This window comes from Musca vetustissima, unplaced genomic scaffold (assembly GCF_032173495.1).
Source record: "Musca vetustissima isolate MV318-11 ecotype Yass unplaced genomic scaffold, APGP_CSIRO_Mvet_v1 utg40745, whole genome shotgun sequence".
Taxonomy (NCBI): domain Eukaryota; kingdom Metazoa; phylum Arthropoda; class Insecta; order Diptera; family Muscidae; genus Musca; species Musca vetustissima.
In genome coordinates this window covers 20,593-92,681 of record NW_026888517.1, presented here as the reverse complement: position 1 = coordinate 92,681, position 72,089 = coordinate 20,593, and the positions used below count along the sequence as shown (strand labels likewise).

Sequence of the window (72,089 nt, the reverse complement as noted above, 5' to 3'; positions counted from 1 at the left end):
TATCTTTTCATGATCATTTAAATTGAAGGTAATTAAATTTTGTTTTTTTCCAAACATGCCAGGCATTAAATACAAATCACCATAACGCTGACGACATTGGCGAAGTACGGAATCGAATGATTTCTTGTGGAAATCTCCACCGGGCATAAAATCACGTAGTAGTTCATATTTTGTTGGTCCTGGTATTGAATTTAAGGGAGAGGCCTGTTGCCATTCTTTTTCGAGGGTTGTTGTGTAGGAGTTATCAAATGAATAGGGATTGTTGACCTGGGGAAATGCGGGAGAAGAAGGAAGTAGGTGTTATTACATAGATTAGATTACGACCAATTGTAATTTATTAGAAATCAAGGAGGAAAGTTATTTAATCACAGATATTGAATTTAATGCATTTCAATTTTAGTCCCGGAACCCATTTTTTTATATTTTCCGATCGAAGTGTGCAATTGGATTTTAAATACGAAAAAGATCTCCCACGGGAGTCTTCTCTAAATTCCGCTTCTATTTATTTTTTATTGTTTAGTTGTCCATTACCTTTGTATTAGTGACAGTGGCAGAATATAGCCTGGAAATAATTTGCCGGGATGTTATTCGATTTGATAACATAATTCAATTCAATTTGTAGTGTTTATTTTCCGCAGTTTTTCCCACACTTAGAATGCAGGCGAATCGCGAGCGTACTGATTGTGAGTAGCACTCTCAGAAATTGCGGGGCCTGTATTGTTTTTATTAACAGCAAATAAACATGGACAAAAGCTTTTGATGAAATCAAAGAGATAATAAATTTATATTAAGGGGTATTTAGACTTGAACATTTGTCCCTTTGGCTGAAGGGTTTCATATTTATGAAATAGTTCTGAATGTTGACGAAATATAGAATATCGTTTGGAGAACCATATTTAAAAGGCAACCTACCTACATACCTACCCACATCAGATCTTCAGCAGTTAAAAACACAACTTCGTGATTACAGATTCATATACTTCATTGGGAATGGAAAAAACCTGATTCGGAGCTGCATCAGTGTCTCATCATGGACTTTTGCCGATTAAAGTCCTGATAATGTTATTATATTTATAGAATTTCTCAGGATTGTTTGAAGGCCACAGAAGATCGTAGGATGATTTCTAAGAGATAAGAAAAATATTCTATCAAAATAAGACATCAAGATGGCCCTCCTCCTGTAGAAGGACTTCTATTTTGTCAATAGAAGACCTCAACCTATTTTATAGTATATCGAAGGTTTTAGTACAGTTGGATGACCTCTGGATCATTTTCTATCAATGAAAGACATCACGATAGTCTAGTGTGGATTTGATTCACATGGGAGATGTGGATTTGAAATATTCAATATTAGAAGTGCTCAGAACAGCTTATAGATTAAACTCATGTGAGGATCAATAACATATTATAATCATTCCCGATTTTATTCCCGTAAAAAATTTCCATAATAAATCCTTTCATCCTTTCAGTGACCCCGCCATGGACTTTTGTCGATTCAAGTTTATAGAAGTTCTCTGAATAATTTATAGCCTGCATAATCAACAGAAGACTTCAAAATAATTTATAGTCTATCGAAGGTCGAAGCTGTATGTCTATAAAAACCTTAGTGTATTGTTATTATCTAGGAATGACTCCATGGCTGATTTTTTTTACCTGTGAAAGGCCTCAGAATGATTTTTTATCAATTGAAGAATTCATTATAGTCTTTTGTAGATTTGAGGCCTTAGAGGTCCTTGTTTATAGAATAAGGCAGAAGGCTTCAAAATAATCATAAATCTATAGAAAATCTTACAGTGGTATTATGTCTCAAGGCGTACTCAATATAGTTTCTTATAAAAATGAGAGAGATAACAAAAAATTCATCGTGCTATTTTATTTGAAAAAAATTAGAAATACTTTCCTAACTCTCGAAGATCTTTATAGTAGGTGCCATTAAGTTCTGATATCAGAATTTGCTGACAATACATGTATGCGCCTGGGTCCTATGTAAACGTTATAATTATTGGCTGCATTATGTCAGGAATTGTAGTGCGACCGAATTTAGAACGTTGGACGCCACAATAAAAGCAAAGTGATATCTTAACTCAAGAGCTCTTTAGGATAGCTTCTTATAAAAAATAAGATAGATAACAAAAAACGTCATCCTGATATTTTCTTTCTTTGGATAAAAACGGAAATATTTTCCTATATCTCGAAGATCTCTAGATGTAGTGTACATTACGGTGTGATATAAGAACATAATAATTGTTGCCATTAAGTTAATAATTGTTGCCATTAACGGTTTAGACCGTTAAGCACCACAAAAAAAATACACATTTTTCTATCAATACTTTTTCATTTAGAGTTTCAGAATTAGCTTATAACAAATGCATGCGCCTAAGTCCCATGTAAAGCACAACAATTCTTGCCTGCATTAAGTCAGTATTTACTCAATAAAATAATTTATTTCGTTGGGCGCCACTTCAAATACTAAAATTTTGTATTAATAGTTTTCAACGTTATGGTGACCTGAATTTAGAAATACATGGCAATTTTGAAGAACAACAAAATTTAATTAACTTCGATTTGACTGACAATGAAAATATTTTTTTCATATCGAAGGACCATATATCATAGGCCAGGGCAATGAAAATATATATTTTGCCGTTTAAAGTGAAAACACTGAAAATTTAGGTATGCCATCTAATAATATAAAACACCTTACAAAATTTTCTTCGTCCTTTTTGTAGTGGCGCCCAATAAAAAATTACGGTCATTGTGGAAAGTATTAAAAAATGTACCTAAAGGAAATGTTTATTGTTAGTCACTTTGCAGCTATGATTTGAGGGGTCTGGCAGGAAAGTATAAGTGAGAGGATACAAAATGTGTTAAATTTTTGATTCGCTTTCCTCGGTTGACAAAGAACTTTCTTCAGATTTCCTCTGGAAAAATATACATTTTATAATATAAAAATATAAATTAAATTCTTCAGTCCATAAAATATCCAGTGGTAATGTTTTGTCTGTCTCTTTAGAGATATTTTCTGCCTAATATTCCCTCTGAAGGACATGTGAGAATAAATTAATTTTGGGTTTGCATAAATATTTTCCTGACAGCCAAATATATTTGCAAGAACTTATTAAGGTCTTCTGAAAATAGAAGATATATTGTAGGAAACCTTTGCTATCTAGAGAACGCCTTCTTTATCAATAAATTTGATTAGAAACCCTGACCCTGACCTATAGAAGAAATTCAGCAGAAATTCGTGCTATAGAAAAAACAGTCTTTTGTTAAATGATTTTTATACCCTAAAGCCTAAGGTGTCGAAGGAAAGTACAGGAGGGAGGATACATAAATGCTTTAGAAAAAATATTTTTTTTATTTTGTAGTGGCGCCCAATGTCATGCCGTAAATTTAGCATCGCCTTCCCCCTGATATATAATTAATTTGAGTGATTTTGTATACCCTACAGCCCAAGGCTTTGGTTTGTTTGTCTAGGATGTTTGGTATTATAAGATAAATCCGGCCAAATAGTGGTATTTATACTCTCGAAACTATGTTGTCAGGGTATTACAGCTTTTTGCAACCCCAAGAGTTTGTAACGTTGCGAAATATTGATCCTAGATCCACCTTTAAGTATTCCGATCATCATATCTCGACTGGCTGAGTCGATCTAGGCATGTGTGTCCGTCTGCCCATTATAATTTGTAAACATGATACAGGCCACAGTTATGGATCAAACGTAACGAAATTTTGCATGTAGGATGGGTTCTGGGCAAAGAAGACTCCTATTGTTGTTGGCAATGATCGGTTAATATTTAGGGGACGAAATGGATCAACAACTTTATTTTTGTCTGTTTTTCTGGTAGCTCTAGATTCCACAATTATGACCCGAGCACAACGAAAATTTATACGGAGAAAGGGGTCTGGCCAAGGAGTATGCATGACAGTTTTGACGAAGATCGTTCAGACTTTTGTGTGAAAAATTACACAATTTGCATTCTGGGGCGTATATATTTACTGCCGAAGGACATAGACCGAAGAAGTTGATAGTAGTTAAATAGGGGTGGCTGACCTTTAAATTGATAGCAATTGTTGTATGTACTCGGAAGTTGGAGTTATATGTTCTGTTCCCGTACTGCAAGAATCTTCTATTTTTACTACGATAACACTTTTTTCCTCTATGATATCGAAAAAAAAAATAGTAAAAACTCGTAGATCCTTGCAGTACGGGAACAGACCAATACTTAAAAATTTACAGAGGTCTATGTTTTATGATATTGTGCAGTATTATTATTACCTCACTAGAGGGCGGAAATGTCGCACTGGTCGCTTTGAACTTTTAAATGAACTTCCGGTTATGGTCATGGACGACGCCTATACTTTTCGTTGGTTTTGAGATTAAATTTAGGGGTGCCATGAACCGAAAACTTTATTTTTGTCAGATTTTTTAGTTGATTTAGAGGCCATTATATCAAGCAGAACATCACATATTTTACACGGTGGAGCGGATCTGACCAAATACTTAGAACGCCTGTTTAGAAGATGATCGGTCGAAATATTGACAGATCGTCATCTAAACAGGGCCAAATCAACTAAAACCTAAAGTGACCAAATTTTTATTTGAAATTTGGAAAATATGCCAGGGTTAGAAAGTGGAGCTGTTAACCAATAATCGGTCCAGATGTCAAGGGTCCAAATATCGCGAAATATTGCCCTGGGCTCAAAATAAAATGCACAGAAAATTAGACTCCAGTGGTAGTTGTGTAGGGTATCATATGGTCGGCCACATTCCACTATACTACTCCGCTCTCTGGTTTCTAAGAAAAAATGCTGCAATTTGTTCTTCTGTTTTTTTTTTTTTTTTTTGGAGAATAAAAATATCTTTCACAAAAGAAAAATGTCCAACTAGCGTTTGCAGTTGGAAGATTTTCGACAATCTTCTAAGAAGTCCTTAAGAAGGTACGACTGACTTACCTCGAAATCGTTCATTTCTCCCCTCTTCAACATTGAAAATACAAAAGTCCAAATATCATATTCTCAATAACCACATTTATTTACAGGCGCCTATTTTACATAGTTATGTATGTATGCCATATACATAGTGGAAGTGATGCAAATGTGGTATAGGTTGGTAATGTGGTATAGTCACTTTTTTTGTAAACTGAAAATTTTAGAATAACTGAAACATGTTCTATAGTTTGCTGTTCTCAAAAAAATAAGATAGCAATGACCTGTTTAATTTATTTAAATCACGTTGAGAATCAGTACCAAAAATAAAATTTTTCATGAAATTTACTTTTTTTCGGTTGAAGTTTAAAAATAATTTTTTGTTTTACGGATGTACTTTAATCGTTATTACCAAAGCATTAAAATAATCAGTATAAACTAAAAATCAAATAATATGCGCGATTGCACCACATAATCACCAATTTGGAAAAAAAACTAGACATTTCTTCAGTAAACACAAGTGTAGGTAATGTGGTATACCTTGGTTCTGCATGAAAAAAGGCCAGCACTAGACAAAATCTCATTACTATGTGAAACATTTGTACTCTACGAGAGTCTACCATGAATCACAAGGATGAAAAACAAAGGCTATGAGTTTTAACAACTTCTCCATACAAAAATTAAATATTGACATGTGTAGACATTATTATATAATAAAAATTTAAGTTCCACTCAACGTATCCGTTAAAAATCTTAACAGACATAAATCTCGAGCTAATTCGCATTCATTAAAAACAATAAATTATATAAGATATCAATTGGAAGTGAAAATTATACTATACCACATTAACATCATGTGGTATACCACATTACCTGCACTTTTTTAAAATCACTTTTTATGGGATTTCAAATATTTTCTCAAATATCTCTTAAATTGTTAGAACAATATTATTTTCAAATTGATACGTGGAAAGACAACACATGTAGCATGTTAAGTGCAAAATTTCAATTTAATCGGATAAAAAATAAAAATTTGGCAATCTAAAAACAAATGGGTATACCACATTTGCATCACCTCCTATACTTATATTTATATATTTGCATTGATATTATATATTTTATTTTCATATTTATTTCATTCATATTTTTTTCAATTGTGTTATACATTGTTATTATCAAATTAACATATTTTTTTACATTTAAAATGTAAAAACAAAATTATTTTATTTATTTGTTTCAGTTTTCAAATTTTCAAATTTACAAAAATTAATTTCATAAATGATATATAGTCGTTTATAGTTTTTAATTATTTTTATATATATTTTATTATTATATTTATATTTTATTATTATTGTATTACAAATTGTAATACAAGTTGTTATTTGATTTTATTATTTTTACTACAAATTGTAAACCATGGCTGTATTTTATTTTTCATATATTTTATTTGGATTACAATTTGTAGCAGGAATTGAAATTGTTATAATATTTTTTATAATTATTTTTATAAAAATAAAAAGACCCAAAACAATCTACAGGTGGGGTGTTTTTATAACTGATATTAAGTTCATTTTATTTTATTTTTTAATACCACTATTTGCCATACTAACTAAAAGTGTTGAGTTAATTTAAAGAAAATATTTATTGCCACGATGAAATTGCTCACACGAATTAGGAAATGCAAAAAATGAGGACAAGGGTTTGTTGGAAAGTGTGGCGATGTAATAAATATAATAAATTAGGAGATGTAACCAAAAAATGGGTCTACACGAACATTTTTTTCTGTGGAGATTTCTTTTAACTTTCAGGCCAAAGGATTAATAAAATGTTTCAGTATAATAAAAAAAATGTTCGAACTTACGAGGGAAAAACTGATGGTCATATATCCAACCTTCAAGAATCTTATACTGACCTAATTTTTTATATTTTTTCTTTAAGAATTTGAAATGTTTTACTAATTTTTGTGTACAGGAACATGATTTTTATCAAGAAAAAGTTCAATACTAAGACCTGACAATTTTTTCTGAAAAAAATATAATAATTCCTTAAGATGAAAAAGTGTCTATAGGTTTTTTTATAAAAAGTCTTAGATTTGTTTTCATAATTGTTTGCCTCTAGATAAATAACGTCGTCTTTAGTGCTTATGATTTTTTTACCATGGAAGATTACTCCGAACATTTTTTGTAGAATTGAATCAGAATGAATATTTTTTTAACATATATTGCAGGATATAATTCTATGATTTTTTCCCCATAAGAGGACTAAAGCAACTGTTTTTTTTCTGCTCCTAATACAAAAATATTTTCAGCATGATCTTTCTTTCTTTAACGTCACTTCTTCATAGTTAAAAATATATGTAGGATTGCTGATTTTTTGTACAGAAAACATTCCCTGGGAACATAGAAAAAAATCGAAGTAGTGGCGAATTTTTCTACAGAAAAAAATTGTATCGAAACTAAATTGAATTTTGTTGATGATTTGATGATTTTTTTGTTGATGTTGATGATTGATGTTGATGATTTTTTTCTTTCGAAAAGCATTCGGGTCATTTTTTAAATATTTTTATTTGCATAAAGACAATCACGTATCAATTGAAAAAACTGATTACTTACAGACTGTGTTAGACCTAAAAGTATGCTATAATTTTCATTACATTACAAACTAGCAGCCATTATGAAACAAAAATTGCCGTTTTTTTTCATCAAATCCATTTTTGTGTGGTTTTTCATTTTCAGGTAATAGGAGCCCAGCACCGAACAGTAGGTGTATTTCGGAACATCGTTGAATTCAAATGCAAATAAATCAGCGACTACTTAGCCGATTTTCCTAAATTTTGAATCAATGTTTAAAGGCAATTTTAATGATATTAATAATATCGACTATTTTTATACCCTCCACCATAATGTGGCTGTTATGGTCATTTTTGAGATGTTTTTTAAGGAAATTGGCAGTCATTTGCTATGTTTGGTTCACATGGGGTATAAAATCTTTCTACCGAAAATTATTTTACAATAGAATCATCTGTAATTTGGTATTTTGGATTCACGTCGGCTATCAGATCTTCCCAAAGAAATTTCAATATTGGCATAGCTCCCATATAACGGTACCCTTAATATTCGGTATTTTGATGGTTTCGGGCGCATGTTTCCACCCAATTTCTTGTAATTTGTTATTTATTTTATTAATATGTTTGTCGAAGCATGAACAACCTACTATCGCATAACGCCATAACACTGCACCCCACGAGGTTGTGGTGTGAGGGAGAAGAAACGTATTTTCAGAAATCGAGATGTACAGGAGTCAGAATGAAGTCTGGAAATTTTACCAACAAGTAAAACACCAAACCGAAGGCTTTGGTGCAGACACATCCTCCTGTAGAGATGAAGAAGAAGACAATCTGATGGTGAGGATCTGGAAGGAGCATTTTAAAAAACACCTGGTAAATATCAAATGAAGAAGATACCCCTGATGCCAATGATCAATGACATTATTGGACCATACCAATTCGGCCTGGCTTGATATACAATTGTCAAGATTTTCACTCTGCGCCAGATCCTAGAGAAGATTCACGAAAAACACATCGACTATACAGCCGTATACGCTTAGAGGTATTTAAAGGCATGTCTGCGTTCGGCATTCCTGCAAAATTAATACGCCTATGCAGGTTAACATTAACTGGCACAAAGTCAGCAGTTAAAGTCGGAAAGGACCTCCCGGAGCCCTTTTAATACCGAACGACGATTCAGATGGAACTCTGTACACCAAACACCACACCCTACGCCGATGTCATCGACATTATGGATCGAAAATTGAGAGCGGTTACAGCCACCTTTGAACAAATTGAAAAGAAGTGGGGTCTGGCCCAACAATGGGTCCAACAGATGTTACTATGGTCTAAGTAAGAAACAAGACCACGTCCTGCCTGAACAAACTCACACTCTTCAAGACGGTGATACTACCCGTGCTGTTATATGTTATATACTTGCGCAAGTAGATGAGGCAGTTCTCGAGGTATTTGAAAGAAATATTCTCCGAAAGATCTACGGGCCGATCGGCGTCGAATGAACCACGTATTATTTATTTAATCCACCAGGAAGTATACGATTATGCCTTTCATATGAGACCACTTTCATATTAATATCGGCAATACGAAAACAGTTGTGGCTAGAAGAAATCAGGTACGCATATTTTAAGATCGCGTCGTCAGCGCCATCTATTGATGGACATGATTCAAATCAGACACAAAAGGTAACAATTTAAAGTGAGACTACATGAGGTTTAAATTTTGGATGATCGGTGTTATTATCTATCCATTCAATAGATAGCGTTGACACCAAGTGTTTGCCATCTTAACAGAAAATCGCAGGTATTTTAGTTCCTTCCCGTCGTCAGCTCCATCTGATGGGGATGTTTCAAATCAGAAACATCAGTTTTTGCAAAAATTGAAAAGCGTATAACTTTTGAACAGATTATCGCACTTCAACGAAACTGGTGTCATACGAAGGCGTCAATAGACTATCTTAACTGAAAATCACAGGTATTTTAGATTTTGCCGTCGTCAGCGCCATCTATGGGCTTTAAACACAAATGTGCATTTGTGTTTAAAGCCAAAATTTCAAAGCGCATAACTTTTGAACATATTATCGCATTTTAAAGAAATTGGTGTCGTATGAAAGCGTAAATGGGCTACTTTACAGTGGCCCACAAATATTAAAAAATTAAAATGATTTTTTTTTTGAAAAAAATATAAAATTATACCTTTAACATGAATCCAATTTCATCATTTAATTATCTCTAGTAGGCTAAAATTTATTGGAAAAACAAGTGAGGTTTACATTTTCCATCATCGATTTTTGGATCCATTTATAGAAAATCGTACACAAAACGTCCTTCTAACTCATTGAACGTTTTTAAAAAGGTATTTTATCAATAAAAAGGGGTTTGGAAAGATGTTCAGTTCATAAATGATTTCAAAACTGTTTTCAAATTCAAGTAAATTTCCAAAAGTTTTTATAGTCTTTGATGATTTTTAAAGTCCATAAGGATGCAAATTTGTATATGTAGCTTCCCATAATGGATTATTAGTTCTAAAGTCTTCTCTATATCTTCTCTCTAAGACTACCAGTCTACAAAAGCTTCTTTCTCTATAAGTGAAGTAAACTAATAATTATTTTCTAATAAAAAAATATATTGAAACCAATAAAAACAACTGAAAATATTTATGTGTGGTGTATAAAATATAAAATTTATTTAATTAAAATATTATTTTGTTTTATTTTTTCTGTAATGATAATAATAATTTTCTTTAAAAATTATATATAAAAACATTAATTAATGATGATGTGATTTTTTCTTTTTGATTTATTTATTTAAACATAATAATAATTATAATAATAATAAAAAATAAAAGTAAAAATTAATTAAAAATAAATATGTGTATATGCATATAAAAAATAAAACAATTGTTTTTTTAAAGAGACATTTTACATGTAAACAAAATGCAAGAGTTGCGGTTGTTTGTTGTTGTGTTTTTGCTTGTATGGTTGGGATCGTACTTAAGTTAAAAGAAATACAAAATATGCAACAAATTTTTTATATTTTCTGCTATTGACAAAATGAAAAGTTATTAATTTTTATATAATTAAACTTATTTTTATAAATTTTTTTGTAATAAAGAAAAAAATCTGCTATTGACAAAATGAAAGTTTTTAATTTTTTATAATTAATTTTTTTATATAATAAAGAAACAAATTCGTTTAAATGCTTTGCGTAATTGTGTTTTCTTGTTTGTTTTTGTTTTTTTTTAAGATGCAATTTATAAATATAAATTAATATTGCTTGTTTTTAGGTGTGTTGTTGTTGTGCTTTAAAAATTTTACAAAAATAAAGTGTGAAAAGTTAATAAAAATAATAAAAGTCTTTTAAAATTTAAAAACAAAAATTGTAATAATAATATTGAAGTAATTTTGTTTTAAATAAAATAAACTAAACGAGAGAGGGGTTAAAAAAACATTGTGTGTTATATGTGTGCCTTTAAAAAATGGGTTTAAAAACATTATATTTTTTTAATTAAAAAATCAAATCATATTTCCATAAATTTTTCTTTTGAAAAAATTAATGAAATATTTTTTATAACTATATATGAAATATTATCTAAAAAACATATAAACAAATAATAATATTTAAAAATATAAAATATTTTTCTTTAAAAAAATATCAAACATGTTTATCAAATTAATTTTTTTAAGAAAAATTATTAATTTTATTTAATAAAAATATTTCAAAATAGTTTTTTTTAATAAAACTATAATTAAAAATATATAATTTTTTTAAGAAAAATGTTTTAACAAAATTAAAATAAAAATATTTAAAAAAAAAATTAAGAAAAATATTTTAAAAGTTTTTGAGAAAATGTTTTAATATTTCTTTTAAATTTAGAAAAAAATAGTTAAATATTAAATTATTAAATTTAGAAAAAATTAAAGAAATATTTTTAAATTTTTAAAATGTAGATAAATTAGACCTCTGGGGACCTGAGATATTTCAAATTTATTTAATATAAATTTTTCATTTTTTTTTTTAGAAAAAAATATTTTAAGAAAATTATTTCAATATTTTTTTAGAAAAACTTTTTATTTTTTAAATTTAGAATATTTTAATTTGTTTAAAGAAAAATAATTTTTATATGAAAAAAAATTTAAAATTTAAAAAATTAGACCTCGGGAGACCTGAGGATTTTTTTCTTTGGAAAAAACACCTCAGTAGACCTGAGGAACCTTTTTCTATGGAGAACCCCACCTCAGGACTCCTGACGAATTTTTTTCTTTAGAAAAACACAACTCAGGAGGCCTGAGGAATTTTTTTCTATAGAAAAACAACTCAGGAGACCTGAGGATTTTTTTCTATAGAAAAACAGACCTCAGGAGACCTGAGGATTTTTTTCTATAGAAAAACAAACCTCAGGAGACCTGAGGAATTTTTTTCTATAGAAAAAAACAGACCTAAGGAGACCTGAGTATTTTTTTAATTAAAAAAAAAACTAAAAAAAATTATTTTGAAAATTTTTTAAAGAAAAAAATATTTTGAATTTTTTAGAAAAATTAATTTTTTTAAATACAATTTTTTTTAAACCCATGATGTTCTTAAAAAGTTTAAAAAAGAGTGTTAATAAATTATTATTTTGTTTTGCATTATTCTTCAAACATACTTGAATTTTTCGAAACGATTTCGAAAAATTATTTCAGTCTTTTGTTGTTTGAGGTTAGGTTTATTTATACTTTTTTTTTAACAGATTACATGGAGCAATAATTTTTTGATTTAAACATTTAAATTACAAAAAAAAGAGCACACACACATATTAACATTCAAAAGGACATGGAGGTCCATTAGAGCAACCACTAAAGGAAAATTTAGAGGTCCTTATAAAAAATGTAATTTTTAAAAATAAAAAAAAAATTATAAAAAACACAACAAAAATTAGGGATAGGGGAAAGCGAACAATAAGCAAATAATTTTGGATTTAAAACATTATTTTTTTGATTTCTTTAGAATAACATTCATTAATTTAATTTACTTAATATAAATATTTGTTTTTGTTGTTGTTTTTGTAATATATATATAAACAAAAATACACAATATTACAATGAATGAATTATAACTATTGTTTGCAAGACAAATTTTTCCGGATTTCTTTTTTAATCTACTGTGAGCAGGCGGGCGGGACATACTAATAAATATTGCATAAAATCGGACGCCATCTATTGGGTATACATAAAGATTACACACACATATATCTATATATATAGAGGCAGAGACATATACATTCTTTAAGAATGAGAGAGCATATTGTTGTTGTTATTTTTTTAATTTTTTCAAATACTTTTTTCGGGTGTTAAATATTTTTTCTTAAAAATAAAGTTTTTTTTTCATTTGGGTGGGGATAGAAATATGTAAGGATTTGTTTTTGTTGTTGTAGGTGGTGGTGTTGGTGTAATATATAAATTCTTTAACTTAACAGCTAAATATACTTAAATATCTGTGTGTAATCAAATACAAAAAAATAGTGGGTTTTGGAAAAAGAAGAAAAAAAATATTTGAAAATTTAAAATATTTTTCAATTTTTAAATATTTTCCCCCCTTTTTCCAAAACCCTTACAACAATTTTATTACTAAAAAACAAAACTTAAGCATGTCTTTTCTTTCTTCAAATCCCCAAAAAGCAGCTCTCTCTTTTTTGTTCTTTCATTCTTCAACACTTCCCTCCTTCTTTACTTCCATTATTTCATTCCTTTATCTCATTCTCCTCCTTAAATAGCATTACCATTCGATTGATTTTGATTCGGCTTCTTACCCTCCAATTCTTCTTGGATTTCATTTAAACTTTTACCCTTAGTTTCCGGTACGAAGACAAATACAAAGATAGCACCGACAACAGTAATACCAGCGAACAGCCAAAATGTTTGACCACTACCCAATGCTTCTTTGAGGTTAACAAATGTCTTGGTGACAATGAAAGCCAAAACCCAATTTGATGTACCAGCAATGGAACCAGCAACACCTTTAATATCCGATGCGAAGAGTTCACCCATCATCAACCATGGAACGGGTCCAAAACCAATAGAGAACATAATAATGAATACACACAAACTGCAGACGGGTAACCAGCCAAGACTTTCAACGCTATCACCATTTTCTTTCATATAGAAATAAACACCCATGGCAATTGTGGAGAGAGCCATAACGCAAGCGGAGGCCAAGAGCAGGAGACGGCGACCCAATTTATCAACAACCATGACGGAAACGAAGGTGGCAATCACTTGCATAATACCAACAACAATTGTTGAGAGATTGGCATCAATACCGGTATCAGCATCCTGAAAAAGAGAAAACGAAAATAAAAACTTAGTTTCCAGAAATGATTTAAAATCTTCAGGTTATCACATATATTTTGTTTATAAAGGGAATTTATTAAAAGGTAGGATTTCATACTCTGAGATCCCTAATTACTGGCATGAAGTTGTTTATCTAACTAGAGATCCCTACAGTACTTCCAATAATTAGGGGTTTGTAGTTCACAAAAGAGATTAACTTTGTAGGGTTCTCTAGATCAATAATTGTATAACGTTTCTCGCAGTACTAACATCCCTTACTATACCGAAGTAATCCAAAAATTTAATTTCCTAATGTTCTCTGGCAAACCATAGTTCCCCAGGCAACCGGAGCCTAGCTCACAAATGCTTCCGGCGTATCAAAACTGAACAAACATACAATTTCATCCAATTAAATAATGTTCAATGATTGCCAGGTCATCATATATGTTCATAGTATCTATGTTCCAGCTTACACAGCATTCGTTCCCTAATTAACAACTTATAAGTTTTCCTGACTTAATGAAGTTTTCCATTTTTTTCCTTTTTATCTCCTATCCTTCTTGCCACAGTCTTCCTAGTTTGCAAGTAAGTTGTTTATCTATCTAGAGATCACTAGCATACTTTAAATAATTAGGGTTTTGTAGTTCACAAACGAGAAATAATTCGCAGGGTCCACTAGATCAATAATTGTATACCGTTGTCCACGGTACTAACATCCTGCCCAAGCCTAAGTAATATAGAAATTAACTTTCCAAACGTTCTCCAACAAAAAATAGTTCCCATGATGGCCAAATGCTTCTAAGCTTTTTAAGGCTGATTACAATTACTTAGCATACTAGCATTACAATTACTTAGCATACTAGCATAAGGGCCTTACAAACAGCCCTTATAAATCTCCATAGCATCAATAATCCAGCCCACAATGATATCGTAACCTAACACATAAACGTTTTCCCGAACACCAGAGATTGACAATTTTACCAGATTCCCTAACCCTATTCTCTGGTGGTATTAAATTGTTTATCTAACTAGTGATCTCTAGCATACTTCAAATAATTAGGGTTTTGTAGTTCACAAAGGAGATTAACTTTGTAGGGTTCTCTAGGTCAATAATTGTATACCGTTATCCACTGTAATAACATCTTTTCTATATCTAATTAATCCAGAAATATATAACGTTCTTCAGCGAACCATGGTTCCCTAGGTGGTCAAAATGTCCCAGCCGACAAATACTTCCAAGCTTTTCAAAACTAAATTGAATTTCTTAGCACTAAGTTCATCCTGAGATGTTTCATGCATGTCAGGTCATCAGAAATTCCCATACCTTCATCGCTTTAGCTCTCAAAGGTTTAATTCCCTTCTTCTTAAATACTATCCCGAGCAATAGGATTTTTCGCTCACTAAAGTTTCGTTGTTTTCTAAGGATCGCTAATTCAGAAATTTGTTCCCGAATGGTGAGATTCTCATTTCTGTCTTTCAACTCGCGACTACCTATTTATACACCAAGGATCGCTAATTCATGAACGTTAACCCGAATAGGAACATTTCCCTCTCTCGTCAGTGATTCGCGCCTTACAAGGCTCTCTAACTTATAACGCTTCGATGGATTGCAAAAGTTTCGCCGTTCACTAAATTCAAGGAAATATAGGTGACTATTATTCCTTAAATTACCTCGAACCTCACGAGAAATCTGACCAACTTCAAATTTCTCAACCCGTTTTTCTACCTGGAGATTTTTCTGTTTTCGTCAGCGATTCGCAGCTTTCTAAAATTCTCTCTCAAATTTATGAGGTACCACTATTTTGCTCACATCCTCAAAGAGGTTCCCTAGATACTTCACAAGGGTTTTGTAACTCTCAAGCTTTTTTTCCTACCCTGTTTCAAAGTTCTCAACAAGGTGACTGAAATTCCCCACATAATTCTCCAGGGTTTCAGAACTCTCAATCATTCATTTGCATGTAGAGAATCAACAGTCAATCAGCGATATCCACCCAGGTTTTCCGAGGTTCTTTATACAAATCCCGGGTTTATCTAGGGGAACAAAATTTCAATATTATTTAGATGGCCGAATTCCCCTAGCTTCCACAGGAAACTTACTTCAGTAAGGCTCAAACCGTATTCCCAGCTCTCCGTGCTTCACAAGGACAAGAATGTAGAACAAGAATTCATGTTTTGGTTGATTGCTTATCATCAGGATACCCTTGTGGATCAACTTAAATTACTATCTGGTTTCCCTGCGGACCAAGTTTCCATAGCTCGTTCGGATTTTTAGATACACTTCGACTACATATCTTTCAAAACTCTGTTGATTTTAAATATTCCCCAGGATTCTTCCCAAATTGTTCATAACACTCGAGGTTCCTCAGTTTTAAACCCGAGAACTTTGATAGGCATGGTGATTATCAAAATTCTCACGTTTAAAACATTTTCCTTGTACAGTGGGTTTATTTGATTATCTTGCACTCCAATATTTCTTCATATCATCGAAATGAATCACATTCCGGTATCAGTTAATCTATAACAATCTGCCTTCCTCTTTCCCCATCTTCCTCCCCCTTAAATTATTTACAACTTCTTGCGAACTTACCTTGAAAATATCAGTGGAATAGAAGATGACGGCATTAATACCGCACAACTGTTGGAAGAACATCAAACCCAAACTGATGCACAAAGCCTTAATGGTGACGCGACGTGTCAAAGCACTACCAATCGAGACGGGATTTTCTTTGATTTTACGTTCGGTTTCTTTCAACTCTTCAATTTCCATTTTGTAATCGTATTCCTTGCCACGCAACCATTGAATCGATTTAATAGCACTTTCGTTCTTATTTTTAGAAACCTGCAAAAAAAAGAGTAGAAAAAATTAGAATTTTTTATTAGAAGTTTGAATAATGGGAATAGTAAAGAGACTTTTTATAAAACTATGATTAAAAAGGCAAGGGCTCAAGCTATATATGTTTCTAAGACGAACCTTCGGAAACCTTTAGTTCTTTAACTATCTACTTAGGTCACTAACATTTCCTGGCTAAGAAATTGCACCCAAAACTCTGCGACCAATTCAATAGACGTTTTCATTAGCTTCTAAAAGTTCCGCACCTCACTACAGAGTTTTTAATAAAATACGAAATTCCCTTGTTTTAATCACAAGATACCCCAAAACTAGATTCGCAAGGACAATATAGTTGTATATTATTTAAGAGGATCCTAAGTCATCGTGAATCTCTAACTAAGCTCATCGTTATTTACTCTCAGCTCAGGCTCCTCAGTTCAACAGCTTTTCATCCAAGGATCCCAAGCCATATTTGCTTGGACAAATTTTAATAGATCCCTAAGTTAAAAGCTAATTAATTACTTCAGTTCCTCAAAGTTGTTCAATTGGGCGCCAGTCTCTACCTCAGTTTAACCAAATCTTCTCAAGCCAGTTTCCCTAACTTAACTCAAGTTTTCCAATTGGGCGCCATTTCATACTTCGGTTCATATTATTTTCCCAGACTCCATAGAAAATGCATTATTGAACCCAGACTCCCTGGAAACCAGGAGGTTCCATATATGCTTCTCCCATTTTTCCCTAACATAATAGCCAATTAAATTCTTCAGTTCCTCAAAGTTGCCAGTCTCTAACTTAGTTTCATCAAGTCTTGTCATGCCAAAATACCCAACTAAAAGCCAACATTGTTCAGTTCCTTCAAATTTTCTAATTGGGCGCCATTCTCAGCCCTATAAAATTGTTAGAGGCCAAGGTTCAAGGTGATTATACTCTTCAGGACGATTCGAGGTTTTGACCGAAAACTATTAATAATCCAATGCTTTGCTTGGCTTTAGGTCTCCCTGGAGGTTCCATATTTGCTTCTCAATTTTTCTAAGCTCTCCAACATAGTAACCGATTCTTCAGTTCCTAAAAATTTACCAATCCAGTCTGTACCCTGCTCGACCAAATATTTTCATAATAACTTCCCTAACCTAATTGCATATCATATTTTCCAATTGGGCGCCATTCTCTACCTTGGCTCAAATTATTGGTCTCAGCCCAACTAATTACATTAGCACTCCTATTTTCTTCAGGACAGTTCGAGGATTTGCCAAGAAACTGTTATAGATCCGAAGTTTTGTACTTTGCCAAATCCCTGAGTTGTTCGATCACCAAGGACCACAAAATCGTAACATAAACCCCAATTAAATTCCTCAATTCCTTCTTTTTTCGATTGGGCGCCATTCTATACCTCTGCTCAATCAAATAATTTCATGCTAACTTTCCAATTAAACTCTGCAATTCCCTAAAAAGTTTCGATTGGGCGCCATTTTCTACCTCGGTTCAATAATTCTTTTCAGGTCAACTGCTTACCTTAGCACAGGACAGATCGTGGATTTGCTAGGAAACTATGTATGACCCGAAGCTTTGCTTGATTGTATGCGCTGCAACTTTATTATTAACGAATTCCCTATGTTGTTCCGATCACCGGGGATCAGATCCACAAATTAAAAACGAATATTATTATCTAAGATACCCTAGGACTCTTCTGCGTAGGTTCTTCACATCGATTGACTTTATTATCACAAATTTTTATTCCATCTTTAGCAAAGACACCTTCGCAAAGTCTGACTAGCAAGAAGTTCCTAGGACTCAGGAGGTTTGTTGCTGAGAGTTTTAAAAGACCTCTAAGTTGTAAAGTTCTTTAGATCGCCTAGATTCAGAACTACTTTTCCAAAGGTATCCTAGGTCACTTCTCCGCAACATCTTCTGACCTATTCCATCCCTAACTCTTCAAAATATATAATTTTTTATTTTTTTGTACTCACCAAATAGGTAGGAGATTCTGGCATAAATACAAATATAGCTCCAAAGACCAACGGCAACAGACCGCACACAATGCTCATCCAAAAGACATCGAGACCAGCTCCAATTGCGTACACAAACAAAATACCAGCCGTTATCATCAATTGGAAGAAACTTCCAAGCGTACCACGAATTTCCTTTTGCGCAATTTCACCCGTATACATTGGAGCGGTAACACAGAAAGCACCACCAGATATACCCAGGAGAAAACGTGCCGCGTACATCATTTCTACATTTTGGGCCCAAATCAAGAGACACCAACCGAGAGTGAATGGCAAGACGAGCAACAACATCGTCAGTTTACGACCAATTAAATTGATGAGGAATCCAATGGGTATACAAATGAAAGCCGCACCCAATGTCATGGCAGAACCAACCCATGAGAAGGCAGATTCGCTCACAGGGAAACCATATTCACCATCCAGCAAGGGTGTTTGGGCCGGTGATGTCCAACCCAAAAGGGTACCGGCAGCAAAAGCGCCACCAGCTGCTGACAGGGCGGCTACATATTGGGGTAGGGTTTTCGAAGGTGTATCACTTGTATGAACCATGGTATCGAGTAAGGAATCCTGATCCTGTAAAGAAATGAAAATGAAAAAATTAAATTAGTATTGAAGTTTAGATTTTTGAATATAAAGAGTTTTGAATACGGTTTTAATTTTTTTCCTAGGAAAAATGTTACGAGTTTTAACCTCTTTTGTTTCTTGTGCATTGATGAATTGTTGCGGCCCAACTAATGGTAAGCGCAAAATTTGATTGATTATTTGTCATTGCGTGTTACAAATTGATAAGCCAATGGCGTGGTTGTGAAAATATTTGCAATGGGGGAAGGCGAATTTTTAGAGGGATTCCTAGATCACTCAGTGTTCTAGGACCACAAGATCAATAATGCATAGTATTTCCTAAAGCTCCCTGGAACATGGAACCTCCATATTTCCAATTGGGCGCCATTCTCTACTTCTGCTCAACCAAATCTTTTCATGCAAACTTCCCTAAATTATTAGCCAATTAAATTCTTCAGTTCCTTCAATTTTTCTAATTGGGCGCCATTCTCCACCTGGGCTCATATTATGTTTCTAAGACCTACTGATTACCTTAGAACTCCTAAATTCTTCAGGGAAACTGTTGTAGATACGATAAAATAATATTTAAGAATCATCACGAACTGAATCAAAATTATTAACATTACTTGGTCCGAACTTACTGGTCATCGTGCGTTTTGGGAACATTTTCTAGATGGGCATTATTAAGGTTTTCCTAAATATAAATTCCCTGGGCTAATTCTCTAGGGATGCCTAGATCGCTCAGTGTTCAAGGGTCACAAGTAACGCATATTACTTCCTAAGGCTCCCTGGAACCTCCAGGGTTCAATAACGCATATTATTTCCTAAGGCTCCCTGGCGGTTTCATATTAGCTTTGTCAATTAAATTCTTTAGTTCCTTCAAAATTTCCAATTGGGCGCCATTCTCTACCTGTGCTCAACCAAATCTGTCATGATAACTCAGTGTTCAAGGGTCACAAGATCAGTAACGCATATTATTTCCTACGGCTCCCTGTCGGTTTCATATTAGCTTTGTCAATTAAATTCTTTAGTTCCTTCAAAATTTCCAATTGGGCGCCATTCTCTATCTCTGCTCAACCAAATCTGTTCATTCTAACTTTCCCAAATTAATAGCCAATTAAATTTATCAGCTCCTTCAAACTTTCCAATTGGGCGCCATTCTCTACCTCTGCTCAAATTATTTTTCTTAGATCAACTCCTTGGTCTAAACCATTAGGGATCCCTAGATCGCTCAGTGTTCTTTGTGAACTAGGTTCGCAGTAATCGAAATGTAATTCCTAAACTTTTTATAGGAATCTAGTCTCCCCTTTATTTACTACTAAACATTATACGCCTCTGCTTCGAGTTGTCATTATTTGTATAGAGGGGCTTTTCTTTTAATCACCACTAATACCCGATATTCATTTTTATGATCCCCTGTGATAGATAATGTTTTGTTATTGCCGGGGATATGTAATGTTATTTTCATTTATTTGTTGCACACTTCATTGAAGGTGCTCTCAGAACCTATGTAAACTTGACATCGAATGTTGGGTAAAGTGCATGCACACTATTCGAAGGCATGCTCATTTTCAAGTGCAAAATTTTTGAAATTCCATACATCGTATGACAGATCCTTTATAATTTAAATGGAATCGTTACCGAATACAGGGTAACGTATGAGGTAGGGCTTCCTTATAGGGTGTGTAATAAAATTTTTATTTCGATTTCATCATCACCATCACCCTCTTATCACAATTACATTTATTTGTCAATATCACTAATATATTGACCGCCATTTGATGATAGAAAACATAGGTAGGCAGGTTGTTACATTTTATTACAACTGCCATTTACATCCAAATACGTAGATCCTTATCAAATTGTTAGGTATTTGTTTATCTAATAAATATTCGATTTGTTCAATATTTTCCTCCATAAATATTTGCCGAGGAAGAAAAAAAATGTATACAATTCATTTGCTGTTTTGTAAGCATGGTACTTATAATCGAACATATGCGGATTAGTTGTAAAAAATAATCCTCAAGTAAATAAATAAAATAATGGAAAACACTTTAATGAAGTACGAGATAGTGGGATTGCCGATATTCTACGAAATTATGCAATGAATCATCTATAAGGTGGTAAAAAGAAATGGCAACACCAAGTAAGCAAAGACTCCAATCACTGTACATAGTTCGCGGATGCGTTGTTTCTATTCAACAACAGATGGCAACCTCATCCCTTTGGACAGGCTACACTAGACCAATCATCATTGGAATAATTGGTTTTCTAGTTTTTTTAACAATTTTAAATGTTTAATCAGCCGATAAATATATCCGACCCTACATATGACGATAACGCCACCCAGAATAAAATGGGAACACTAAATAAGCAAGGACTTAATCCACTGCGCAAAATTCAAGGATGCATTGTTTCTATTCAACGATAGATGGCAATCTCATCCCTTTGGACAGGTTACACTAGACGAATCATCATTGAAATAATTCATTCTCTACAAAATTTACTCGTTTTTCTTTGCCAATTTTAAATGTTTAATCGGCTGATAAATATATCCGAAGCCGTCTGCCATAAGAATAACAAAAAATGGCTGGATATAGCGTCTCCAAGAGGAAATTGGGAAAACAAAATAAGCAAAGACTTCAACCACTGCACAAAACGTTACGATAGATGGCAGCCCCAATACCTAGGATAGGCTACAGCAGACCAATCATCAACATAAAAACAAGGAAATCATTAAGGAATCTTGATTATTAAGTACTAATCGTGTAAGATGCTTTGTTTTGTGGAAGTTCTATGCTTCCAAGAGGAAAAAACATAGTGACGACGTTAGTGAACTAGCTTCCATTGGTTATTAATTGTTTGGGAAACCCCGGTGAATCAACAAGAAGAGATCACTTGAAAACGCGCTATTTAAATTGGACATTTTAGTTCATGGAGCGGATTGATTTTTCTCGTAAATTTTCTATAAAAAAACTAGTTGTTAATAAAGTTCCGAACCTTTCGTAGCTCATTTGAATCTTTCTATCTTCCATCGTTCCTTTTTTTATTTCCTTAACATTGTTCATGTTTATTTAAACCCTAGTGAATCAGAAGACAGCGATATTGTGAAAATGTTCCAATTAGAATTGGACAATTCCGTTCACAGATTGATTTTTCTCATTTGTTTGTAGAAAGGAACTAGTTCCGACTCCAATATATTTCATTTGAATCTCGTTCATTTTGTTTCCTCGTTCACAAAGTTCCGATAGTGCCGTGTTAGTTCGAACCCTAGTGAATCAGAATGAAAACATCTCTCATAGGCTCCAAGAGATGTAAAAGGAAAAAAGAAAAATCAGCTGATAAAGTAACAAGGGATCTCGAGTGAACAGATATTCTAGTGTAGTGGGAATTTAATTCAATAATGCAGACTGTAGTAATCAGTATGGTAGGGTAAAGGGTCAGGGCTTTTAATATTTTGGGACCCTTTAAACCAGAAGATCTCTTGGAAATTATCTAAGTATGAGCTGATATATTTTTCTCGTTCCTCTTCTAAAATAAGAACTAGATCCTTATAGTTCCGATTCCTAGATAGCTAACTAATAATTAGTATGATTGGCTGAAGCTTCGGCTATCATTTCGGATTCCATTAGTTCCCACTCCAGAATTGGTATAAACATAATTAAATGATTAAGCAGATTAACTCATAGACTCCAAGAGATGTAAATGGAGAAAGAAAAATCAGGGATCCCTAGTGATCAACAGATATCCTAGTGTAGTGAGGATTTATTTCAATAATTAAGACTGTAGCGAACTATGGTAAGGTAAATTGTCAGCTACCATTTCAAGGGCATTTACATTAGAATTTTTTACCGGGTTAACCCACTTTATGAGGATTTATTTGGCATATATTCAAAGGAATTGAAAATTTAAACCCACTCGGTTAACCAAACCCGGTTCAATGTAAACGACCTTTTAGGTAGGAGCAGATAGCTTTTTTCTTGTTTAATTAAAAAAAACTAGTTCTTTACTATAGTTCCGATTGCTAGATAGTTCATTTGAATGCCACTAGTTCCGATTTCAGATAGTTCATTTGAATCTCACTCGTCGTTAATTTTATATTTTCGTTGATTTGAAGAGACGTCTTGGAATTTTTATAGTTGGAATTGGACAATCTAATTCAGGGAACGGATAGTGAGAGTAACACTCTAAACACAACCAGAGAAACAGGAGTCAGCGGCATACTTTTTCGCCGGCGTGAAACCCAAACGAAAGAGTTAGCGGCAAAAATGTCAATTATTTGTTTTCAATTTTTTTTTAAAGAGCAAGAGAAAAGATTTGAGTATGACGCTGAGCAAAAATGAATAAAATCTATTCTAGCGTCAAGTCGCCAAACGCGAACGTCAGCCTTCGGAATTTCCTGTTGCCAATAGGAAACACACGGTAAACGACCGTTGCTGACTCTAGATTCTCTGGTTGTGTTTAGATTCTAAGGGAACTAGTTCCTTACTCTAAATCATAGAGCTGATGGAGATAGTAACAGTCTAAACACAACCAAAGAAACAGGAGTCAGCGGTATACTTTTTCGCCGGCGTGAAAACCAAACGAAAGAGTTAGCGGCAAAAATGTCAATTATTTGTTTTCAATTTAAAAAAAGAGCAAGAAAAAATATTTGAGTATGAAGCTGAGCAAAAATGAATAAAATCTATTCTAGCGTCAAGTCGCTAAACGCGAACGTCAGCCTTCGGAATTTCCTGTTGCCAATAAGAAACACACGGTAAACGACCGTTGCTGACTCTAGATTCTCTGGTTGTGTTTATAGTCTAAGGGAACTAGTTCCTTACTCTCTTTTTCTCCCTGTTTCATTGTTATATTTTGTTCACATTGCACTGATATATACCAGTTTTGAGACGAGATGAGGCTGCAAAAGAAATTGAAAAAAAAAACTAAAAGAAACAAACAAAATGAACTAATGGTCTAGACATAGTTCTACAAGAAAATCTGTACTAAAATAGATCCCCGTTGAACTAAATTCTCTATCCATACAAAAGAAATCCACAACAATTTTAAGAACATTGTAAACTTGCTGAAAGGAACTATTCCGCAAAAGGAACTAGATCCGGTTCTTTCGTTCATCTGGTTCCTTTGGCTTCAATCGTTCCTTCTTGCTCTAGATCCGGTTCATTCGTTCATCTGGTTCCCTTGGCTCCAATCGTTCCTTCTTGCTCTAGTTCACGTAGTTCCTTTTGAAACAAACGAGCTTTTCTGGATAGACTCAACAATATTGCTTGTTGTCGTAGCTATCCAGGTAGGAATAGGCCTCATTTTCAAAAAAGTAATAAAAAAATGACCCAATGGATAAGCCTCTCAATAATAACTATTGGGTTTTCTGAGCCCCAAATACAATATTTTTGGTTATTGACGTTGTCAACCAGTTGAAAGGGAATATTCTGCAAAAGGAACGATCGGTACTAGGTCCGGTTATTTTGTTCATCTGCTTCCCTTGGCTACAGTCGTTCATTTTTACTCTAGTTCGCCTAGTTCCTTTTAGACCAAATTTACTAATGCACTTAATAAAGCTTAATAAAGCTATGGAACTGAATGAATGATCTCGTTCCTTATAAATTACAGTGTTATATAGTTTAAAAATATTTGTAGGGATTTACAGATAAATTGATCTGATATCAGGCGCATAATAACCTATCCTTTCAATATATGTATATATTGATTCTAACGGTTTCTTTACATTTTGAATTTTTAAAACTAATCGAAAGCTTTGTCAAAAAAATGACTGTTAATAACATTTCACTTTACATGGTAGCTTTACCATGCTAAGCAAAAAAGCTTTTCCATTTTCAGAGTACATTTACATTTGATGGTCAAGGTAAAAGCGGCAGGAAAGCTTTCGTATCTGTCATTAAACACACAATACACCCAAAAACCCGTTATGGCAAAAATAACATTCAACTGTAAAACCGATTTAGAACTTCCTGTAATGACCAGTCAAACGACCGGCCAACCAGCCAAATATGAAAGCATTTTCAAGTTTATTTAAAATTTTTCAATGTATTAAAAATAAAAATTTAAATTCTAAATGCATTCGGCATTAATAAAAGTCTGGCATGTGGGTGGGAGGTGTGATTAAAATAAACTAAAACGTCAATAGGTGTAAGCAGACAGACTTGGGTGCGTTTGTGCGGAATAAAAATAAAGTGAGGCTATGTTTACATGAATTGTAATTTTAAATTAAGGGAAGAAAAAAATTGGAAAGGTAATATCGGAATACGGGCGGATGTCATAAACAAAAAATGGGTCATCAGTTCTATTTGAAAGGGCTAATGGGGGAAAATAATTTCCCTTTGTAAGCATACAAAGTTTTCTTCATACTCTCGTGCCTAGCATGCATGCCCTTTATATGACCTCTGTTAGCTGAATTCAATGAATTCGAATACGTAAAAAATTATACGCAAATTGTGCCTCAGTATGGAAAATCAAAAGCCGTGAATAGGGGACCTCTAAAGGGCAGAGGAGCGGTTTGTGTTTTTTTTTTTTGCAGCTGGAGAAGACAAAAGGCGATCGTAATAAAATACGATTTTTTGCGGACAAAATCGCACATATGAAATTCAAAACACCACCACTATTGACGCAAGTTGCCGGTTTTTTCTGAGGTTTATTAGGGTTGTGGTTTGGCATCGTTTTGAAATGAGAAAAAAACCTAGACTAGAGAAAAAGAGTGAGCGAGAGACAGACACACCTCCCTTTTAGACATCGTCACCAAACAACCAACCAGCCAACCGACCGGCCGACCTGCTTGTAGTTCTTTCCCATAAGCGGTCACATTTTCGAACTAAGTAATTTAAATAAAATCGCGGCGTCGTTCGCCGTTTGAAGGCGACAAAGTACAACGTATGATACCACTATTCATATAGACGACGTATTTAATTGTTGTTGTTATCGTTATTGTTTTTTTTTTGTATTTTTTTGTTAAGCGCACACCGCAATGATGCGAATAGATAAATTGCCTCATATGTACATAGATGTTTTGATAGTGAGATTTATTTGTGGCTACAGTGGTTTTTGAATTTTGGAGACAAAGGTAGACAGGCGTATTTGCATAATAGATATGCGGGGGAGCCAGTAGACCACCAAAAACAACAACAATAATAGGTTGGTAATATGATATCAAATCTCAGGTGAGTGAGTGAACAGTGTTTTACGGGCTTTGAGGATATTTGTTTCATGTATGTAGGAATCGATGGCCGACGCGTTGTGGAATAACATATTAGAATACAACACTGTATATAAAACAAATGGTCCGTTCCCGCACTCAAAAAATATTAAAAACTTTGTATGAATTTATAAAGGAGAAATTGGAAAAAAATCGATTAATAGAAGATTATTGTCAGGATTTAGTTGTCAAGAGGAATAGTTTACAACCACAAGGGTAGTGTTAGGCAATCTAGTTCATGGAGGTAGTCGATCTTTATTGTTCCTATTTTAAAAAAGGAACCAGTTCCTTAATATACTTCCATTGCTCCTTATAGTACGTTTACATTGTACCGTTAACCCAATGGGTTTAAATTACCAATTCTATTGTATATACATATGCCAAATAAATCCTCATGAAGTAGGTTAACCCTGTAAAAAGTAAATGCGGTTTATAGTTCCGACTACTATATAGTTCCTTAAAATCTCGCTCTCTTGCATCGCTCATTTTGTTTTCATGATTCACATAGTTCCGTTTCGATTCGTGCAGGACAATAAGCAAGAATATTTTTTTATTAAGAATATATTTAGGTCCTATCGTTCAGTTATCGCAATAGTTCCAATGAACTAGTTAGTTTCGTAACTACCGAACTCTATATAAAAGATGTTATTGAGGATATGTGGACTTATTTTTTAAAATTTTTAACAATGTGACAGCATCTGAAAAAAGAATGAACAATAATAAAGGAACGAGATCAGAAAAAGGAACTAAAGAACTGGATCTAGTTCCTATCGTTCATTTATTGTAATAGTTCCAAGAAATTAGTTCGTTCCGGAACTACCCAACTCTATACAAAAGCTCTTATTAAGGCGAAGTAGACTTCTTTTATATATTTCCAACAATATGACAGCGACTGAAAAACGAATGAAAAAAATATGTGAATAAAGAAACGAGATCGGAAAAGGGAACTAAAGAACTGGACCTAGTTCCTATCGTTGATTTATTGGAATAGTTTCAATGAACTAGTAGGTAAAATGGCATATACATTAGATCTTTTTACCGGGTTAATTTACTTTATGAGGATTAGTTTGACATATACGCAAAGGAATTGGCAATTCAAACCCACTAGGTTAACGAAATCCGGTTAAATTTAAACGAACTATAAGGCTAAGTGCACTTCTTTTATATATTTTTAACAATCTGCAAGAATCTGAACAACGAATGAAGAATATAGGCATAAAGGAACGACATCAGAAAAAAAGAACTATAGAAACTAAATAACTGGACCAAGTTCTTATTGTTAATTTATCAGAATAGTTCCAATGAACTGGCTTGTTCCGGAACTACCCAACTCCATATAAAAATTATTATTTAAAAATAGGTAAAGTGTACTATGGTGGACCGAACTTCAAAAACGAATGAAAGTTGCTGTAAAGCAAGTTAGTGATGTGAAAAATAAAACCGGTACACATCGCCCAAGAGCAAATGATAATATTGATGGCGTTGTACAAAGTTTTGCAGAAAATCGGGGGTTTCCATTTCTTGTTATTCATTTCAATTACTTCAAAATAGTTCAAAGAAACTATTCCGTAAAAGGAATGATCGGTACTATATTTGGTTCCCTAGTTCATCTAGTTTCTTTTAATCCATCTAGTTTTTTCCGTTCGAGTTGAGGAATGCGTGAAATTAAATGAGCTATGGAACTAAATGAATAACTTTCTTTTGCGTAGAGACCCGTATATTTGTATTGACAGATCATGCTCATTTCCAACAAGGTAGCTAGATCAACAAACAAAATTGTTTGTGGGAAAAGTTTTCGAATCGTGTTAAATCTCGAAGAGGCGATTGAAATCTTCTGAGTTAACGCCTTACGACCTCTTTCATTGGGGCTCACATGAAAGAGGTCTCATTAGCGATCTATAATTCCCTAGGGAAATTTTTGATATTAGAGAACCCTAACAAATTAGGGAATTGGAAACCACATGAAAGAGATTTCATTAGCGATCTATAGTTCCCTAGGGAACATTTATATATTAGAGAACCATAACAAATTAGTGAGCACTAGTTACTAAGGGATAATATAGAGAAATAGGAATGATTGTGAATAAATTTAGAAGACTAAATTAATTTTGAAGACTACCAATAACACTTATTTTTTGGAGGTATAAAATTAAGCTCATAAAAGACTTATTCAACTAGAACCTACTATTTTCGAAGTTTAATACGTGTGTTTTTAATAAAATCAAGCATTTTTTCCATCGAAAGACCAAGGAATAAACAAGATCTTTTACTGGTGTCCAGGAAAGTATTGTTATAGATGGTTAAAGTGGAGGGCTAATGTTGTCTGAAAGTCTAGTCTAACTTTTTCTGGTAATCCTCAAAAACTATTTGTATGATTCTTCTTTTAGAAGTCTGAAAGAATACATGTTTTTTTAGATCACATGTTTTTATTTTAAATATCTTTTTTACATATTGGTGTTTCCCAAAAACACCAATATGTTTATTTTGGAAAATGAGATAATCGGTTCTGAAAATAGGACGAAAAAAACTTCAAAAGAAGAAGACTTATTTGTGGGTCAAATTTTTATTTTTTGAACACAGAACAAAAAATAAAAATTTTTATTAAAGGCTTCCTGAAAAAGTCTTTGATGTAATCTATAGTGGTGTACACACTATCAGTTTAGAGGGAGTGACTTAAATTTTGCTTGTTTGCTGATGTGACAGTTCATGCCCGTCATTCATAGAGCATTTAAGCGGTGTACACACTATCAATTTTGACTGTCAGCTTTTTTATCGATTACTGACTGTCCAACAACCATAAATATTTTTGTGGTTGCCTGATGAATGACAAACATGTGAGGCCACACTATCAAACAAGCAAAATTTGAGCAAGAGTGTCATTCAAAAATGATAGTGTGTACACCGCATTACGAAAATATGCATGATTGTAATCGATAAAAGGGCTTAGAGTTCATACTAATAGTGTGTACACCACTTAAGACAAACCCATTTCCTAATTATGTATTGTCATCATTGTATAATTATAGCAATTCCCTTTAAGGTTCAAGATTTTTGCTGAAAATAACTGTATATTTTTAATGGCAAAACTTAAAATTAGCCCATTCAAATCTTTCCGAACACAATCGATGACAAGTAAAAATAAAATGTAATTAATTTTTCTCGCATAAAAATAAAATGATCTATCTATAAATACCAGCATAAGGCAACAAGATATAAATTAAACAGATATAAATGAAACCGATATAAAAAATATTGAAATCGTTTTCAAACGTGATGATGACACAGAATAATTGTGAAGTTAAATTTATGGTTTGATGATGTCACTAAACCATTTTTACATTTGAAAGTAAATGAAAAGAGAATTATTGTATTTGGGTATTTCATCATCATCATCGCCATCAACAATGACAACAAAGGGTCACATTGTAATGCCCTTGGGTGAACGAAGGAACGCACGTACATTTTTTAACAATAAAAGTTGTGTGGGGATTAGTCATTTAGGAGGAAGAAGAGGAGTACGGAAGCAGAGGCCACAAACTGGACATAGAAAAGTTGTTTTTTTGTTTGTGTGTTCGACCATCATTCTTGCTCCAATGCACATACATACCATGTTGTTTTGTCCTCTACAAAGTCATTGCTGCTAAAGTCACGAAGAAGGACGTTGAAGGAGGACGAGGGAAAAGACGTTGTATTCCACAAGGAACATATTGGAAATAGCTACGTGACTTTTCAACAGTTGTGTGCAGCCATGAAATATCCGTACATAAATACATATGTATGTGTGTAGTTAGTTATAACTAGTTCCACAGGTTTATCTACGCCCATACACATCATGGATTTTCGTGTTTACTTATTTAAGAGACAAAAAATCTCCAGCATCCTCCTCATCTCCGACCAATTGTTTGCAAGTCAGTTACTTGTTCATTTAACTAGTTTGACATAAAGAGGATTATGTAGGGAAGCCATCTTCGACGGTGTCATTAAGGCAAATTCAATGTGGTCGGATGGCGTTTTTTTGGTCCCCAGATTCTCCGGGATTTTTCCTTTTTCGGAGGTTAAAAATATTTGGTATCAAATTTTCGTGTTTACTGTCACTAGAGTTGGGTTGTTTCGCAACGAATTAGTTTATTTGAACTATTCCGAGAAAGGAACAAACTGAACTAGGTCGAGCTCTTTTCATTTTTCTGATCTCGTTCCTTTTCTGTGCTTATTGCCTGCATTTCGATTCTGTAGCTACTAAATATGTTACTAAATATAAATTAAAATCATTTTGTTTTTAAATTTTGCTCAATTTGTTCACTTTTTTCATCAACGAATCGAAGGAACTATGAGAACGAAAAAACAAAATGAACTAAATTCATTGGCAGTAGGAATGGAACTATATTAAGGAACTAGTCCCTTTTTAAAATAGATACGAGAAAGATCTATCCGCTCCATAAACTAAATTGCCCAACTCCAGACTAGGGGTGGTTCATTCCGAAGTGAACTAGTTCATTGGAACTATTTCGAGAAAGGAACTGTGGGAACTAGCCAACCTTTTTTAGTTCAAATAGTACCTTTAGTTTTTCTTACTCTTTTATTTATTGATCTCATTTCCTTTTCCAATATTTTTCTTTCCATGAAAAAATCGTAAAATATTAGGAGTCACAGTTCGGAACTTTTATTGTTGTGAAGCTTCTCCAACCTAAACACGTAGCAGCTTCATGGTCGGAGTTTGATTGCTATGTGCCATATTGCTCTTTCAAGGGAAATGTTGCCGGATCGTGTTAAATCTCGAAAAAGGGATTGATATCTTTTGAGTTAACACCTTAAGACTTCTTCCTTTGAAGCCACATGAAAGAGAACTCATTAGCGATCTATAGTTCCCTAGAGAATATTTCGAAATAAGAGAACCCTAACAAAGTAGGGATCACCAATGACTAAGGGATAATATTGAGATGATATCGAGATGTTGGGACAGATTAGTGATGTGAGGAATAAAACCCATGGAAGTCACTAAAGAAGAGCAGAGAGCATTGCTGTTGTAGCCGAAAGTCTTCAAGAACACCCAGGCCAGCCTATGAAATTGGAAATTTCACAAATTTCAGTACACGGAATTTTTAATAATGTCAAAGTTGTCATCATTCTGACTTATTAGGTCCATTTTCATCCATTCGATGACTACTTCATAAAGCAAAATTACCGTATCTGGGTTATTGTTGAGAAGTCGATCCATCCTCAGCGCATGATAGTGCCAATTTGCATTTCCATAAGTATATTGGTCAGTATTAAAATGCAGGTGATTGTATTTTAACTGACTTATCTTATCTTCGAGGTGTGTATATAAATATTTAAAATTAATCCTGACAGAATTTTATAGTTGACCTTAAAATTTTGTTCATATTTTTATGAACAAAAGTTTAAGGTCGACTTCAAATTGAACCGAATATATATTTGGTAACATTTTTAGAGGATTGGACCTAAGGTTTCATTCTCATCGAAGGACCACTGAATACTGAAAATGTTACCAGATTTATGGAAAGAAGGTTCGCTGTTAAAAAATCTCTAAGTTTACTAAAGTTTACGAAGGACCAAAGTATTCCGAATCTTTGCATTGAATTGTGCCAGCTTTTCTGACTACTCATATTGTATTATGTCCGATGTGGAAGAAGGATGTGTACTGTGAGAATTGTGAGCTATTATGTGTCTAAGATTAGGCTAAGTTAGATTGGTTTATGTAGTTCTTAAGTAAAAATAAAAAATATTTCACAATAAAATTAGAATTATAGTCAAACATTAAGGTTGTTATTTCAATGTCTCAAACAAGTGGTCCTTCGAGCCGATCAGATTACCACTGTAATTAACAAAACAGTATATAAATTCTTAAAGAATAAAGTAGTCGTTTTAATTTCAGACTCTGTTTCATTTTTATTCAAATCTTTTCATTTGTCTTTGTTGATTTTCAAATTATTAGAGAATATTAGGGTCATAATTGCATTCGGGCGCCATTCTCCTATTTATCCATTAACATTTTACAAAACCATCTTTATAAAACAGTCACCCTTTAAATATTTAAATGTCACCCTTTAAATACTTAAATGAAATCCTATTTTACTTTACATCCGTGTCGAAAATAAATCCCAAAGATGCTACTATTTAAATCAATCTGGCAACACTCTCCCTACCATGAACTTCGTTTAATGGATAATAAACCCAAGATTTACTTGTCCATTTTAATTAAATGTAATCAAGTTTAAATACTTCCTTTCGCTTCTTATCCTCCCTCTCTTCTGTTATCTTAGCATTTATTTCATTTAGAGCTCCCCCCATATCCATGCAACCTAATTAATCCCATAAAGGGATTATTTAATAACAACCGGAAAGCAGCATCTTTGAAGATAATCACACAAAAAAACAGCTATTATTGTAGAGTTGCTGTCCTCTAAAACTGACATTTCGTTTAAGGTGAGGTGTCACGTAAACATTTTAAGGTTATTAAAAGTTTCACATTTCCGCTGAAGATGTAGATCCCAGTATTTTTTTTTTGAATAATTATCATAAATAGCCTAAAGGGGTTTTTTCTGCAGGATATTGGATATGTCTCTCCAGGGTGATAGTATGAAGGTGTTATTGTCTATGTGTGTGCGTTTTTTTTTTGACATTTGACATACCTGTTGAACATTTAAATTGAGGGGTAATAATTTAATGCTAGGAAGGTGATTTACATGACTTCATGTAATGTGTCTAGTATGGTGTCTAGTATTACATTACATGAGTGATAGGAGGATATACAGGTTAGACATGGCACCTTTGGAAAAATTGTAAGATAAAGAAGATGGAAATAATTATCAAAGGGTCTTCTGTAGAAAAAATTAAATAAACGAAGACATTTTTACATCTAAATGAGACCCACAATAAGACAAGGAGATTTATTCGACCTCTTATAAGAATACACTTTAAGTTTCTATAAGATACGATTTTGATTTACCACAAGCTGACTATTTGGTCGCCTACTGGCCGGCTTTTAGTGATTTAAATCGAATACCATTTAGGACTCTAAGGAGTTGAAAATAACATTAAAGGGTCTTTTATAGGAAAATGAAATAAAGGAGAACCCTTTTTTACCTCTAAATGAGACCCCCACAACAAAATAAGACAGACTCTCCAGGTTTCTCCAATCCAGGTCAGTCTATAAAATTGGACATTCCACAAATGTTAGTACACGGAATTTTCTATCTAAATTTTCTAAATTCCATGAGTCTTCAGGCTTACAAATTTCATTTAACAGAAGAACTCAAGCCGAAACTCAAACCCTCAACAACGTCATGAATTTATTAGTGAGGTTCTTGAAATGCATGATTTTTTTTTTTGGGATGCCATAAAAGAATCATCCTGATTTATTAGACCCATTTCCACCTATTCGATGACTACATCATCGAGCAAAATTGTCTTATCCGGGGTATGGGAAACCAAAGTCAGATCAAATAAAGAAGACACAATGGTCTTCTTATCAAATATCAAAGAGTCTTCCTTATTTTATTGTGGGTCTCATTTCGAAGTAAAAAAGGGTACTCCTTTTTCATTTTCTTATAGAGGACTCTTTGATAAATAAAGATATGGAAATAATGTCAAAGAGTCCTCTATAAAAAAATTGAAAAAGGATTACCCTTTTATTACTTCGAAATGAGACCCACAATAGAATAAGAAAAACTCTTTGATATTTGATAAGAAGACCCATGTGACTTTTTTATCTGATCTGACTTTGGTCTGATAATAAATAATAAATAGAAGTCCACACACAAAGATATTGGTCCATAGCTCACCATTTGGTCTTCTATGGGATGGCACTTTGGGCATCTAATCGAAAATCATTTAGGATTCTAAAAGAAGAACCTATGGGATTAAAAATGAAATCTGTTGTTCAAAAGGCTATTACCCGGTAGCTGTCAATTTTGAAGCTATACCATTACTAAAATTGGAACGAACATTTATCCCTAGCGTTTTTAATTTCTTTTAATTGCTAAATTTTATATCATCGAATGGACTTTGTTTCTCATGCCGAAGAAAAAAATAGTTTAAAATAATTAATTAATCATATTTGTGTTTATTTCAAACACAATTTTTAATTACCAGGTTATTTTGAAAACCCCAAAAAATTCAAAATGAGAAAAAAATTAAATCTCAATGACGTGAATAATTTCTTTGAAATTAATTCATTATTTAAAACCGCACAAAGATTCCAAGTAAATAATTTTCAAAATACAAAAAAAAAAAAATAACAATAATAAACACGACACGCATGTCAACAACTTAATGAAATGGAAAAATTAATGTAATTACCGTTATTGCAAAAAAATATATTAAACAAAAAATTTCCATTTAAAAAAACTGGCTCTTGAACTTGAAACAAAAATTATAATATTCAAAATAATTTATTTTCAATTCAATTCTGTTATTGAAATGTGAAATTCTTTAGGTTAAAAAAACAACTCGTGTTCTTCAACTGTCAAAAATTTGCAACCTGTGAAATGCCTATAACCACATGTGACATTTGTCATAAGTGTCACATTTTATAAATATGGAACTGTTATATATATATATATATATTAACTGTCATATATGTAACTATGTACGGCAGCTAATAACAGTATACAATTTGACATTAATGATGACATTGACAGGTTGTGTTAATGTTATTGGAATTTAGAAAGCGGCAAATGCTGCTTTTATTTTTAAAATCCAATCCCGTTGGGCGCCATTTATTAAATTAAATGCAAAAAAAAAAAAAATCGGTTAACTATAAACAAAATATTCTATTAAAATCAATACGTAGGTTCTATCCTCTAAAAAACTTCAACAAAGTGAAACGTTTCTTTTTTTTTTTTTTGAACTGCGAACCTTTCAGTGGTCCTTCGACGAGAATCAATGCTTGGATTCCACAGTGTAAAATAATTTAAAAAAATATTCTACTAACCGTCTAAAGTAATTAAAAAAATATTCTACTAAAATTAATCCGCAGGTTCTATTATAAGAGGTTATTTTTGAACGGTACGTATTTTTCCATTAATCTGATTACATTTTTTTATTCAATAGTCCTTTGACGAGAATCAATCCTTTATGTTTTGCCGTCTAACAGAATTGTAACTATTTGTTTAAAGATTCAATAAAGTTGTGACCTTAAAGCGTTTCTATTATTGAAATCTCTTCACGTTGGGCGCCATCTCTTGAAATTAATTAAAAAAAATATGTCATTAATAATAATATTTATATATAGTATATAGAATTTTTAAAATTCTCATGTTGGGCGCCCTCTCTTGGAAATGCATAAAAAATTTTCATTATTTTGAAAAACTAATTTTAAACTTTTTTTTTTAAGATTAAAAAATGAAAAGTGGACTAGAATTACATACCATGGCATGCTCATGTTGGGCGCCATCGCTTGATATGGTCTGTTTACTTTAATTAAAATTAATTCTCCTCATGTTGGGCGCCATCTCTTGGAATGATAAGAAAATATATCCATTGTAATGAAAAGTAAATTTTTGAAAATGTAAATAAAATAAGAATATGACATCCCCACGTTGGGCGCCATTTTATGCAAAGCATCGAAAATGTTCATTCTTTTGAAAAAATAATTTTAACAAATTATTGCAAAGATTAAAGAATTAAAAAAATGACTTGTATAAAATCCCAAGGCATTCCCACATTGGTCACCATAGCTTGATATGGTATTTTTACTTTAATTGCAATTGCAAAATAAACGTTAAAAATAAAAATCTTTAAATGGCACGCACGGGTGTTTGAAATAAAATTAATAATGGACTTCAACGATTTTGGTTGACGACGTTGGGCGCCATCTTATGAAATGCAAAGAAAATGTTCATTCCTTTGAAAAATTAAATAAATAATTATCGCAAAGATTAAAAAATGAAAAAATTAAGTATTAAATCCCATGACATCCCCATGTTGGGCGCCACTGTTTGATATGGTCTGTTTTCTTAAAATGTAATTGAAAAATAAACTTAAAAAATAAAATTATTTGAAATGGCTTCAATCTCCATCCATCGTATTATCATGTACGGATGTTTTTGAGGTAGGTCAACAATGGAGATCAACGATCTGGGTTGACGACTCCATTGACAGCAGGCAAAGACAAAGAAATTGTCGCTTTTTCTTGTCGTAAAAAAATCTGAATTCATTTTTTTATTGATCATCATTGAAAGGATGAACATAATAAAATTCTATAAATAAAAATGCCATTAAAAAATACACAGTTATATGAATAAGTTATGACTGATTAAAATTCATTGTAAGACGTTCGTATTGAAAACAACAACAACAACAAAATTGTAAATTATATAAATCTGCTTATTGTTGTAAACAACAACATAAATTCGTTGATGAAAACATGTTCCACTTTTCTTAATTTTCAATGTTTTTATCTGCCCTTGTGATTGGTATCGAAGATTGAATTTCTTAAAATGTCTTTAATAGTTGGTCAGTATTATAAGTCAGGACATTGGCTTTTGGCACACTTTTCTCCCATGTGTCTGCATAATATTGGGATGGAACACTCAGAGAGTTCTATAGGATTATGGAATCCCTTGCCGTTGGGCGCCATTTTTTTAATGATTATTATTTCGATGAGTTGCAAACAGAAAAAACGAACTTCTATAGGATTATGAAATTCCTTGCGGTTGGGCGCCATTTTTCTAATAAATTTTGTTTCGATGAGTTGCAAAATGGAAAATTGAACTGAAGCTACACTTCATACTATGGTGATTGACTTTTGACCGATTTATCTCCCATGTCTGTATATAAAAATATGTGAAAATAAAACTTCTATAGAAGGTGGACATTTCTTACTGTTGGGCGCCATTTTAAAAAATATTGTAACAGTCGTAATTTTCCAGCAGTGTAAATGGAAACAATATTACTTTTTTTTGAAATTTGAAAATAAAACTAATAGAATTCTATAGAGAGAAGACATTCCCTACTATTGGGCGCCATTTTAAAAAACATTGTAACAGTCGTAATTTTTCAGCAGTGTAAATGCAAACAATAATTTATTGAAATGTGAAAATAATACTGACTGAAGTCTAATTTTTGAAATTTGAAAATAATACTGATAGAATTCTATAGAAGGTGGAATGCCCACCTTCTATAGAAGGTGGGCATTTTAAATGGCGCCTACTGTTGGGCGCCATTTAAAAAATATTTTAACAGTCATAATTTCCAGCAATACAAATGCAAACAATCATTTTTTTAATTTATATATTCATTTATTTTTTGCGCCTTATAAATCCGCCTTCAGTTTTTCACCTTGTTCTTTTTTTGTGACTTTTTATTCTGTGGCCATTTTATTTGCCAGCAAACCGCCCACCTATCTTTCGACTAGCCTTTGTTTACTTCGTTTTAGCCTTTGCTTTTTTTACATTTCCATTTTCAATCCAAAGGAGGTCAATCCTACCAACCAACCAGCCATACATCCCATCCCATTTCCATGACAAAAATAATTTTCGGCTCATCTGTACATTTTCTTGGCCAAAGGCCAGATGACTGGAAAAAAACGTTTTCTCTTTTTTTATGTGATACTTTTTTGTTGTTGTGGATGTTCCTTTTTTGCATTCGCAGATTTAAATACTATTGTTATGGCCTGATGTTCGATATAAATACATATAAAAATTTGCATATGTATGTATATATTTTTTGGGTTATATGAACACTGAAGGTTATTAGCTTAGAGCCATAATGAAAAAATAAAGAAAAAAGTCCAGTTGAAAATCTGAGATATTAGAAAATATTTCCTTGTAAGGTCGGATCAAATATTTCCAAAGGAAAAAAAATGTTTTCAAATGGAACGAGGAGTGTTAAGATCATAAAAGCCAATTAGTGGTTCAATTAAATGGCGCCCAACGTTCAATATGAGACATGTCAAAACAAATATACAAAATTTAAAGTCCGTGTACATCTTCATTGCTCGATTACTTTCTAGAAGCATTCTGAGGGCTGAAGTCTCTGTGAAGATTTTGTCAATCGCTAAAAATCCCTCCTATAAATATAAGACTTTCAATTGAAGTTTTACAGGCGGACAAAATTCCCTTCTGAAGATCATGTTACGGTTGGCATGCTGATGCGTATTTCTATATAAATTCTGTATCTATTTGAGGTTTCCTCAGTTTTTCATAGCTACAGTCGGATAAGGAAACCTTATATTGGACTTCTATAGCCTGAAAAATCTTATTGAGACAGGCTTTGTGAACGAGCTTCTTATGAATTCTATAGCATACATATCTTCTAGAAGCCTTGCAAAGCTAAAAGATTTATTTGAGGTTTCCATAGCTAGAAAACTTCTACATTTCGAGGAAACACAAACAATTTATATTCATACCTACAAAATCGTATCCTTGCTAGCATTCTCGTGCTAACATTTATTGTAGTAAGAATAGCTTACACAGGACCCCTAAGTTTAGAGGTGTTGGTCTACCTAATTATGTCTTCATGCACCTGAAAGAATCTTTAGAGGCTTTTTACAACTACACAATCTTCGATAAGTAATTATCGCCTGGGGAATTCTGTAAAAAAATTACCAGAAAGCCTTTCAGGGGTCTAATATTTTCACTTAGAGATGCGTTCTGTGATTTGGAGAGCTTCTAGAGGTATTATCTTACAACATCTTACATCTGAGAGGATCTTATTCTTTGTCTCTATCAGAGTACTACCTGAAATAGTATTTGGAGGTCTTTCACAACTACAAGATCTTCGATAAGAAATCATCCAGACAACCAGACAACCCTCCAGAGGTCTAATATTTTCATTTAGAGATGTGTTCTGTAATTTAGAGAGCTTCTAGAAGTATTCTCTGATATCTATGTGAGAGAACCTTACTCTTTTCATGGAGATCATTTTCTTAAGAATGCCTTCATCATGATTTTGAAGAACGTCCAGAGGTCTTCACAACTAAATGATAGACGAAATGTCATGTGCTTTGTGGAAGGCATTCCTCACGGTCTAAAAGTGACCTTATTAAGCTAGTGATAGCCTGAAGAGCTCTATTTGACCACCATATGGGGATCATTTTCTTCTTTAGGATACCTCAGCTGTGATCTTGAAGATCCCTCCTCTTCTTTAGAATGGCTTTTGGAAGAACCTCTGGAGGCATTAAAGACCATATGCAAATCACCTTCTTCAGAAAGCCTTTCAGAGATCTTTTATGTTCGTCTTCTTCAGATTTTGAAAAACGTCTAAAGGACTTTCTTTGTCCAAGGACCTTCTTAGGGCCTTAAAGTGGCATAGAGATAGTCAGAAGAGACCTATTTGGCCACAATGGAGATCATTTTCTACTTTATAATACGTCACCTATGATTTTGAAGCTGACTTCTCTTCTTTACAGAGGGTTCTGGAAGAACATCTAGAGACCTTAAAGACCACCTTCTTTAGAAAGTCTTCGGAGATCTTTTATTTTCACTTAGACATGTTCAGTAATTTGGAGATATTATCTGACATCTACCTGAGAGAGTCTTCTTAAGAATGTCTTCATCATGAAGAACGTCTGGACGTCTTTCACAACTAAATAATCGGCGAGAATTCATGTTCTCTGTTGAAGGCGCTACTCAGGGTCTAAAAGTGGCATTTTTTAGCTAGAAATTGCCAGACATATTTGACCACAATATGGATATCATTTTTTCCTTTAGAATACCTTAGCTATGATCCTTAAGATGCACCCTCTTCTGTAGAGAGGATTCTGGAAGATTTTCAAGAGGCCTTAAAGACCCTATGCAGACCACCTTCTATGGAATACATCACGCATAACCTTTAAGCTCTTCTTAAATATTAAAGCTGAAGCTTTATTTTGCTAGAGACCATTTTCTTCTTTAGAATACCTTAGCTATGATGATCTTGAAGATTACTTCTCTTCTGTAGAGAGGATTCTGGAAGAACCCCAAAGATACCACTTCTTCTCTATTGAGGATTCTGGAAGAACATCTACAGGCCTTAAAGACCATACGCAGATCACAATATTTAGAATACCTCAGCCATAATCTTTAAAATCATAATAGGAATGGATTCTAGAAGAACATCTAGAGGTCTAAATGACCACCATAGGGAGATCATCTTCCATAGATTTCAAGCAGGCTGGAGAAGACCTTAATGATTTTTTACAAACTCACTCCTGAGGTCTATTTAGGTCTTACCTAAATCTCCCACATAATAATGACTCCCTTGAGATTTGCTATTATTACCAGTTCGGTAAATTAAACGACTTCGGGGGGTTTCCTATACGTTAACTTGATTTGCAAATTTTGAAACAAAATCATTTCGATTTCAATTTTCATTTTTTTTTAATTTAAAACAGGTTCTCCAAATTTTGCTGGCATTAAATGTTTTATATTTTAATTCGTTTTTCAATAGTTTCGTTGACCTTGAAACGTCATATCTTTAAAGAAAAAGAACAACAAAAACCGTACTACGACTTTGCAAAAAAAATTGTATAATCTCGACGAAAATTGATTATCATGGCTTAATAATAATGTAAACAACAACAACACTAACTGTGCTCCAAAGAATTTATTGGAAAAATTAAAAAAGTTCGTTCATTTTGTTGTGGTCCTAATAAATATTCATATATTTAAATGTCTATGAAGTTCCCGCTTCCCCTTGAGCGTCTCAGAACCCCCTCACGCTGAAAGTAAGTCGTCGTTTACCGGTTAATAAATGAATGAATTGTGTGAGGCTCTAAATGTGATTGGCTGTGATTTGAGGTAGATTTTGCAGTTCTTCCACAAAGTTCCGCGCAGCCAAGAAGACTAGCTAGGTGGTATTTTTTAAATACGTCACAAATCTGGCCCATCTAATTAATTTGCAAATAGATTTAACTAATACAAAGGCACATAAATTATCGGATTTTTGAGTGTGTGTGTGTGAAATGAATTAAAAGGTTTAAATCGTTGTTGAAAAAAAATTGTTTTTTGGTTCTCTTTTGTTAGAAAAGGTAATGAGGCTAAGTCGGAACCATGAATTTTTTGGGTAAACTATTCAAACTTAGGATTTTCCTGTGAAGGAATTTAATGCCCTGAAAATATTTCCCAGGAAGGTAGAAGAAGAAGTTGCAAAATATATAAATTCCCGGGCCTTTAATGTCTCTCAGTGCATTAGCATTGTTTTGAATTTGCTTCTTAGAATTCTCATTCACGTCATAGTCTAGCTGGTCTTAATTTCTTTCAAATGATAATGAAATATTATTGTCGCATAGATAAAAATAAAAAAGAACCCAAAATAATTAGTTATGTTTTTGTTGTTGTTATTTCCGTGGAAATGAAAAAAAATCCAACCTCCCTCTCATTTCGATCCCTTTAGACGGCAAACATTGTTGGCCAAAATGATATGGCTATTATATTATTTTTACTGCTATTTATTATAATGGTTATTACTGTTGTTGTATTTATTTATGTACATATACATATATATATGGTAGATAAATTTTGCATTAGTTGTACAAACAACAAAAAAATTGTTGTTGTTGTTTTTTCCTAACAAATAAAACCCCCAATTCGCTATGATAACGCAAGGCTAACTCTCTAATGGGCTAATTTTGTTTGGCTACGGGTTTTGCAAAAAAAAGTAATTTAACAAAAAAATGTTTAACAAAAAAATATTTAGCAGCAACTAGAATTGCTGTTTGGATTTTTTTTCGGAAGGGCGTTGTGTTAGCAATTGACCCCTTCAACCCTGTAAATGAGGCCAAAAAGAAAAAAACTAAACATGAAAAATAACTTGCCAATTAGTTGTGGAGATCGATTTGAAAAATTAACTTATTTGGCAATCTTCTATTACAGATTTTTATGTAGCTCAAGGTTCGATGGCAAACATTTTTTTTAAGGTAAATAAAATTGTGAACAGGTTATCATATCTGACTTTGTCAGGATTTTACAAACTATAATATCGTAATATCGTAAGTTGGAATAAAGTCACATTTTTCAAATTAGAAGAACTGCGCAAAATACCGACGCGCCTGGAAATATTTTTAATGCTCGGCTTATGGAACAAATGTTCCGTCACAACTCAGCTAAGTGTGTAAGTACATTTTTTAAAATTATATTTCTAATTCTTATGGCCTCAGATTTTAATTTTTTTTATTCTTATAAAATTCAATTTTTATAGAAACAGCTTGTGGCTTCGTACGAAACAAACGATTTAAGTTAATATGTTTACTCCTTGTTTAGAAATTATTTCTAGCTTATGATCTGAGTCCATCATGTTGGGCAAGCGTGGTTATTGATCTTAAGTTTTCAATGTATGCTAAACGAATGAGAGTCGGCCACACATTTCAAGATAAATAGCTTAAACTTTGCAACGTTCTATAAATAAATTTTAGCAGATCAAAAATTAAATACGTCTTTTTAGTTGAACGATTTGAAAGTGAATTAAAAATTATATTTATTGCCATAGGTTTCAAGGTATAGAAAAATTCAATTCATAAGGCCTACATGGTTTTGTTTGTACAGGTATTTTTACATACAGTATATTTCAATACCCCCGCTCAAACAAAAACAAATTACATAAACTGTAGTTCCATTTGAATTGAACAAAAATTATGTTTATCCGTAGGAACTGCTTTCGTTAGATTGTCTGCTACCATATCTTGAGTTTTCACGCCAACAAATTCTACAATATTTGAATCCCTCTTTTCCCGTATAAAACGATGACGGTCGACAATATTTTTCGATCTTGCCAAATATTTGCTAGTTGATGCTAAATGCATTGCATGTTGATTGTCGCAATATATTATCGTGGGCTTTTTTATCTCGTTTAGGGTTATGCTCTGTTTCGAGACTTCTGAGCCATACAAGTTCTTGCACTGTAACGGAAAGTGCCATGTATTCGGTTTCTATTGATGATAATGCGACTGTTGGTTGATGTTTTGAAGCCCAAAAATGCAGATCCGCCTTGAAGTATATTCACAGATCCCGTTACTGACCACCTTTCGGCAGAATCATTTTTCACAGCATACCAATGACCTTTTCCTGGACAATTGTTAAAAGTACATAACTTATTTACTGATTGGCATATATCTGGTCTAGTGCATTGCGATGCAAAATGTAGATTTCCAACTGCCTGTTTATACGGTATGTCAAACATATACTTTATTTCATCATCTGTTTTGGGAGACATATCTTTTGAAAGTTTAACATTTGTATCCATTGGGGTTGACACTGGATTGCAGTATTCCATATTAAACATCTTCAAAAGTCCATCTATATACTCTTCTTGGTCCAAATATATATTGTCATCATTTCTTGAAATCCGAATGCTTAAAAACTGCCTTGCTTCTCCCAAAAATCTCATTTTAAAGTTATTCATTAGTTGAGCTTTTAAATTTTCCAAATATGGTTTCTCATTGCAGATTTGTAAAATGTCATCTACATAAATAGCCTAAAATGTCATCTTTGATCCATTTCTATGCATATAAATGCAAGGATCCACTTTAGATTCTATGAGGGATTAATCCAATTTTGTATTCCAAACTAGACTCGACTGCTTAAGCCCATACACTGCTTTGTTCAGCTTTAAAACGTGACTATCATATTTCAGGTTTTTCGATATAAAAATCTTCTTTTAATTCACCCTGAAGAAATGCTGTTATAAGTGCCTTAGGCATAATCCTTAAACATATGCCCCGAAAATAGATTTAGTAAAAAGGGGGCGACTTATTGAAATTAGGTTCTGCTTAGGTACTACATATGAGAAGAAAGATTCTTATCTATTATTGGTGATATAAAAAGGTATCAGGTAACAAAGATGTACTTTTATGGTAGTATTTACATAAGTAACCGTTAAGTTCAAATATTTAAATGCTAAGAAGACTTCATTAAGGTGTCAGTGCCTTCTTTAAAATCCATGCCATTTATAGCCTCCAAAAAGCTTCCAAATGTATTCACTCGAATAAAATCTATCCCTTTTTGGGGACCTCAATCTTTAAAATGTGACAACAGTTTTTCTTTTAAAAATTCACACCATGGTTTACATATTAAAATATTGTATACCTATATTTTTAGGTTTGTATCTTCCCATGCGAACCCTATTATGTAGTGTGTTAGTATGTAATTTTATTTCAGCAATGGTCCTTCGATTTGTTTGCTTTTCTTGCAACGAGCTTGAAGTCCATAAATTAAGATATTTTATTTGCATAGTGTATTTTTGGAGTTCATATTCCACCAACCTTTAACCTCTCTAAACCCACAACAGGCCAATAAAATATATAAAAATAAACGATTGCCATAAAAAGTGACGACAAAAAAACTTTATCTAACCCTATCCATGTAAAGTTCATTTGCCAAAAGGCAAGGCGTTTTTTTGCAAGGCAAACCAAGTCATTGACCTTCAAATGACCGGAGAGTGCCACATGGATGAATGAATGATTTGTCAATTTCATGGCCAACACACGCATAGACAACGAAAATGAAACGAGAAAAAACGCACACGCAAAATCAAATAATTTCACTTAGTTTGTTGCTATGAAATCATGCAATTGGATTCAAGCTCCATGGGGCGAGATGGAGCTGACATTGTTGGAGATACTAGAGAAACGGTCAAGACGCAAATATACGGCTACGACTTGGATTCAATTCAATCATGAATTAAAGTTTTGCATATATGTCTAGTCTCGCTGTATGGCTAGACATAGAAGAAAATAGAAGAGATCCAAAGATTTCCAGATGCAAAACAATTTTCATTTACACTAGATGCAAAATGTCTACGCACACACACACATGAAGTGCATAGATGAATGGTCCACACATGTTAAGTTTCATATGCCGATTTTTCTTTCAGAGACATATGGTTGCAATCAAAAAGTTTGTTGTTTTTTGTTTTAAATCTATATCCCAAAAATTCATGGAAGATTTATTTTCACATTATTGGTATCGAAGAAAAACAATTTAAACAACAACAACAAATTGAAACCCATAAAATAGTGAAAACATTCGCAGACGTAGATACAATGCATCATGGCAAACAACAAATCATAGCAAGAAAAATCTTTTTTCGAATTGCAAAAAAAAAAGAAATGATTTTTCATGCATGGATTACATTTCACAATATATGAAGGTAGGTAGGCGTTTGGGAATAGGGAAGGTATGGTAAGTAAGGTAAGCATGTCAGGAACTCATCAGATTGTCTAAGGTTTATTTACATATTGGCAAAATGGTCCTTCGATCACATTCAGGGTAATTGATTATCCTCATAAAGCCATGATTCTTTCTCAAAACATTGTTTTCATTACAAGAAGTAATGATAACCTTAATGGTCCTTCGAAACAAATTTTCTTTCTCTAATGCAAGGATAAACTAATCGAAATGAAAAAAATGCCGATAAGAAATGTCGAGATGTTTTCTTCAACACAAAAAAGGTCCTTCGAGATAAATTTTCTTTATATAAGTTCGGATTTAATTATTAAATCCGATTTCCAAATTAAGGATGCATCTAGTTTTGACTATTCTTCGAAATCCGTTCCAATTTAGACAATTTCACCTTGACAACATCTTCTTAATTTCCAGTAAATTTATTTAACAAATGATCCTTCGAGGAGGTATAGATAGATATTTTTTTCATGAGGAGTTTTCACAAAAAATCGATTTCCTAATTTAAGGAGGTAACTAGTTTTTGACTATTTTTCAAAATCCGTTCCGATTTAGACAACATCACAACAAATGGTCCTTCGAGGAGATATAGAGAAAAGCAAAACCTAGCTATTCTTTTCTCTTCAATTATTGCATTTTCGATTTTCAAATGATAATTCAGTATTTTTATTAGGAAATCTAATTTCAATTTTAACTGTTTACCAATGATGACTTGATGTTTTTCGAGGAGGAACATATCGAGATCTTCATACTCTTTCTGTAACTACAGGTTTCCGATGAGAAATAATTTTATTTATTCTTTCAGGAGTTTTATTTTTTTGTGAATTCTAATCACCGACTCTAAAATAAAATTAATTGTCCATCGATATCAATGCTTTTTTGCCAATGGTCCTTTGAGATGCTTTCGAAATTCTACGATAATTAATTCTACTCAAGATCCCTCTGTTCTAGCTCGAGATAGCTGCCATTTGTGAAAACCAATATATTCTCCCTTTGGAAAGCCAATTCTTTTTACAAATGGTTCTTCGAGAAGAATTTTACAAGAAATTATATAAAGACACTTAATGTGGAGTCTGAATACGCCAGAGGATATCGAAGATATATTGTACGAATATTCAACAAGCGAAAAGGGTTTATCTCAAGTGGACTGTATACAAAAACTAGAACTAAATTCTCTCTTGTTTACCATGTCTAACTATGGGTTCATTGCCAGACATTTACTATCATTATTAAAAGAAAATTCAGGGTCACTTCTTACATTTCCCAAACGGGTGACAAGAACTTTATTAGAAAATACCAAACCACACTTAGTGTGGAGTCTGAATACAGCGAAGATATAGAGGATATAGTTTACGAATCTTCAACATGCATAAAGTTCTTATCTCAAGTGAACTGTATACGAAAAATAGATCGCTGTTTAACTAAAATCTCTCTTCTTTACACAAGATACCATAGCAAGACATTCACTATACATTTATTATAAGAAAATCCATGTTCATTGCATTTTCCATGCGACAATCCCTTAACTTTTTCCGGTTTTTACCTTTGACCAGAAAATATCGAACTGTTCGTAGTAGAATTTTCAACAAATACATAGGTCTTATCTCAAGTGGACTGTATACAAAAAATAGATCCCTGTTTAACTAAATTTTCTCTTCTTTACACAAGAAACCCACAGCAAGGCATTCACTATCTTTATTAAAAGAAAATCTATGTTCACCACGTGAAAAGTTATTCCGGCATTTTCCATACGACTACCTCGTAACATTTTCCGTTTGTATCTTTCTTGAAAACGCATTTCAAGGCGAGTAGAGGTGTCTGGGACGAGTACTGGTAAAATGGTAATAAATAATGGTTAGGAATCAAAAATGTGTAATATGAGTATGTAGGAAATGAAAGATAGAAAAAAAACTAAGTAAGAAAAAAAAATACAAATAATAATAAATAGTTCATTTACCGCTTTCTGTGAGCCATATTTTTCACCGTTGGCTGCCTTTTCCAATAGATGTGAACTTTCTTCGGTGGCCAAAGAGGCAGCACCGTTGTGTTTTAAATTAGCGTCCGATGAGGTTGATGACATATTTGCAGTTTGAGGGTTTTGAGTATTTTTTTAATAAAGGAGATTTGTATAGTTTTTAATAAACTACTGAGATTACTTAGTCAAAGATTTGTTGTAAGAAAAAAAAATTATTACAAAAATCGCGTTTTTTGGGGATATGTTTTTGAGGTTACGATAGATTTTCACGAGTCCTTTAAAAGTCCTTAATGTTTGCCTTGTGATTACAAAACACAAATAATTTTGTCTGTTCTTCTTCTTTGGGTTTTTTGGACACCCACACTTCTTGTGCTCTCCCGGTCTAGCTAACTTCAATGTGTATTATTGGGTTTAGATGCGCCTGCGCTTATCGAAAAGGTTACAAGTCAGTTCAGGTTCTGTTACTTGTTTTCTTTTTTTGTAGAGTTCAATGGTAAGAAAAATCTCACTTTTCTTTCTTTATTTGTTTTTAGTTATACAAAAAAATTGTTTCTAATACTGTTGTATTTTTTCTTCCAACAAAAAATTGTTAGACAGGTAAATGTGGGAGTATTTGCGGTTGTATATTCGAGTTTGATTTTTTGTTGTTGTTTGATTTTTAATGAGTATTATTTTTTCTGTTAAATTTTTAACACACGAAACTATTTTTGTTTCTTTTTTACTTTTGTATTTATTATTTGTTATAATTTTTTATCTTCTTTAAATTTGTTTCCATAACCGTAGTCTTATTTGAATATTTAAACATGTTATTTCTTGTTTGTCTTTATTTGCTTTTGCCGTAGTTGGTAAGTTAGTTTATCTTCCGGTTATTTCTTCTGTTACTTAACACCGCCACGACTTAATTGTAAATGATGTCGTTCCATACCTTACGCGCCAAATAAAAACATATTTTTTCCACGCGCTCTCTATCTCACTGGCTCTGAATTTCCTTTGCATCGCCAATCTGATCTCTCTCTTTCACCCAGACACATTTTAACTGTTCAGTGTTTGTACTGGCTCTGAATTGTTGTTTACCTTTGCATTAAAAATGTGAAAAGGTACCAAAAGAGTACTTTTTTTAATAAAAGAGTACTTTTTCAAAAATAAAAAACAAATTATTCTGTTTCATAATGATCGATTTTCAAGATATCTCTCTATCTTTCTCTCTTTTTCGATTGCATTTGAATATGTATGCTATTGATTAATTTTAATTTCACTACCACTTTCTCGAAAGCCAATATACCCCAAACTAACATGAATTTCAGTTCCAAAGTGCTATTGAAATTATTGAAGTAATCACGACGACTATGAATGCCATCAATTTGCCTACCTCAGGAGATAGCACAGAGTACTTGAATATCTGACTCCGGCTAAAAAAGATAGGAACTGATAAATTAATTTAAAGTTTGTAATTTTAATCATAACTGAAAAGGTACTGTAACAATCACATCAGTATCTTTATCTGCAATACTTTTGCCGGTCAAATCCATAACAAATTTTAATCAAAAAAAAAAAATATTATATATCATGGTTTAATGGAGGATTGGTCACGGGGGTACTTTACCTATTGTACTGAATTTTCCATCCCTGCCTCCCTGCCACGCTCTCCCCCTCTCTCGCTCTCTGTGATTTGGTTGTGTACTTTGTGTTCATGAATCAACAAACGACGACGAAATGCCTCTACAAAAAAGAAGGGGTGTGTATTTCACTGTCTCCATAGAAAGTTTCATCATGGTTGTGTTGTTGCTGTCGTCTCGTTATTATTTTATGAAGGCAAACACAAACAAAACTAAACAGGCCAGCAGCAGCAGGCCCCCAAAAGTAAATACATCACACAAGTGTTGTAGTTGTTGTTTCTTAAATGCAATGCACTGTTGTGAATAATGCTAGCCCACTACCAGCAGCAACAGCAGTGGCATTGTAATTAATTTGCATAGAGGAAGAGAGAGAGAGACACACACACAGGGAAAATGGGAGAGTGGTTACATTAATCATCTGTCTCTCAATTACAAAACATTAACGGCTCTATGGGTAAGCAGTTAATAAAATAAAAATTAAATGAAACTGGAAATTAAGTCAGCTTCACATGACAATTTCCGTTTCTTTTTTTAAAAAATTAAATGTAATTCCCTCTCTCTCCCACAAAGCATCTTTTACAAAAGTAATGTAACAGATTGAGAAGCCCACTATCTCTCTCTCTCTCCCTATTCTCCAGGGAGTTTATTACAAATGTAAATGGAATACCGGCATAAATTGTGTATTTTCGGTATCTACAAATGGCAGAGTGTGTATGTCTGTACATGTCGAGGTTTTGACGTCACACAAACTATTTACATTAAACTGGCAAGAGATGCGTGCGTACACAAAACTCAGACAGTGGGTTAAAACGTAAAATAAAACCAAGGCATAATTCAAGCATTTACAGAACCGGGGGCCAACATCGAAAGTAAGTAAACCTTTTCTAACAAAATACCGGAGATTTTAATTCGAATATTCTCGTTGACCAAGTAATTATTATTAATATGTTATTACTCTTGATTTATTCGTAGTCTACAGCATTAATCCAATTCTTTTCTTCTACAGGGAAATCTTTGAATATTTTCAAAAAAAAAATTAAGAAAGAACAAGAAAACCGGGAGTGAGGGCAACTCGAGATGTACAGGAGTCGAAATGAAGTCCGAAAATTTTAACAACGAGTAAAACACCAAACCGATGGCTTTGGTGCCGATACATTCTAGAGGAAATTTTTCAAAAAAGAACAAAGAACAAGAAAAACATGAGCGAAAGCAAATCGAGATGTAGAGAAGTCAGAATGAAGAGTCCGGAAATTTTACCAACGATTAAAACTCCAAACCGAAGGCTGTGGTGCAGGCACATCCTCCTATAGAGATGAATATGGAAACCTGATGACAGATACAGACAGCGTGTAGGAGCATTTTGCTAAGTTCTTGGTATCAAATAGTAGCGGAGAAGAATATACCCCAAAACTTCATATAAGAGATGACGGTATAGATTGTATACCAACTAGCCGAGATGAGGTCAGAATAGCAATTAACCGGCTGAAGAATAATAAAGCAGCAATTGCCGATGGGTCACCAGCCGAATGCAAAGCTTTTGATATGAAATAGTTGCGGTGAAGAAGATACCCCAAAACGTCATATAAGAGATGCCGATATCGAGTGTATACGACCTAAATAAGGTTAGGTCAGAATAGCAATTAACTGGATGAAAAATAATGAAACAGCTGGTGTCGATAGCCGAACTATTCAAGACCGGGCGCAGATCCTGATCAGGAACATGTACCAACTGAGGAGACAAGACGACATATGCACAAAAAAAGATACAAGACGATATGTGTAATCTATACTTCCCATCGCATATAAAAGCTATCCAGCGTATTGTGTGAATGACCGAAGCTAATGGTCAATGATATTATTGGACCATACCAATGCGGCTACAGGCCTGTCAAATCCACCATTGACCAGATTTTCACACTACGCTAAATACTAGAAAAGACCCACGATAAACACATGTACTCGTCGATTACAAAATCGGATTCACCCTATCCGCTCAAAGGCCTTTAAAGCCATTTCTGCTATTTTAACTGGACCCTGGCATTCTCTGTGCACAAAAAGGATATAAGACGATATGTTCCAACTATAGAGAAAATAGTCCCCTTCCCACCGCATATAAAGTGCTATCCAGCGTGCTGTGTGAATGACTGAAACAAATGGTCAGTGATTTTACAAACAAATCACATCGATACATTCCATTTATACCCCTACTATAAAGCCGCATTCGACAACCTTATCCGTTCAAAGGTATTTAAAATCATTTCTGCGTTCGGTATTCCTGCAAGATCAATACTGCTATGCAGGATAACTTTAACTGGCATAAGATCAGCAGTTAATGTCGGAAATACCTCTCGGAATCCTTCAATGCCGAACGGGGGTTCAGAAAAGGTGATGTTCTGCCTTATCTGCTCTAATGTGTTTAAATCCATGTCTGCGTTCGGTCGGAAAGGACCACTCGGATACCTTCAATACCGAACGAGAATTCTGACAAGGAAACAGTTTATCGTGTGAAATTTTTAATATCCTGCTGGAAAGGGTCATATGATCTGCAAAGGCGAAAAGAAATGACAATCTGTACACCAAACAGAACATGTTACTCGACTACGCCGACGACATCGACATAATGAGCCGAACATGCGATGCGGTGACTTACAACTTTGAATAAATTGAAAAGGAGTCTGCCAAAGTTGGACTGGTGAGAAGACCAAGCCGATTGCAACGCCCAAGACGTCCAGTAGATCCGGACCAACTGTGGAACTTGAAAACTACAACTTTGAGGTAGTCAACGATTTTATATATCTCGTTACCGCCATTCGCACAACATGCCTAGCCACGGTAGTCGATACAGTTCTATATGTCTGATTATATCGATGTCAGAGAATATGCCATATAAAAGCGAGCCAACTGAATTCGAATTCTTTGGAAAGATCAAGTGGAAGATAACATATCGAAACAGGGTTTTTCAATTGGGAATGTTGCACACAAGATCGACGGGAGTGGAAATCTTTTGTAAAGCTCGGAACAAATGTTCTTCCTCGAGCCAGCTAAGGCAATTCAGCTATTTCTGTCAACAATTCGAATGGCGTTCTGCTCTATAACCAAATATCAGTTTCCTGATTCTTAAACACGATTTGTTTTTTCTTGCTTATAAATTTCAAATACCAAACGGAATCCAAGGAATATAGTGTCGGGACAATGAAAATATGAACTTCATTGATATAAAATGATATAAATTTCTCCAATTAAATTGCTTTCGTTTATATGGCCTCATTTCTGTCGAGCAGCAGATCGAATTTCTCTTAGAAAATATACTTGCACTATACAAGTGTTTCTGTATAGTGCAAGTGCAGTTTTAGATTTGATATTTTCAATCTGACATGCTTCTCTATAATTTCAGCACCTTCCTTTATTAAATTTTTAAAAATGATTTGCAATAAACAAGTTTGCCCGACATTCGAGTGATCTACTGTACACTATTATACGGCCTCCCCCAATAGATTGGCATCATTATTTAACACCTTGCAAAAAAAAAAAACTATTTCATTAACAAAAAATATGCGAAATCATTTTTTATTTCCAGTCATCTCATGACTTAACATATTTCTAATTATTATTATTTTCATATTTTGCAAAAATAAACCTATTACAAAAAATAAACATTACCTCCTATCTGCAATACTATCATACATTCATTATCGAAGAATTCCTCGAAAGACGAAAAAAAATCACCCCATATGATAAGATAAACCAGAGACGAGCCTTCGAAACTACCATCAAAATAGCAAAGAACCCACTGTCTTTGCGTCAGCATTCATAAACACATAGCAACAGTTTGTTGAATCATCGCCGATGAGAAGAAGAAGACAAAGTTAAACATTTACTCTTATTTTTGGGGAGAAACACGAGTAGCTTAGCCGAAATCTAGATACAGCAACAACAACAATAGTGCGACACCAAATATTGTTAAGGCAAACAACTGCACACCACACCGTCATTTGAAATGACTTTGATTTGCCTGCTAGACGTTCCAAAACAAGTAAATCCAGATATTATTTTGGTGACGGTCGTTGGTCGGCGAAGAAGACAAAGCCGAGATGTGTTTAAAAAAGATAACAAAAAAATGGATATATTGTCGTCAGAAACCACATTTTGATAGATCTAAAGAAATAAATCTTCTGAACAACGGCCTTCAATCATAAAAGTTGTTTAACAGAATATGAAAGAAATATTTAAAACGTCAGAAGAAGACATCGGAAGAAGTCTAAGAATATAATCCAAGTATTAAGTTGTAAGACAAGTGAGGAGCCAGAGCCATAGTAAAAATTTTAGAAAAAAAATTTTAGCCTTCAATCATAAAAGTTGTTCAGAAATGATATTTAAAACGCCAAGAGAATCGGAAGCGGTTTATAATCCAAGTATTTATTGTAAGACATAAACGCCTTAAAAATTTTAGAATCTCAAGGAGTCCAAAGGTTCAGAAAATATTTATAGAGCCAAGAGAAATCGGAAGCGGTTTGTCCTCTGAATATTTATCTAAGCATAAACGCCTTCCCTCGAGTGTTGAAAGTTCTATAAGTTTCAAGTGGGAGAGATAAATCTATATTCGATTCAGATATGGAGAAGATGAACCCATTTCTCAATCGAAAAAAAATACTAGTCATATCCAAAAAGCATCTTAATAGCATGCTAATAGCATAGCAATCTTAACCCATGTACATAATAGGTAAAATTATAATATAGACGATAATGTTGCAACAACTCAAATCCTTTCACATCGAAGACAACTAGGTATAATGCCGAAAAAAACGATGTTCGATTTATATAACTACCTCTCCCGAATTAGTGAAAAATATCCACTTGCCGATGTTAGAGATCATAATGCCAAACAAAGAAGCTTCTTGAATCAAAATCCTTTAGAATGGAGTTGAAAACGTAAAATTCTATAAATGTGTTGAAGATGGCCCAGGCGTGGGTAAAATCCGTTTAATTAAAGCAATTTATCAAACTATCACCCACAGACTTAATGTTATCCTGGAGGTAACCCAGATCTGCCTAAAGTTTTACTTACCGCGTCACCAGGAAAATTTGTATTGGAGTATAACCGTTGCATGATCTGTTAACCAGTACTCGAGGAAACTGCGACCTGGGTGTAACCTAGATCTACCTAAAGTTTTACTAACCGCGCCAATTGAAAAATCAGAAATTTGTATTGGACGATAAATTTTGCATGCCCGGCTTTTTCATCCCATTAATCAATTCTTGGAAGAAACGAGACCTAGAAGTAACCCAGATCTGCCTAAACCGCGATAAAGTAAAAATCAGTAATTGGTTTTGGAGGATCAACATTGCATGCTCGATTTTCTCTTTCTATGAAACAATCCTTGAGGGTAAGGCGACCTTGATGCAAACCTGATTTTCCTAATGGTTTAATCACCGCGATAACTTGAAGAACAGCAAGTGGTATTGGATAATAAATTTTGCATGTCCTGTTTTTCCTCTTACTATTTACCGATTTTAGAATGAACTGAGACCAGGAAGTAACCTGGATCTGCCTAAAATTTTACTAACCTTGCCAATTGAAAAATCAGAAATTGTTATTTGAGGATGAACTTTGCAGGCCCGGCTTTCTCTTTCTATTAACCAATTCTCGGGGGAACCGAGACCTAGAAGTAACCCAGATAATCCTAAAGTTTTACTAACAGCGATAAATTAAAAAAATCAGTAATTGTTATTAGAGGATCAACTTTGCATGCCCGATTTTCTCTTTCTATTACACAATCCTCGAGGGAACGGCGACCTAGAAGTAACCCAGATTTGCCTAATGTTTTACTAACCGCGCCAATTGAAAATTGGTATTGGGGAGGGACCTAACGAACCAGGACCCAAAACAGGATTTAATGTAGGAAGTGGCTATAGATTGGCAAGACCTTAGGACCATAGCATAACCAGAATGATGCTCAAGGATCCAGACATAGAGATAGATCAAGAGACGCCAGGCGACGAACACTAATCCAATAACTAAGATGTCAGGATCATATGGAGAATATTCTGGTCAATCAACATAAGTGGTATTGAGCTGTGGAACCTAAAGAAGCAGGAACCCATACAAAAACAGATTAAACGTAGAAAATGTAGATGGATAGGTCACACCTTAAGAACAAAATGTTCATAGTATAATGAGAATGCCGACCAAGTATCACGAAATCAAGGTAGATCAAGAAAAACCTGGCGACGAACAATAATCCATTAACTAAGAGCTCAGGATCACATGTAGAATGCTTTGGCCCAACACCTTTAGTAACGCAGAACTGTGGAACCTAACGAACCAGAAACAACAAATCTGATTAAATGGAGATGGACTACAAAGCTTTAAAAAAATGGGCATATCATGATCAGAATGGCGCCCAAGGATCACAAGACAAAGATAGACCAAGAAGCGTCTGGCGACGAACATGAACCCAAAAACTAGACCTCAGGATAATTTGATGAATATTTTGTGGCCCAACACCATAGGTAACATAGAGCTGTGTAACCTAACGAACCAGAAATTAAACGTAAAAAATAAAGATCGATTTTCACACCTTTAGAACAAATGCGTTTGGGATAATCAGAATGGCGCCCAATTATCATTAAATCGAGGTCGTCTTAGAAGAAACTCCAGGCGACGAACAATACTCCAAGAATTAAGACAGATTAAACGTAGGAAATACATAGGATCACAAGATAGATAAAGACCAAGAAGCGCCTGGCGACGGACATGAACCCAAGAACTAGTCCTCCGGATCATTTGAAGAATATTTTGTGGCTCAACACCATAACGTAGAGCTGTGGAACCTAACGAGCCAGAAATAAAACGTAAGAAAAAGTGATAGATTTACTACACCTTTAGAACAAATGCGATTATTATAATCCGAATGGCGCCCAATGATCATGAAATCGATGTCGTCTTAGAAGAAACCCCTGGCGACGACCAATACTTCAAAAACTAAAACAGATTAAACGAAAAAATGCAAATAGCGTACTCAAAATGGCGCCCAATGATAATGAAATCGAGGTCGTCCTAGCAGAAACTCCAGGCGACGAACAATAATTCAAGATCTACGACAAAATAACCTTACATTGTAATATGCAAAAACTCCGACAACGAACCCAGTAAGATTCCGATGACTTCCTATGCTCACAAGAGGAGTAAAAGGAAAGAAAATATTCGAGATCTCTAAGAGGGCATTGATGTTTTCTCCGGTTCGAAGATATTGCTCCTTTGGGTTCTTTAATCAAAATTATTATCAATATTTGGTAGATGTGGGCAATCTGTGTGCTGAAGCAGTTCGATGTTTTTTGGTTCATAACACAAATGGAACTATTCCATTCATGTAGTTCCACAGTTCCTTTCAAGTTCAATCGTTCATTAGTACACATCACTTAATTAGGTTAATGAATGGGAAGATCTAAGTGAACGATTGGACAAAATGCACTAGGAGAATGAGAGTGAAAAACAAATGAAATTAGGGCATTATTTGGGTCCATAGTTCCTTTTAGTTCACTGGTTCATTGGTATACGTTAGTTAAATGAACAACGGAAAGATTGAGATGAACGATTGTTTCAAAATGAACTTAGTGAACGAACTAGAAAAAAAAACGACTGAAGTAAAAGTAAGATCGGAACTTGGTTCGGTTCATTCGACCATCTAGGAAAGAACCGAACCTAATACCGATCGTTTTTTTTTTGCGGAATAGTATCTTTGAATTATTTTATTCCAGAATGACCCATCTCTAGTGGAAATCCTAAACACTTAAGATAAATAAAAGGAAAAAATATTACGTAGAACTCATGCAGGGCAGTAATTGTTTTCCCTGTTCGATATCTTCGCTTGGGTTCCTCATCCAAAGTATATATCAGCTTTTTTTAAAGAACTGCTTGTAGGATCATAATTCTCTCTGTTTGCAGACATGAGCCTCCGCTTGGCTCAAGTTCTACCATTCATGATTCTGGTAGCCCCGAAAAATTGATATGTAGAACATTTTCCGATAGGAATGGAAATTTCCAAAGCAATTGAAACACCTACATGTGCACCCCAATAGAACGAAATAGATGATTATTCAATTTTAATTGGAAAAAATTGAAAATCACATGTAAAATAAACGCGTCAGTCATTATTTGAATCACACACATCGTGAAATTGAAAGCAATACAAAAAAAACGGAACGAAACGTGACCATAGTATCGCAAGCATTTGGATATGATTAGCGTGTGAGGAGACACCGGCAACGGACGCCACCGCACACACCATTCATTCATCATATCGATTATTCAGAGCTTATGTTGTTTTTATTTTTGGGTTAATGTATTCCCAACCATAGCCAAATGGCGTCCCATAATGTCACCTTGGAAAATTATTGAAATGAAAAATAAATCATCAATCGATTTTGCTTTTCGGCTGATAAACGAAATGATGAAAACCTGACGAAAAATTGACTGCCAAAAAAATTCGTTTGTGAGGAGGTTATTTAGAGGTGAGTTTGGGAGTAATATCAAGTCATTTGTACTAAATTTAGTTCTCTGAGAGAGTGGGATTGAATCACTTTATTCCAGCGAAAAAAAAAAAATAATGTGAGTGTACTTTTCTTTGGAGGCAATGGAACTTTGAACTGTGAATTTGTCCGGTGGGTGTGTAATTTTAGACGATTCATGGTGACACGTGTTCCATTGACACATCACTCCCTGCAAGGAGAATAATGCTCGTTCATTCTCCTTACTTAATATAAGGGAGAAAGAGATACATTATCAACGGTAAAAATCTCCAAAGAATGCCAAATATTTGGAGAGCAATTATTAAAGAGAGAAAGGAGAGAGAGGCACTTGGTCATTAACACAGAGTTTTTTGAAGAGGGTTAGTAGCTCTTGGCATGTTTTACTTTTTTATGGCTGTTGTTGTTTTTGTTGTGTTCTTTTGATTCATGTTGTGTCTCATGACACGAACAGAGATGTATTATGCATGCAGTGACGTCACACACACTGCCCATGACAAGCCCCAAAATTGCCAACCAATGAGAATTGTTCGCTTGGTATGACTGACCTCCAGAGCTGGTTGTATTTAATAATGAAAGACACAAACAGAACAAAAAAAAATAAATAAAACAATCAGTTCTCGTGTCGAAGAGAGTGGTGTATTTATCCGATTGAAACGAACAACAATACGAAGGTTTACTGGTTCTTTATGAGGGTTGCGGGTTGTTGTACTTTACAATGAACGAACGTACGAACAGTGGCACAAAAGCGAAACAACCTCGTCGCATCGTACAGTGCTGGTTGTTTTGTTAGACAGGCCCCTCTATCGATTGGTATGGTGGCAGGGTTTTTGTTTGTATGATGAAATGTGCTGCGGTGCTTCGTCGTAATTCAGTCATCGTGTTTAATGAACAATTGAATCGTAAGTTCGAGTGAAGAAAAACAAGAATCAAAAATGAAAGGAAGCAGCTGGTATTTTTTGGTTGGCCCTCACTTTTTTTTTGTTCAAATTGCGTTCAATTGTACTTGAATTGAAAAGCAAATCATGCGATATGGCTTGATGGAATTTAGGCAATTTATAGGCTGTACTTTTTCTTAGGAAAAGGCTGTAAAATCAAACCTCCAGCCTGGAACTATAAAAATCATTCAACGTAAAAATGAATAGAGAAGAAGCATCAACATTCTCTTCCAAACTTCATGATGGCAAGTAGAGATGTTCGGCGTGACAGTATGAAATTTGATGTCGCAACAGAAGCCATTCGAGTCTAGCATATCACAAGACGCCATTTTGAAAGCCTCATAGGAAATTACCAATACCAATGAAGTTTAATAACAACCGTACACCGAACCAAAAATCTACCTCCTACATTGGTCTGGACCTCGACCAAGCTTTTGATACATGAGATCTTGACATTTCTTTTGCAAGGATGGATATTTCCATGTGATTATAATCGCTTCTGAGAGTCTCAAATTCCACGCCGGAAATTTCTGGCAGGCAAATTAAAAATACAACAGACTTTGCTGCATGGTGGCAAGTTTTCTCAAGGATAGAATGTTTGATATTCGATGGAGACACAGAAAACCGCGACACTAGATTTGGTTCCACCGAACCAAAAATCTTCTGTCCCTGCATATACCTTGTTTTCACAAGGATAAAGAAATTCCATGTGACAAGAATCACTTCTGTAGTTCTCATGTTTAAAAACAACCGCCAACCAAATCAAAAACTCAATCCGACAATCTGGATCCAGACTTTGTCAAAGCTTTTGACACATACAATCTTTAATTTAATGCAACACACATTGCTGCATGGTGGCAAGTTTTCTCAAGAATAGAAAATTGGAGATTATATGGCGGCACAGAATACCGTGATTTGGTTCCACCGATCCAAAAGTCTACCTTTACTGCATTGGGCTGGACCTCGACAAACTTTTGATACATGAAATGTTGACATTGTTTTCGCAAGAATAGAAATTTCCATGTACTGAGGGTCTCAAATTTTTGGCAGTGGTGCTTAAGAACAACCGCTAAGCAAGTCAAAAATTCACCCCGACCATGTGGATCTGGACTTCGACGAAGTTTTTGACAAATAAAGTATTTTATATAATGCAACATATATTGCTACATAGTGGCAAGTTTTCTCAAGGATAGAGAATTGGAGATTTGATGGCGGCAAAGAAACCCGACACTAGGAAATGCAATGTCAAAACCGAAGTCAGTCAAGGCTACAATATCAACATAATCACTTCTAAGGGTGTCCCTCTCAATGATGGGAAATAAATTTCTGTGGCGTTTAAGACTCCACGCTGTCATCAAATGGGATCTTAACCTCAACATTGTAGAAACCAAAAAATCTTCTTCTTCTTCGTCAATACCTTTGAAATATGAAATCTTATCCTTCTTCTTTTGAAAATAGATTCTGGTTATTAATCTGAACTTCGGCAAAGCCTTTGACACATTAAAATTGGATCAACAGACATTGCCGAATGATGGCAACTGTTCTGAAGAATTGCAAATTGGAGATGCATTGCCGAAATAGAGAACATCTCCAAGAATCACTTCTTAGACTAGTATGGATGATTTCTTGACGAATAAGATAGGACTAAAAAATGTTGGAAAACTCAGTCAAAACAAAAATCTAACGTATAATCTATTTGAAAGTAAAAACCTGACCAGGTCAGGTCATGATACATAATACATGAAATTTTAAAATAGATTCTGACCATTAATCTGAACTTCGGCAAAGCCTTTTAAATATTAAATTCGAATCAACAGAGATTGTGGCATGGTGACAAGTTTTCTCTAGGATAGAAAATTTGAGATGCCATGCCAGAGAGATAGGACTAAACAACTCCAGGGAAATTTCATCAAATGGACACTTAACATCAATGTTGGAAAACACAGTCAAACCAAAAATCTAACGTATAATCTATTTGAAAGTAAAAACCTGACCTGGAAATCTAGTCCTTCTCCTTTTGAAAATAGATTCTGACCATTATTCTGGACTTCGCCAACATAATTTTATTTGTGGACAAAAATACAATCAAATTTTAGACGGTAAAAGTCGAAAGTCAATTTTGAACAGGTTTGACAATATCGAATGATCGAAAAGTCTATACCAAAGCAAAAATCGAAAAGTCTAAAAATCGACTACGTAAACAGAACACTCATCTGTGCGAATTGATAGGTTATGTGAGTCTAAAATGAGGCTAAGTTGGATTAGTTTAAGTAGTTCTGAAGATAAAAATTTTCTGAAATAAAATCGGAATTGAAATAAATATTAAACCATTAGGTTGTGTATTAATATCATATACAGTAATACACCAGAATCACTTCAAGATGGGGATTTTTCCAAGGGACCTAAGTCAATAGACGCCTAAATATCTGCGAGAATGTTTTTTAAATGGGGTTTCCACTGCAACTCAAAAAAAGCTTTGACGCTTAGTGGCAAGTTTTCGCAAGGATAGAGTATTGTGTCGGAACAGAGACCGATCGACGGTAAAGTATCACAATAATCATTTCTGTGATTATTATTGTAGAACATACCAGGGAGACCTGTACTGGTTCAATGTATTGAAGAAATGTTGTCCCACAGTGCAGTGCAGGGATCACGCGATTTTTATCTGCCTCAATTAGGTATCACAAATGTGACAATTTATCAATTAATGCAATTTCATTATCTGAGCACGTTTTACCGATTTATAGACCTCCCATTTTTGCAGTATGTCGTTGTGTCTAGGGCATATACTGTTTTACAATTATTTACATTAATTTTACGACATTTATATAGCTTTACAGCATTATGGGAAATTTAGATAAGTGTTTTTACAATTACAATTCATATATATATATATATATATATTAGGTGTCGATAAATCTAATATAGTCAAATCATTGTAGTATGTAGATTGACGTCAGAGCGCCTAAAGAAGCCTAAACGGAGAGCCGTAAGCTTCATTATGAGAGAGGTGGGTAAAAATTCGAAATATCACAAATCTAATCGAAAAACTTGGCACAAAAAGTCGAACACGAACTAACCAAAGAACTTTCCTCAGGCAAACCCCTAAAAAATCTACCACAAATTATACAACAGTTAGTTGGAATTCGCCCAAGAATATATTAATAAGGATATTGACGTCTGGAAACAAGTTGTATTTACAAGCAAATCGATGTACATACATGCCTTACCGGAGAGACACCATCTTCATTCTGAAAAAGTGGGTAAAGATTCAAAAAAGAATATAAAAAAGTAGTCGAAAAAAGGAATAATATCCCACAACGTTGTATATCCACGAACCATCATACATAGAACGTTGAATGATAACGATTTCCACATACAAAGTTCCTGATCGAAGAGACATCAGCTTCTTTTTTAAAGGGTGTAACAATTCGAAACAAATTGCCACAAAGCCGAAAACTTGCAATAAGGTCGGACATGTTCATTTATCCGCTAACCATACAAAGAAGGTCGAATTATAACGTTTTCCATAGATGAACCGGGCGAAGCTTACGTTTGAAACTCCCAAATACAACTACGAATCATAAACGTTTAGTTTGAGGTGCTCATAGAAGTCTACATAATGAGAATGAAGGGTGGTAAAAATCCGAAATATCCTCGAACCATCCAAAGAACTTTGCATGATAATGTTTTCCACAAACTAACCCTCAAAAAAACACTTAAAGTTCACGCGAAATCAAACTGCTCTCAAAGAAGCATAGATGGTTTTCGTCACTACCTCCCCGAGCTGGGAGTGACTGATTTACGTGCCAGTTGCCTTCCTTAGATGTGGCAACCGTTTCTCAGGCTCCCTCTGCGGAATCTAACTCTGATTCCCCGTTACCCTTTGTAACCATGCTAGTCCTAGATATCACCATCGAAAGTTGATAGGGCAGACATATGAAAGATTTGTCGTCGGAACGAGACCATACAATCTGCATTTTATCTAGAGTCCTGCCATATAAACGATTAAAAATCGCTTGGTTTTGGCCTAATAAAAGCACCTATCCCAAAGGTCCGTGCTTATAATGCATGTATTAGCTTTAGAATTATCACAGTTATCCAAGTAACTGTTAACGATCTAAGGAACCATAACTGAGATAATGAGTCTTTTGCGGTTTCACTGTTAATTCGTGTTTACTTAGACATGCATGACTTAATCTTTGAGACACCAATCCGGAATGCAAAACTTGACAAACCTGCCGATAACTTTTGAACTCCATACAGAATCATCATACAATTACGGGTTACAGTGTTACATACTTATCATGACCCTGAAATTAATATAAGTCAAAGGTGACTTGACTTTTTTCTTTGATCAAAGGTTAAGTCATAGTCCCTGTGTCGTTCCTCCCTCCAGGTTATCAAACGAGATCATAAATAGCAAAAAATATTTATAAAGGTCAAATAAATTCGTAATTATTAGTCACATTTTTTTTCCTATTATGATTATCTAAAGCTATTTATAATGATCATAAAATAAGTTCGACGGTGATCGATCAAAAGTCGTATACCAAAAAAATCGTATAAACTTTGCTTTGCAAATCCAAAGTTATTTATTTGGGGTCCGACCTTCATAACAACACATAATATATGTGTGTGTATTTGCCCCCAGACGTCAAGTATTTTTTTTATGAGTGCTTGGCATTCATTTTTTTCTGTTTATTTTAGTATTCATCATTATTTTGCTTTGTATTTAGGTTTTTGGGGGGCTCGTCCGGCAAGCGTCTGGCAAATAATCTGTGTGCTTTTTTTGTATTTGTTGGTTTTTTACCATTGCACTTTGCTCGGGGCAAATTTTGTTATTTTATTATACCCCAAAAATATACTAAATATACTTCGTGGAGTACGGAGAGAAATTAGAGAGAGTAATAAGTTTTGTTAGCTCTTTAAAATTTTTCAATTTATAATTATCTCCAAAATTCTCAATTGTTAAACATTTTGAGAAGAGCAAAATCGTACACTTTAATATGGTGTGTGTGAGTTCTAATCAAACACTGAACACATTTGACGGAACACACGTTTCTTTCCTGTTTTAATTTATTATTTTAAAATAATAAAAAATAAGAAGGGGGTAAAACGTGAAGAAATCACCACCTACTTATAGAAGTTCCATAGTCATTAATGTCGGGAGTTTTTTTCATTCATTGTGGCTGATAAGACCGAACGACAAAAACTCATTAGCCGTTATTAGGTACAAAAACAAAGTCGAGCCCCAAAAAATAACATAATTTGCCTACAATCAAATAAAAAAATGTGATTTCAATCAATTTCCTGACAAATTTAGTTTTTTATAGATAGCGGTGAACTTTCCACACACCACCAAAATAGACAGGCATACCTAGATAAGAAATGCACCATGGGCCGTTGATATGGCTATAAAATATTTCTTATTTTTTCCGACTGGTTCGGTTAAAGTACCTTTCATTGGAACATAAACACCAACGTTGTATCATTTGGACTCAGATAACATCAGCTCAAATGGATGAAAGAAGAATAATGGAAATTCAATTGTTAGCCACAAATTCACATGGCAAAATTCCTGACCTCTGAACGAGACCACACAGTTTTCAAGTTATCTAGATTTCAACCATATTACAGTGACAGAAGCGATGACGGAGAAACAGTCGGTCGATATCTTAAATCTTGTTGATAATAACAAACCCATTGGACATTTAGCCAGACATCCCACGATGTCTGGCAATTTACACCCACAATGGTGTGAGGACAATTTACTTTCGTGCTGACAAGTGAGGAGGACTATCTAGGACAAAACATGCGAGCAAATACAAAACGTTTATAAAGGGAGACTTACATTCCCCCCAGGTGAATTGCATCCGAAGTCCCCTGACATACTACATAGAAACGGCAGAAATTAACGCGACCTAGAGATATCAACACTAAATACGCAAAGACACCAATCACTGCGTTGTTTCTAGACAACGATAGGTGGCAGTCCTATCTACTAAAACAAGTTACAGCAGATAATCATCTACTTAGCTGTAAAACACGCTATTAACGGAACTAACACAAGCTTTGCCAATGCGGCTTCAGGCGTGGCAAATTTCCCATTGACCAGATTTTCACTCTGGACCAAATAAGTGGAATGTGTTTTTCGTAAGTCTTTACTTACGAAAAACACATTCCACTTATTCGTCGACTATAAGGCCGCATTCAACAGCCATATCCGTTCAGACTGGTTAAAGCCATGTCTGCGTTCGGTATTCATGCAAAATTAATATTGCTATGTAGGATACCTTTAAATGGTACAAGGTCAGCAGTTAAAGTCGGAAAATACCTCTCGGGGCCCTCTAACACCGAACGAGGTGAAAAAGATAAGGTGAAAGTTTGTCGTGTGATCCTTTCAACATCCAGCTGGGAAAGGTCATACGAGAGACAAAAATGAACAGAAATAGCACTCTGTACACCAAACCACACATGTTACTCGTCTATGCCGATGACATCGACTTAATGAGTCGAACATTGCGAGCGGTAACAGCCACCTTTGAACAAATTGAGAAGGAGTCGGCTAAAGTTGGTCTGACGGTAACTGGCGAGAAGGCCCAGCCGATGGTATCAACGCGCAAGACGTCCAGTACACTCGGACCAACTGTGGAACTTGAGAACTACAGTTTCGAGGTAGTTAACGATCAGTTTTGAAATTCGGAGGAGAATAGTGTTGAAGAACATATGCTACGATGGTCTAAGTAAGCAATTTAGGAACAAGGCCACCTCCCCCCAAACCAAACCCACATTCGACAAGTCTCTGATACTACCCATGCTGTTATATGGATCTGAAGCACTAGTACTTGCGCAAGCAGATGAGGCAGCTCTTGGAGAGTCTGAGAGAAAAATTCTTCGAAAGATCTATGTGTCGATCTTCGTCGACAGCGAATATCTCCGTCGAACCATGAGTCGTACAATCTATTCTCGGACATCGACATAGTCAGATGTATTGAGCTGCAGCGACTGATGATACCCCAGCTCAAAAGGCATATAAAAGCGAGCCAACTGATGGTTCACGTAGTAGGGGAAGGCCACGAATTCGATGGAAAGAACAAGTAGAAGACAACATCTCGGAACATGGACTTTCAAATTGGAAGACGTGCCTGAAAATCTGTTTTAAGCTCGACTCATGCGGCTAAACCTATTATTTGTCTGATCAAATATATATATATATATATATAAAGTGTTAGTTGACTTTGTACAACAAATAATTTCGGCTCTAAAATTACCCCACTCGACTCATGGTATAATTATTACAAGGTAGGTCATAGCAACCAACTGATTACGATGTTTTTTTTTTTTCAAGGTGGCTTGTTCAAATTAAATCGAAATATATTAAAATTTAATTGGAATAAAAATGACTTTTTACCGTACTCAATTTTTATGCAAGGAAAAAACATTTCATGGTATACTCTGCTCAATTTCGCGAAGAAATTATAATCTTTCATTAAAAGTTGGCGTTTTAGTTATGTTCTGAAAAAAAATGCCACAAACACAACCAGTTGTTGCGTATTTTTTGATATTTGACAGCATAAGCCACTATCTAAATAGTTGCATTTTTTTGTTATAAACCTCAAGTTGTCCTATCTTGTATTATTGAACCATGACTCTACCCGATAATTTCCTAAGTCGAAGACCACACTAAAGTGATTTCATGAAAGAAATTATACGAAATAAAGAATTCTTAGACCAAGTTCCTCAGTTGAACAATTTTTTTTTTTAAATTACTGTAGTGGGGAACTCGATCTATGAACGCCTATTTGCATGTAAATTAGTTCACGAAATTACTCTAGTGTGGACAAGAACTAACGGAATGTCACAAATTTCAAAAAATTTGATAACAATTGGAGCCAAATATCGTTTAAATAGCCTAAATAAATTTTTTAATTCTTTATAATGAGCTACAAGATAATATTTCAGCTATGTTTCAGATATGTTTCAGATTATTTCCATATAATTTACTTAAAAATCCCAAATAAAACTGTTTTTGTGTCTATTATCATCCTAACCACTGTCACTGTGTGTTAGCTTTCATGTGAGTGTTCTAAAACAAGTGTTGCCAACCACTTGCATGCCATTGAAAGTATTCTGTGTCTTGGCAAAGAGCTTTCAAAAGCATTTTCAATGGCATTCAAACTGTAACACTCATAAATAACTGTTATCAAGGCAAAGCTAAATACAGTGGGCAAATAACATAAAAATATGATTTTTTAAATTTATTTTATAATTAAATAAATTTATATTCATTCGTATACGTTACTTTAAAACGTTAAACATTTTTCCATCTACCTAATTCATTTATGGAAAAAATAAAAAAATTCTATAAATCTCTGTTCACTATTTTTTTTTTTTATTTTGTGAACAGAGATTTATAGAAATTTTTATTTTTTCCATAAATGAATTCGGTATATATATTTTTATTTTATTTTCTAAAAAAAAACATATAATTTAATTATTGAACAGTTCTTTACAACCTCTATTCACTTAACTAAACTGAGTTTAAGTGTTAATTTTATTTTTTATGTCAATATTTTATTCTATTCAGATTAGTCATTTTTGTACGCTCTTTGTAGACATGAATGTAGCCTAAAGTAGATTAAATTGTATGAGATTTTTTGTGTGTTGAATTTAAGCTGAATTTTATTTATTAAATTAATTGAGAATTGTATTCACAGTATGTAGTCAATTTAAGAGGTTTATTATGACAAGCAATGTTTTTTATGTGTTAGTAGGTTATTGGATGCAATGTGCTATTATTCAATTTTTATGTGTGTGTAGGATTATTAAATAAGGAATCTAAATAAATTTAATAACCGTCAAGATATTATTTATGATATTGTGGAAGTATGAAAGGGAAATGAAAAAAACCAAAATACAAGGAAAAAAACTATTGTTGTTGGACAAAATTGCGAAAATCGATATGGGACTACATATACATATGTACAAATAGATAGAACATATCAATTTCGGAAAACAATAATCCAAAATCGAAACAACGACTCGTAAATTTAATATTCCTGTCAATTTTTAATTCACATATTTCAAACTTTGTTTAATTACATGAAAAAGTTGATTAATGTTTAAAATAAAATGGAGGATGCAATTTGCAATCAATTACGAAATATTGAACCTGAAAAATAAAAAAAACCTAGACCTCAAACTCGAACAAATATAATGTTTTATTAATAAAATCATTAAAAGGTCGAACAAAACAACACAGAATAATAAAAGGGTTTTAGTAAATATTTTCACGTATTTTAGTGAATTAAATTTAGAGAAAAATTCAAAGGTGTTTTCACATTAACATATGGCAACGCCATTTTCATTTTAATATGACTTATATCATTGTCCTTGTAGCATACTTTCAGGCGTATTACCAAAAGACTAGTATAGTAATTAAAAATCTTCGAAAGTCGAATTTTTTGTTCGAAAAATATTAGAATAAATCGAAAATCGAACGATTTAATTTATATTGACCACATTTTTTAGACAAAAAAATCTAAATATTTCAACTGCCACAAAATCACAAAGAAATACGTAATGAATATGGGGGACAAGAATTCATATACAAAAAATGCGTATAGTTATTAAAAAACCAGTGAGCGGAGCAGTATAGTCGAACGGGGCCGACCATACGATACCCTACACAACTATCAAAGAACTATATCTTTCTGTGGATTTTTATTCCGATGTTGGGTAATATTTCGTGATAGTTGCACCCTCTTGCCTGATTAGAGGTCAACAGCACCTCTTCCTTACACTGACATATTTTCCGAATATTACCAATATTCAGTACAACCCTTCTAATTACTTGTCCATATTCCCTTCACCATGGGTTGTGGTGTGATGTTCGGCTTATAATTGTAGCCTATAGATCGAATCGAAAAAAAAACAATTTTTCGGTCCACTTCATCCCAAAATTATTATCTGATCATCACCGAAAATTATAGGCGTTGTCCTTGACCACAACTGTAACCTCAAAGAACATTTCAAAGCGATCAACGCTTATTTCCGCCCTCTAGTGTAGTAATGTAAATATTTACGTGTAACTCCCACATCCGAGTACATACGACAATATAATTGGTATCAACTTAAAGGTCAACCCCTCTTCTTGAATATACTATCAACTTCTCGGGTATAGGTCCTTTAGGGGTAAATCTATACGCTATAGAATACAATTTTTGTCATTTTTCACACAAAAGTCAGGGTCCATTTGACCCGCTAAATATTGACCGATCTTTATGCTTATTCTTTGGCCCAATACCATTCTCCATGCAAAAAATCGCGGTGTTTGGGCCATAATTGCGGCCTCTGGAGCGACCCGAAAACCCGACAAAAATTAAGTTTTTGGTCCATTTCATCCCCCAAAATATTAACCGATCTTTTCCAAAAACAATAGGGGTCTTCATTGTTCAGAACCTATCCTACATGCAAAATTTCGTGAAGATTGGTCCATAACTGTGGCATGTGTCGTGTTTACAAATTATAATGGACAGACGGACGGACACACATGTCTAGATCGACTCAGCTAGTCGAGATATGACGATCGCTATACTTAAAGGTGGGTCTAGGACCAATATTTCGCGGCGTTACAAACCCTTGGGGCTGCACAAAGCTATAATACCCTGACAACATAGTTGTGTAGGGTAAAATTAAACATAATAGTTTTGAAAATATTTTTTTAATGACTTAGAAGTTGTGGATTTTTATTTTTACTCTGCAGAGTTAGAATTTTTTTAGCTATTCAATTAGACCCCATATTAAGGTACCACCGAAATGTCAATTTTTGGCGATTTGTTAAATTTGTTAAATGTTAAAATAACACCAGAGGGCGTGGATGACTTAAAAAATATCATTAAAGTTCTCCAGAGGACATAGTTAATTTAAAGAATATTTTTAAAGACCAATAGAGGGACTGAATGATTTAAAGATTATTTTAGAGAACAACAGAGGGCGTGGTTTACATAAACAATAATTTTTAATGCCAATAGATGGCCGGAGTGCTAAAAGCTCTTTTTAAAGACCACCAAAGGCGATGAATATGACTTAGAGATCGACAAGGGACGTGAATAAAATTAATAATATCTGTGATAACCACCAGAGGGTTGGGAATTATTTAAAAAATATTCGTTGGTAATGATAGGTTAATATTCAGGGGAATGAAATGGACCAACAACTTTATTTTTGTCGTTTTTTTCCAGTCGCTCCAGAGTTCGCAATTATGACTCAAACATCAATAAATTTTACACAGAGGAAAGGGTCTGACCATGGAACAAGCATGTCAATACTAAGTAGATTTTTTTAAAGACCACCAGATGGCCGGAATGATTTAAAGATTATTTTAAATAACAACAGAGGGCGTGGTTTACATAAACAATAATTTTTAATGCCAACAGATGGCCGGAATGCTAAAAAGCATGTTTTAAAGACCACCAAAGGCGATGCATATATGTGGTTGATGACTTAGAGATCGACAAAGGACGTGAATGAAATTAATAATATCTGTGATAACCACCAGGGGATGGTGAATATATAAAACAATATTTGTTAGTAATGATCGGTTAATATTTAGGGAATGAAATGGACCATCAACTTTATTTTTGTCGTTTTTTCTAGTCGCTCCAGTGTCCGCAATTATGACCCGAACATCAAGAAATGTTAAACCGAGAAAGGGGACTGACCATGGAATAACCATGTCTGTTTTGTTTAATCAGATCAGATCATACGTAGTAGGTCATATGAACCCACAATTGTTTGTAAGAACTGACTAAATTTTTATTCTATGACGTAGATTTTTACTCCTGACGAAATGGCTGACCTTTAAATTGATACCGATTATATTGATGTTTGATTCGGGTGTAGGAGTTTTTATTTACAGGTGCCTTTGTACTCTGATACTGTTTAGTATTACCATCACCACACTAGGGGTAGGAAATGTAGCGCTGATGGCTAGGAAATCTTGACTTAGGTTCGGTTATGGTAAAGGACGATGCCTATTAATTTTCAATGACGATCAGATGATATTTCGGAAGTGAAAACTTTAATTTTTGATCTATTTTTCTAGTCGCTCTAGACGATACAATTATTAGCCGAAGAGCAAAAATTTCTCATGGGAAAGGTGATCAATTCGAATGACTGTCTTCATAGTAAACGCTCAATATTTAGCGGGTCAAATGAACCAAAATTTGTTTGTGTCAAAATTCGAATCTTATGGAGTAATTTCTTACTCCGGGAAAACATGATTGATACAGAGGAGCTGTTAACAACTAATCAGTCAAGAGAATGCAAATATCGTGAAATATTACTCTGGCTCGGAATATAGATTCGCAGAAACTTAGAGCTCAGTGGTAGTTGTGTGATATCATATGGTCGGCTCTGTTCGACAATACAGCTCTACACACTGATTTTTAAATGATTTTGAAGTGAGTAGATTTAAAAAAATTGAATGGCATAAATTTGAAAATTATTATTTTATATAGGAATGTATTTTACAAATTTTTAATATGTTCATGTGATTTTTTAAATATTTTTGTAGAAGGTCATAGATTTTTAAAGTGTTTTAAAGTGCTTCGATATATTAGAATTAGTTGAAAAGCATGAATTAAAAAATATGTCGTCAAAGCGTGAATTTTTTCAATATTTTTGAAGTCATGGCTTCTGAATTTTTATAAAATATTTTATTGAATTTATAGAAGATCCTCGGAATTTCTATTTTTTTATTGAAGATGAGTAAGCATGAATGAAGATGAAAAGCATGAATTAAAAAATATGTCGTGTTTTTTTATTTTTTTTTTATAGCCCGTCAAAGCGTGAATTTTTTCAATAGCTTTGAAGTCATGGCTTCTGAATTTTTAAAAAATATTTTATTGAGTTTATAGAAGATCCTCGAAATTTCTATTTTTTTATATTTTCTCGCTTTTTATAATGTAACATTAAGGTCATTCTTATTTAATATGTATTAATGTCATAGATTTTTAATACATTTTTAAATGACGTAAATTTAAAAATAGGTTTAAAAGTGTAGAATTCTTCTTTAATATTTTTGACGTGTCGGATATCTCTCTAACATATTTCTTAAGGTCTAGGTATTTTTGATATTTTTATGAAGTGATTGTTAACTTGATTTTATTTTTTTATAAATATTATTTTTAAATGTTAAAATCCAGGTGAGAATTACTTTTTAAAAATGTTGGACCATATTTTAGATATATTTTAAGTCCAATTATATTTTGCATGCCTTCTTTTAATATTTCATTGCAATTATATTTTTATTTTATGAAAATAACGAGTGACAAATAAAAGGCATTTATAGTTCACTATGGCGCCTAAAAGTATGCAATGGTTTTTTGCTCATTGAAATGCCACCCTTTATTAACTGGCATTTAACTTTATTAGGTTTTGTTGTTGTTGTTGCATTAAATACACATGTGTTTATTAAACTGATAAGTGAAATATTTAAACTGATAGC

General features: G+C 33.7%; 2 protein-coding genes across 2 annotated transcripts in view; both read right to left on the bottom strand.

The window, feature by feature from the left end:
• Positions 1–4,971, bottom strand: part of LOC133336374 (probable cytochrome P450 12c1, mitochondrial) — a 6,845-nt gene extending 1,874 nt beyond the window's left edge. The window contains exons 1-2 of the mRNA XM_061544670.1: positions 4,957–4,971; positions 1–267 (exon numbers count right to left, since the gene is read on the bottom strand). The exon at positions 1–267 is cut by the window's left edge and continues 116 nt beyond it. Of these exons, the coding sequence (XP_061400654.1) occupies positions 1–267; positions 4,957–4,971 (282 nt within the window). The remainder of the gene's footprint in view (positions 268–4,956) is intronic.
• An 8,264-nt stretch (positions 4,972–13,235) lies between these two features.
• LOC133336373 (facilitated trehalose transporter Tret1-2 homolog) lies at positions 13,236–47,601 on the bottom strand. The gene is made up of 4 exons (XM_061544669.1): positions 47,479–47,601; positions 18,597–19,208; positions 16,387–16,638; positions 13,236–13,802 (listed from the first exon to the last, which is right to left on the bottom strand). The coding sequence occupies exons 1-4, from the start codon at positions 47,599–47,601 to the stop codon at positions 13,236–13,238; spliced, it is 1,554 nt and encodes a 517-aa protein (XP_061400653.1).
• Positions 47,602–72,089: the final 24,488 nt, after the last annotated feature.

Coding starts and splice junctions, on each gene's coding strand:
- LOC133336373 (XM_061544669.1), bottom strand. CDS start 47,601: ATGTCATCAACCTCATCGGACGCTAATTTAAAACACAACGGTGCTGCC. Junction 16,639..18,596: donor CAGAATCTCCTACCTATTTG/GTGAGTACAAAA, acceptor TTTTTTTTGCAG/GTTTCTAAAAATAAGAACGA. Junction 13,803..16,386: donor ATTCCACTGATATTTTCAAG/GTAAGTTCGCAA, acceptor TCTCTTTTTCAG/GATGCTGATACCGGTATTGA.